Source organism: Petromyzon marinus, unplaced genomic scaffold, assembly GCF_048934315.1.
Source record: "Petromyzon marinus isolate PM22_M1 ecotype Great Lakes invasive population unplaced genomic scaffold, UKy_Petmar_22M1.pri1.0 PM_G_Scaffold_95, whole genome shotgun sequence".
NCBI classification, from domain to species: Eukaryota; Metazoa; Chordata; class Hyperoartia; order Petromyzontiformes; family Petromyzontidae; genus Petromyzon; species Petromyzon marinus.
This window is the reverse complement of record NW_027423052.1, coordinates 479,419-551,507: the sequence shown is the minus strand read 5'-3', so window position 1 is coordinate 551,507 and position 72,089 is coordinate 479,419. Positions and strand designations below refer to the sequence as shown.

The window sequence follows — 72,089 nt, the reverse complement described above, 5'->3', positions numbered from 1 at the left end:
ACACACATACACAGACACACACAGACACACACATACATACACACAGACACACACACACCGAACGTGAACGCCACCGGTGACGTTCGCCTCAGTCGATGGCCCCCAAGCCGCTGCTGGAAAATCGTCGTTTCGATTTGCGATTATCGATTTGAAATCGATTACTTAACCACGTGATTTGGTGGCGCTGCGTTTGGCAGTGGAGCAACGGGCACACAACACAATTAGCCAAACCCGAACTCAACGGCGTCAGTCGTCGTTAACTCCGGCTTTAAAAAGGGGGGGAATAATATTTAATAGTCGACGTTTCGGGTAACGGACCTTTATCGCACGGTGCACGACCGGCGAGAATCGATATCCGGTGAGCGTCTGTGGCATCGATTAAACGGGAATAGGCCGATTCTAAAGGAATCTACAACCTTCGATTCCTTTACTCTCGATTTAAAGAGTCGATTCTTGGCGCGCGAGCGTCACTATTCTACTCACGCAGCGCGGCTTGGTGGTGGAGGTTTTTATTTTTAAAAGTTTTAACTTTCACGTCTCGTTAAGTTGCTTTAGGAGTCTGTAGTTGTACGAAGTATACCGCAAGGCGTACAGGCCGCAACAATCGAGGCGACTCCTGCGCCTACAATCGCCGGCGGATCAAAGCATCGCGAAGGTTGATTTGGGCCTAACTCTATCATCATCTGTGCCAGACGTCACGATCATCATCATCATTACAGAGAGATTGTTCACGATCATCATTACAGAAAGAGATTGTTCACGATCATCATCATTACAGAGAGAGATTGTTCACGATCATCATCATTACAGAGAGAGATTGTTCACGATCATCATCATTACAGAGAGAGATTGTTCACGATCATCATCATTACAGAGAGAGATTGTTCACGATCATCATTACAGAGAGAGAGAGATTGTTCACGATCATCATCATTATGGAGAGAGAGATTGTTCACGATCAGCATTATTACAGAGAGAGATTGTTCACGATCATCATCATTACAGAGAGACATTGTTCACGATCATCATCATCATTACAGAGAGACATTGTTCACGATCATCATCATTACAGAGAGAGATTGTTGAGTGATTCACTTGGGGCCTTGACAATGTGTCTAGCTTAGTGGTCTAATCATCACACCGTGGTGTTGTTGTTGTTGAGTGATTCACTTGGGGCCTTGACAATGCGTCTAGCTTAGTGGTCTAATCACCACACCGTGTTGGTGTTGTTGTTGAGTGATTCACTTGGGGCCTTGACAATGTGTCTAGCTTAGTGGTCTAATCACCACACCTTGGTGTTGTTGTTGAGTGATTCACTTGGGGCCTTGACAATGTGTCTAGCTTAGTGGTCTAATCACCACACCTTGGTGTTGTTGTTGTTGAGTGATTCACTTGGGGCCTTGACAATGTGTCTAGCTTAGTGGTCTAATCACCACACCGTGTTGTTGTTGAGTGATTCACTTGGGGCCTTGACAATGTGTCTAGCTTAGTGTTCTAATCACCACACTGTGTTGTTGTTGTTGAGTGATTCACTTGGGGCCTTGACAATGTGTCTAGCTTAGTGGTCTAATCACCACACCTTGGTGTTGTTGTTGTTGAGTGATTCACTTGGGGCCTTGACAATGTGTCTAGCTTAGTGGTCTAATCACCACACCGTGGTGTTGTTGTTGTTGAGTGATTCACTTGGGGCCTTGACAATGCGTCTAGCTTAGTGGTCTAATCACCACACCGTGGTGTTGTTGTTGTTGAGTGATTCACTTGGGGCCTTGACAATGCGTCTAGCTTAATGGTCTAATCACCACACCTTGGTGTTGTTGTTGTTGAGTGATTCACTTGGGGCCTTGACAATGCGTCTAGCTTAGTGGTCTAATCACCACACCTTGGTGTTGTTGTTGAGTGATTCACTTGGGGCCTTGACAATGTGTCTAGCTTAGTGGTCTAATCACCACACCTTGGTGTTGTTGTTGTTGAGTGATTCACTTGGGGCCTTGACAATGTGTCTAGCTTAGTGGTCTAATCACCACACCTTGGTGTTGTTGTTGAGTGATTCACTTGGGGCCTTGACAATGTGTCTAGCTTAGTGGTCTAATCACCACACCTTGGTGTTGTTGTTGTTGAGTGATTCACTTGGGGCCTTGACAATGTGTCTAGCTTAGTGGTCTAATCACCACACAGTGTTGTTGTTGTTGAGTGATTCACTTGGGGCCTTGACAATGTGTCTAGCTTAGTGGTCTAATCACCACACAGTGTTGTTGTTGTTGTTGAGTGATTCACTTGGGGCCTTGACAATGCGTCTAGCTTAGTGGTCTAATCACCACACCGTGGTGTTGTTGTTGTTGGTGAGTAATTCACTTGGGGCCTTGACAATGTGTCTAGCTTAGTGGTCTAATCACCACACCGTGTTGTTGAGTGATTCACTTGGGGCCTTGACAATGTGTCTAGCTTAGTGGCCTAATCACCACACAGTGTTGTTGTTGTTGAGTGATTCACTTGGGGCCTTGACAATGTGTCTAGCTTAGTGGTCTAATCACCACACCTTGTTGTTGTTGAGTGATTCACTTGGGGCCTTGACAATGTGTCTAGCTTAGTGGTCTAATCACCACACCGTGGTGTTGTTGTTGAGTGATTCACTTGGGGCCTTGACAATGTGTCTAGCTTAGTGGTCTAATCACCACACAGTGTTGTTGTTGTTGTTGAGTGATCCACTTGGGGCCTTGACAATGTGTCTAGCTTAGTGGTCTAATCACCACACCGTGGTGTTGTTGTTGTTGAGTGATTCACTTGGGGCCTTGACAATGTGACTAGCTTAGTGGTCTAATCACCACACCGTGTAGTTGTTGTTGAGTGATTCACTTGGGGCCTTGACAATGTGTCTAGCTTAGTGGTCTAATCACCACACCATGTTGTTGTTGAGTGATTCACTTGGGGCCTTGACAATGTGTCTAGCTTAGTGGTCTAATCACCACACCGTGTTGTTGAGTGATTCACTTGGGGCCTTGACAATGTGTCTAGCTTAGTGGTCTAATCACCACACAGTGTTGTTGTTGTTGAGTGATTCACTTGGGGCCTTGACAATGTGTCTAGCTTAGTGGTCTAATCACCACACCGTGTTGTTGTTGTTGAGTGATTCACTTGGGGCCTTGACAATGTGTCTAGCTTAGTGGTCTAATCACCACACTGTGTAGTTGTTGTTGAGTGATTCACTTGGGGCCTTGACAATGTGTCTAGCTTAGTGGTCTAATCACCACACCATGTTGTTGTTGAGTGATTCACTTGTGGCCTTGACAATGTGTCTAGCTTAGTGGTCTAATCACCACACTGTGTTGTTGTTGTTGAGTGATTCACTTGGGACCTTGACAATGTGTCTAGCTTAGTGGTCTAATCACCACACCATGGTGTTGTTGTTGTTGAGTGATTCACTTGGGGCCTTGACAATGTGTCTAGCTTAGTGGTCTAATCACCACACCTTGTTGTTTTGTTGTTGTTGAGTGATTCACTTGGGGCCTTGACAATGTGTCTAGCTTAGTGGTCTAATCACCACACCGTGGTGTTGTTGTTGTTGAGTGATTCACTTGGGGCCTTGACAATGTGTCTAGCTTAGTGGTCTAATCACCAGACCGTGTTGTTGTTGTTGATTGATTCACTTGGGGCCTTGACAATGCGTCTAGCTTAGTGGTCTAATCACCACACCGTGGTGTTCTTGTTGTTGTTGAGTGATTCACTTGGTGCCTTGACAATGTGTCTAGCTTAGTGGTCTAATCACCACACCGTGGTGTTGTTGTTGAGTGATTCACTTGGGGCCTTGACAATGTGTCTAGCTTAGTGGTCTAATCACCAATATTTAACAGGCGACGTTTCGGGTAACAGACCTTTATCGCACGGTGCACGACCGGCGAGAATCGATATCCGGTGAGCGTCTGTGGCATCGATTAAACGGGAATAGGCCGATTCTAAAGGAATCTACAACCTTCGATTCCTTTACTCTCGATTTAAAGAGTCGATTCTTGGCGCGCGAGCGTCACTATTCTACTCACGCAGCGCGGCTTGGTGGTGGAGGTTTTTATTTTTAAAAGTTTTAACTTTCACGTCTCGTTAAGTTGCTTTAGGAGTCTGTAGTTGTACGAAGTATACCGCAAGGCGTACAGGCCGCAACAATCGAGGCGACTCCTGCGCCTACAATCGCCGGCGGATCAAAGCATCGCGAAGGTTGATTTGGGCCTAACTCTATCATCATCTGTGCCAGACGTCACGATCATCATCATCATTACAGAGAGATTGTTCACGATCATCATTACAGAGAGAGATTGTTCACGATCATCATTACAGAGAGAGATTGTTCACGATCATCATCATTACAGAGAGAGATTGTTCACGATCATCATCATTACAGAGAGAGATTGTTCACGATCATCATCATCATTACAGAGAGAGATTGTTCACGATCATCATCATTACAGAGAGAGATTGTTCACGATCATCATTACAGAGAGAGAGATTGTTCACGATCATCATCATTATGGAGAGAGAGATTGTTCACGATCAGCATTATTACAGAGAGAGATTGTTCACGATCATCATCATTACAGAGAGACATTGTTCACGATCATCATCATCATTACAGAGAGAGATTGTTCACGATCATCATCATCATTACAGAGAGACATTGTTCACGATCATCATCATCATCATTACAGAGAGAGATTGTTGAGTTATTCACTTGGGGCCTTGACAATGCGTCTAGCTTAATGGTCTAATCACCACACCTTGGTGTTGTTGTTGAGTGATTCACTTGGGGCCTTGACAATGCGTCTAGCTTAGTGGTCTAATCACCACACCTTGGTGTTGTTGTTGAGTGATTCACTTGGGGCCTTGACAATGTGTCTAGCTTAGTGGTCTAATCACCACACCGTGGTGTTGTTGTTGTTGAGTGATTCACTTGGGGCCTTGACAATGCGTCTAGCTTAGTGGTCTAATCACCACACCGTGTTGGTGTTGTTGTTGAGTGATTCACTTGGGGCCTTGACAATGTGTCTAGCTTAGTGGTCTAATCACCACACCTTGGTGTTGTTGTTGAGTGATTCACTTGGGGCCTTGACAATGTGTCTAGCTTAGTGGTCTAATCACCACACCTTGGTGTTGTTGTTGTTGAGTGATTCACTTGGGGCCTTGACAATGTGTCTAGCTTAGTGGTCTAATCACCACACCGTGTTGTTGTTGAGTGATTCACTTGGGGCCTTGACAATGTGTCTAGCTTAGTGTTCTAATCACCACACTGTGTTGTTGTTGTTGTTGAGTGATTCACTTGGGGCCTTGACAATGTGTCTAGCTTAGTGGTCTAATCACCACACCTTGGTGTTGTTGTTGTTGAGTGATTCACTTGGGGCCTTGACAATGTGTCTAGCTTAGTGGTCTAATCACCACACCGTGGTGTTGTTGTTGTTGAGTGATTCACTTGGGGCCTTGACAATGCGTCTAGCTTAGTGGTCTAATCACCACACCGTGGTGTTGTTGTTGTTGAGTGATTCACTTGGGGCCTTGACAATGCGTCTAGCTTAATGGTCTAATCACCACACCTTGGTGTTGTTGTTGAGTGATTCACTTGGGGCCTTGACAATGCGTCTAGCTTAGTGGTCTAATCACCACACCTTGGTGTTGTTGTTGAGTGATTCACTTGGGGCCTTGACAATGTGTCTAGCTTAGTGGTCTAATCACCACACCTTGGTGTTGTTGTTGTTGTTGAGTGATTCACTTGGGGCCTTGACAATGTGTCTAGCTTAGTGGTCTAATCACCACACCTTGGTGTTGTTGTTGTTGAGTGATTCACTTGGGGCCTTGACAATGTGTCTAGCTTAGTGGTCTAATCACCACACAGTGTTGTTGTTGTTGTTGAGTGATTCACTTGGGGCCTTGACAATGTGTCTAGCTTAGTGGTCTAATCACCACACAGTGTTGTTGTTGTTGTTGAGTGATTCACTTGGGGCCTTGACAATGCGTCTAGCTTAGTGGTCTAATCACCACACCGTGGTGTTGTTGTTGTTGTTGGTGAGTAATTCACTTGGGGCCTTGACAATGTGTCTAGCTTAGTGGTCTAATCACCACACCGTGTTGTTGAGTGATTCACTTGGGGCCTTGACAATGTGTCTAGCTTAGTGGCCTAATCACCACACAGTGTTGTTGTTGTTGAGTGATTCACTTGGGGCCTTGACAATGTGTCTAGCTTAGTGGTCTAATCACCACACCTTGTTGTTGTTGAGTGATTCACTTGGGGCCTTGACAATGTGTCTAGCTTAGTGGTCTAATCACCACACCGTGGTGTTGTTGTTGAGTGATTCACTTGGGGCCTTGACAATGTGTCTAGCTTAGTGGTCTAATCACCACACAGTGTTGTTGTTGTTGAGTGATCCACTTGGGGCCTTGACAATGTGTCTAGCTTAGTGGTCTAATCACCACACCGTGGTGTTGTTGTTGTTGAGTGATTCACTTGGGGCCTTGACAATGTGACTAGCTTAGTGGTCTAATCACCACACCGTGTAGTTGTTGTTGAGTGATTCACTTGGGGCCTTGACAATGTGTCTAGCTTAGTGGTCTAATCACCACACCATGTTGTTGTTGAGTGATTCACTTGGGGCCTTGACAATGTGTCTAGCTTAGTGGTCTAATCACCACACCATGTTGTTGAGTGATTCACTTGGGGCCTTGACAATGTGTCTAGCTTAGTGGTCTAATCACCACACAGTGTTGTTGTTGTTGAGTGATTCACTTGGGGCCTTGACAATGTGTCTAGCTTAGTGGTCTAATCACCACACCGTGTTGTTGTTGTTGTTGAGTGATTCACTTGGGGCCTTGACAATGTGTCTAGCTTAGTGGTCTAATCACCACACTGTGTAGTTGTTGTTGAGTGATTCACTTGGGGCCTTGACAATGTGTCTAGCTTAGTGGTCTAATCACCACACCATGTTGTTGTTGAGTGATTCACTTGGGACCTTGACAATGTGTCTAGCTTAGTGGTCTAATCACCACACCGTGGTGTTGTTGTTGTTGAGTGATTCACTTGGGGCCTTGACAATGTGTCTAGCTTAGTGGTCTAATCACCAGACCGTGTTGTTGTTGTTGATTGATTCACTTGGGGCCTTGACAATGCGTCTAGCTTAGTGGTCTAATCACCACACCGTGGTGTTCTTGTTGTTGTTGAGTGATTCACTTGGGGCCTTGACAATGTGTCTAGCTTAGTGGTCTAATCACCACACCGTGGTGTTGTTGTTGAGTGATTCACTTGGGGCCTTGACAAGGTGTCTAGCTTAGTGGTCTAATCACCACACCGTGTTGTTTTGTTGTTGTTGAGTGATTCACTTGGGGCCTTGACAATGCGTCTAGCTTAGTGGTCTAATCACCACACCTTGGTGTTGTTGTTGTTGAGTGATTCACTAGGGGCCTTGACAATGCGTCTAGCTTAGTGGTCTAATCACCACACCTTGGTGTTGTTGTTGAGTGATTCACTTGGGGCCTTGACAATGTGTCTAGCTTAGTGGTTTAATCACCACACCTTGGTGTTGTTGTTGTTGAGTGATTCACTTGGGGCCTTGACAATGTGTCTAGCTTAGTGGTCTAATCACCACACCTTGGTGTTGTTGTTGTTGAGTGATTCACTTGGGGCCTTGACAATGCGTCTAGCTTAGTGGTCTAATCACCACACCGTGGTGTTGTTGTTGTTGGTGAGTAATTCACTTGGGGCCTTGACAATGTGTCTAGCTTAGTGGTCTAATCACCACACCGTGTTGTTGAGTGATTCACTTGGGGCCTTGACAATGTGTCTAGCTTAGTGGTCTAATCACCACACCTTGGTGTTGTTGTTGTTGAGTGATTCACTTGGGGCCTTGACAATGTGTCTAGCTTAGTGGTCTAATCACCACACCGTGTTGTTGTTGAGTGATTCACTTGGGGCCTTGACAATGTGTCTAGCTTAGTGTTCTAATCACCACACTGTGTTGTTGTTGTTGAGTGATTCACTTGGGGCCTTGACAATGTGTCTAGCTTAGTGGTCTAATCACCACACCTTGGTGTTGTTGTTGTTGAGTGATTCACTTGGGGCCTTGACAATGTGTCTAGCTTAGTGGTCTAATCACCACACCGTGGTGTTGTTGTTGTTGAGTGATTCACTTGGGGCCTTGACAATGCGTCTAGCTTAGTGGTCTAATCACCACACCGTGGTGTTGTTGTTGTTGAGTGATTCACTTGGGGCCTTGACAATGCGTCTAGCTTAATGGTCTAATCACCACACCTTGGTGTTGTTGTTGTTGAGTGATTCACTTGGGGCCTTGACAATGCGTCTAGCTTAGTGGTCTAATCACCACACCTTGGTGTTGTTGTTGAGTGATTCACTTGGGGCCTTGACAATGTGTCTAGCTTAGTGGTCTAATCACCACACCTTGGTGTTGTTGTTGTTGAGTGATTCACTTGGGGCCTTGACAATGTGTCTAGCTTAGTGGTCTAATCACCACACCTTGGTGTTGTTGTTGAGTGATTCACTTGGGGCCTTGACAATGTGTCTAGCTTAGTGGTCTAATCACCACACCTTGGTGTTGTTGTTGTTGAGTGATTCACTTGGGGCCTTGACAATGTGTCTAGCTTAGTGGTCTAATCACCACACAGTGTTGTTGTTGTTGAGTGATTCACTTGGGGCCTTGACAATGTGTCTAGCTTAGTGGTCTAATCACCACACAGTGTTGTTGTTGTTGAGTGATTCACTTGGGGCCTTGACAATGCGTCTAGCTTAGTGGTCTAATCACCACACCGTGGTGTTGTTGTTGTTGGTGAGTAATTCACTTGGGGCCTTGACAATGTGTCTGTGTCTAGCTTAGTGGTCTAATCACCACACCTTGGTGTTGTTGTTGTTGAGTGATTCACTAGGGGCCTTGACAATGCGTCTAGCTTAATGGTCTAATCACCACACCTTGGTGTTGTTGTTGTTGAGTGATTCACTTGGGGCCTTGACAATGCGTCTAGCTTAGTGGTCTAATCACCACACCGTGGTGTTGTTGTTGTTGAGTGATTCACTTGGGGCCTTGACAATGCGTCTAGCTTAATGGTCTAATCACCACACCTTGGTGTTGTTGTTGTTGAGTGATTCACTTGGGGCCTTGACAATGCGTCTAGCTTAGTGGTCTAATCACCACACCTTGGTGTTGTTGTTGAGTGATTCACTTGGGGCCTTGACAATGTGTCTAGCTTAGTGGTCTAATCACCACACCTTGGTGTTGTTGTTGTTGAGTGATTCACTTGGGGCCTTGACAATGTGTCTAGCTTAGTGGTCTAATCACCACACCTTGGTGTTGTTGTTGAGTGATTCACTTGGGGCCTTGACAATGTGTCTAGCTTAGTGGTCTAATCACCACACCTTGGTGTTGTTGTTGTTGAGTGATTCACTTGGGGCCTTGACAATGTGTCTAGCTTAGTGGTCTAATCACCACACAGTGTTGTTGTTGTTGAGTGATTCACTTGGGGCCTTGACAATGTGTCTAGCTTAGTGGTCTAATCACCACACAGTGTTGTTGTTGTTGTTGAGTGATTCACTTGGGGCCTTGACAATGCGTCTAGCTTAGTGGTCTAATCACCACACCGTGGTGTTGTTGTTGTTGGTGAGTAATTCACTTGGGGCCTTGACAATGTGTCTGTGTCTAGCTTAGTGGTCTAATCACCACACCTTGGTGTTGTTGTTGTTGAGTGATTCACTAGGGGCCTTGACAATGCGTCTAGCTTAATGGTCTAATCACCACACCTTGGTGTTGTTGTTGTTGAGTGATTCACTTGGGGCCTTGACAATGCGTCTAGCTTAGTGGTCTAATCACCACACCGTGGTGTTGTTGTTGTTGAGTGATTCACTTGGGGCCTTGACAATGCGTCTAGCTTAATGGTCTAATCACCACACCTTGGTGTTGTTGTTGTTGAGTGATTCACTTGGGGCCTTGACAATGCGTCTAGCTTAGTGGTCTAATCACCACACCTTGGTGTTGTTGTTGAGTGATTCACTTGGGGCCTTGACAATGTGTCTAGCTTAGTGGTCTAATCACCACACCTTGGTGTTGTTGTTGTTGAGTGATTCACTTGGGGCCTTGACAATGTGTCTAGCTTAGTGGTCTAATCACCACACCTTGGTGTTGTTGTTGAGTGATTCACTTGGGGCCTTGACAATGTGTCTAGCTTAGTGGTCTAATCACCACACCTTGGTGTTGTTGTTGTTGAGTGATTCACTTGGGGCCTTGACAATGTGTCTAGCTTAGTGGTCTAATCACCACACAGTGTTGTTGTTGTTGAGTGATTCACTTGGGGCCTTGACAATGTGTCTAGCTTAGTGGTCTAATCACCACACAGTGTTGTTGTTGTTGTTGAGTGATTCACTTGGGGCCTTGACAATGCGTCTAGCTTAGTGGTCTAATCACCACACCGTGGTGTTGTTGTTGTTGGTGAGTAATTCACTTGGGGCCTTGACAATGTGTCTAGCTTAGTGGTCTAATCACCACACCGTGTTGTTGAGTGATTCACTTGGGGCCTTGACAATGTGTCTAGCTTAGTGGCCTAATCACCACACAGTGTTGTTGTTGTTGAGTGATTCACTTGGGGCCTTGACAATGTGTCTAGCTTAGTGGTCTAATCACCACACCTTGTTGTTGTTGAGTGATTCACTTGGGGCCTTGACAATGTGTCTAGCTTAGTGGTCTAATCACCACACCGTGGTGTTGTTGTTGAGTGATTCACTTGGGGCCTTGACAATGTGTCTAGCTTAGTGGTCTAATCACCACACAGTGTTGTTGTTGTTGAGTGATCCACTTGGGGCCTTGACAATGTGTCTAGCTTAGTGGTCTAATCACCACACCGTGGTGTTGTTGTTGTTGAGTGATTCACTTGGGGCCTTGACAATGTGACTAGCTTAGTGGTCTAATCACCACACCGTGTAGTTGTTGTTGAGTGATTCACTTGGGGCCTTGACAATGTGTCTAGCTTAGTGGTCTAATCACCACACCATGTTGTTGTTGAGTGATTCACTTGGGGCCTTGACAATGTGTCTAGCTTAGTGGTCTAATCACCACACCGTGTTGTTGAGTGATTCACTTGGGGCCTTGACAATGTGTCTAGCTTAGTGGTCTAATCACCACACAGTGTTGTTGTTGTTGAGTGATTCACTTGGGGCCTTGACAATGTGTCTAGCTTAGTGGTCTAATCACCACACCGTGTTGTTGTTGTTGAGTGATTCACTTGGGGCCTTGACAATGTGTCTAGCTTAGTGGTCTAATCACCACACTGTGTAGTTGTTGTTGAGTGATTCACTTGGGGCCTTGACAATGTGTCTAGCTTAGTGGTCTAATCACCACACCATGTTGTTGTTGAGTGATTCACTTGTGGCCTTGACAATGTGTCTAGCTTAGTGGTCTAATCACCACACTGTGTTGTTGTTGTTGAGTGATTCACTTGGGACCTTGACAATGTGTCTAGCTTAGTGGTCTAATCACCACACCATGGTGTTGTTGTTGTTGAGTGATTCACTTGGGGCCTTGACAATGTGTCTAGCTTAGTGGTCTAATCACCACACCTTGTTGTTTTGTTGTTGTTGAGTGATTCACTTGGGGCCTTGACAATGTGTCTAGCTTAGTGGTCTAATCACCACACCGTGGTGTTGTTGTTGTTGAGTGATTCACTTGGGGCCTTGACAATGTGTCTAGCTTAGTGGTCTAATCACCAGACCGTGTTGTTGTTGTTGATTGATTCACTTGGGGCCTTGACAATGCGTCTAGCTTAGTGGTCTAATCACCACACCGTGGTGTTCTTGTTGTTGTTGAGTGATTCACTTGGTGCCTTGACAATGTGTCTAGCTTAGTGGTCTAATCACCACACCGTGGTGTTGTTGTTGAGTGATTCACTTGGGGCCTTGACAATGTGTCTAGCTTAGTGGTCTAATCACCAATATTTAACAGGCGACGTTTCGGGTAACGGACCTTTATCGCACGGTGCACGACCGGCGAGAATCGATATCCGGTGAGCGTCTGTGGCATCGATTAAACGGGAATAGGCCGATTCTAAAGGAATCTACAACCTTCGATTCCTTTACTCTCGATTTAAAGAGTCGATTCTTGGCGCGCGAGCGTCACTATTCTACTCACGCAGCGCGGCTTGGTGGTGGAGGTTTTTATTTTTAAAAGTTTTAACTTTCACGTCTCGTTAAGTTGCTTTAGGAGTCTGTAGTTGTACGAAGTATACCGCAAGGCGTACAGGCCGCAACAATCGAGGCGACTCCTGCGCCTACAATCGCCGGCGGATCAAAGCATCGCGAAGGTTGATTTGGGCCTAACTCTATCATCATCTGTGCCAGACGTCACGATCATCATCATCATTACAGAGAGATTGTTCACGATCATCATTACAGAGAGAGATTGTTCACGATCATCATCATTACAGAGAGAGATTGTTCACGATCATCATCATTACAGAGAGAGATTGTTCACGATCATCATCATCATTACAGAGAGAGATTGTTCACGATCATCATCATTACAGAGAGAGATTGTTCACGATCATCATTACAGAGAGAGAGATTGTTCACGATCATCATCATTATGGAGAGAGAGATTGTTCACGATCAGCATTATTACAGAGAGAGATTGTTCACGATCATCATCATTACAGAGAGACATTGTTCACGATCATCATCATCATTACAGAGAGAGATTGTTCACGATCATCATCATCATTACAGAGAGACATTGTTCACGATCATCATCATCATCATTACAGAGAGAGATTGTTGAGTGATTCACTTGGGGCCTTGACAATGCGTCTAGCTTAATGGTCTAATCACCACACCTTGGTGTTGTTGTTGAGTGATTCACTTGGGGCCTTGACAATGCGTCTAGCTTAGTGGTCTAATCACCACACCTTGGTGTTGTTGTTGAGTGATTCACTTGGGGCCTTGACAATGTGTCTAGCTTAGTGGTCTAATCACCACACCGTGGTGTTGTTGTTGTTGAGTGATTCACTTGGGGCCTTGACAATGCGTCTAGCTTAGTGGTCTAATCACCACACCGTGTTGGTGTTGTTGTTGAGTGATTCACTTGGGGCCTTGACAATGTGTCTAGCTTAGTGGTCTAATCACCACACCTTGGTGTTGTTGTTGAGTGATTCACTTGGGGCCTTGACAATGTGTCTAGCTTAGTGGTCTAATCACCACACCTTGGTGTTGTTGTTGTTGAGTGATTCACTTGGGGCCTTGACAATGTGTCTAGCTTAGTGGTCTAATCACCACACCGTGTTGTTGTTGAGTGATTCACTTGGGGCCTTGACAATGTGTCTAGCTTAGTGTTCTAATCACCACACTGTGTTGTTGTTGTTGTTGAGTGATTCACTTGGGGCCTTGACAATGTGTCTAGCTTAGTGGTCTAATCACCACACCTTGGTGTTGTTGTTGTTGAGTGATTCACTTGGGGCCTTGACAATGTGTCTAGCTTAGTGGTCTAATCACCACACCGTGGTGTTGTTGTTGTTGAGTGATTCACTTGGGGCCTTGACAATGCGTCTAGCTTAGTGGTCTAATCACCACACCGTGGTGTTGTTGTTGTTGAGTGATTCACTTGGGGCCTTGACAATGCGTCTAGCTTAATGGTCTAATCACCACACCTTGGTGTTGTTGTTGAGTGATTCACTTGGGGCCTTGACAATGCGTCTAGCTTAGTGGTCTAATCACCACACCTTGGTGTTGTTGTTGAGTGATTCACTTGGGGCCTTGACAATGTGTCTAGCTTAGTGGTCTAATCACCACACCTTGGTGTTGTTGTTGTTGTTGAGTGATTCACTTGGGGCCTTGACAATGTGTCTAGCTTAGTGGTCTAATCACCACACCTTGGTGTTGTTGTTGTTGAGTGATTCACTTGGGGCCTTGACAATGTGTCTAGCTTAGTGGTCTAATCACCACACAGTGTTGTTGTTGTTGTTGAGTGATTCACTTGGGGCCTTGACAATGTGTCTAGCTTAGTGGTCTAATCACCACACAGTGTTGTTGTTGTTGTTGAGTGATTCACTTGGGGCCTTGACAATGCGTCTAGCTTAGTGGTCTAATCACCACACCGTGGTGTTGTTGTTGTTGTTGGTGAGTAATTCACTTGGGGCCTTGACAATGTGTCTAGCTTAGTGGTCTAATCACCACACCGTGTTGTTGAGTGATTCACTTGGGGCCTTGACAATGTGTCTAGCTTAGTGGCCTAATCACCACACAGTGTTGTTGTTGTTGAGTGATTCACTTGGGGCCTTGACAATGTGTCTAGCTTAGTGGTCTAATCACCACACCTTGTTGTTGTTGAGTGATTCACTTGGGGCCTTGACAATGTGTCTAGCTTAGTGGTCTAATCACCACACCGTGGTGTTGTTGTTGAGTGATTCACTTGGGGCCTTGACAATGTGTCTAGCTTAGTGGTCTAATCACCACACAGTGTTGTTGTTGTTGAGTGATCCACTTGGGGCCTTGACAATGTGTCTAGCTTAGTGGTCTAATCACCACACCGTGGTGTTGTTGTTGTTGAGTGATTCACTTGGGGCCTTGACAATGTGACTAGCTTAGTGGTCTAATCACCACACCGTGTAGTTGTTGTTGAGTGATTCACTTGGGGCCTTGACAATGTGTCTAGCTTAGTGGTCTAATCACCACACCATGTTGTTGTTGAGTGATTCACTTGGGGCCTTGACAATGTGTCTAGCTTAGTGGTCTAATCACCACACCATGTTGTTGAGTGATTCACTTGGGGCCTTGACAATGTGTCTAGCTTAGTGGTCTAATCACCACACAGTGTTGTTGTTGTTGAGTGATTCACTTGGGGCCTTGACAATGTGTCTAGCTTAGTGGTCTAATCACCACACCGTGTTGTTGTTGTTGTTGAGTGATTCACTTGGGGCCTTGACAATGTGTCTAGCTTAGTGGTCTAATCACCACACTGTGTAGTTGTTGTTGAGTGATTCACTTGGGGCCTTGACAATGTGTCTAGCTTAGTGGTCTAATCACCACACCATGTTGTTGTTGAGTGATTCACTTGGGACCTTGACAATGTGTCTAGCTTAGTGGTCTAATCACCACACCGTGGTGTTGTTGTTGTTGAGTGATTCACTTGGGGCCTTGACAATGTGTCTAGCTTAGTGGTCTAATCACCAGACCGTGTTGTTGTTGTTGATTGATTCACTTGGGGCCTTGACAATGCGTCTAGCTTAGTGGTCTAATCACCACACCGTGGTGTTCTTGTTGTTGTTGAGTGATTCACTTGGGGCCTTGACAATGTGTCTAGCTTAGTGGTCTAATCACCACACCGTGGTGTTGTTGTTGAGTGATTCACTTGGGGCCTTGACAAGGTGTCTAGCTTAGTGGTCTAATCACCACACCGTGTTGTTTTGTTGTTGTTGAGTGATTCACTTGGGGCCTTGACAATGCGTCTAGCTTAGTGGTCTAATCACCACACCTTGGTGTTGTTGTTGTTGAGTGATTCACTAGGGGCCTTGACAATGCGTCTAGCTTAGTGGTCTAATCACCACACCTTGGTGTTGTTGTTGAGTGATTCACTTGGGGCCTTGACAATGTGTCTAGCTTAGTGGTTTAATCACCACACCTTGGTGTTGTTGTTGTTGAGTGATTCACTTGGGGCCTTGACAATGTGTCTAGCTTAGTGGTCTAATCACCACACCTTGGTGTTGTTGTTGTTGAGTGATTCACTTGGGGCCTTGACAATGCGTCTAGCTTAGTGGTCTAATCACCACACCGTGGTGTTGTTGTTGTTGGTGAGTAATTCACTTGGGGCCTTGACAATGTGTCTAGCTTAGTGGTCTAATCACCACACCGTGTTGTTGAGTGATTCACTTGGGGCCTTGACAATGTGTCTAGCTTAGTGGCCTAATCACCACACAGTGTTGTTGTTGTTGTTGAGTGATTCACTTGGGGCCTTGACAATGTGTCTAGCTTAGTGGTCTAATCACCACACCTTGTTGTTGTTGAGTGATTCACTTGGGGCCTTGACAATGTGTCTAGCTTAGTGGTCTAATCACCACACCGTGGTGTTGTTGTTGAGTGATTCACTTGGGGCCTTGACAATGTGTCTAGCTTAGTGGTCTAATCACCACACAGTGTTGTTGTTGTTGAGTGATCCACTTGGGGCCTTGACAATGTGTCTAGCTTAGTGGTCTAATCACCACACCGTGGTGTTGTTGTTGTTGAGTGATTCACTTGGGGCCTTGACAATGTGTCTAGCTTAGTGGTCTAATCACCACACCGTGTAGTTGTTGTTGAGTGATTCACTTGGGGCCTTGACAATGTGTCTAGCTTAGTGGTCTAATCACCACACCATGTTGTTGTTGAGTGATTCACTTGGGGCCTTGACAATGTGTCTAGCTTAGTGGTCTAATCACCACACCGTGTTGTTGAGTGATTCACTTGGGGCCTTGACAATGTGTCTAGCTTAGTGGTCTAATCACCACACAGTGTTGTTGTTGTTGAGTGATTCACTTGGGGCCTTGACAATGTGTCTAGCTTAGTGGTCTAATCACCACACTGTGTTGTTGTTGTTGAGTGATTCACTTGGGGCCTTGACAATGTGTCTAGCTTAGTGGTCTAATCACCACACCATGTTGTTGTTGAGTGATTCACTTGGGACCTTGACAATGTGTCTAGCTTAGTGGTCTAATCACCACACCGTGGTGTTGTTGTTGTTGAGTGATTCACTTGGGGCCTTGACAATGTGTCTAGCTTAGTGGTCGAATCACCAGACCGTGTTGTTGTTGTTGATTGATTCACTTGGGGCCTTGACAATGCGTCTAGCTTAGTGGTCTAATCACCACACCGTGGTGTTCTTGTTGTTGTTGAGTGATTCACTTGGGGCCTTGACAATGTGTCTAGCTTAGTGGTCTAATCACCACACCGTGGTGTTGTTGTTGAGTGATTCACTTGGGGCCTTGACAATGTGTCTAGCTTAGTGGTCTAATCACCACACCGTGTTGTTTTGTTGTTGTTGAGTGATTCACTTGGGGCCTTGACAATGCGTCTAGCTTAGTGGTCTAATCACCACACCTTGGTGTTGTTGTTGTTGAGTGATTCACTAGGGGCCTTGACAATGCGTCTAGCTTAGTGGTCTAATCACCACACCTTGGTGTTGTTGTTGAGTGATTCACTTGGGGCCTTGACAATGTGTCTAGCTTAGTGGTTTAATCACCACACCTTGGTGTTGTTGTTGTTGAGTGATTCACTTGGGGCCTTGACAATGTGTCTAGCTTAGTGGTCTAATCACCACACCTTGGTGTTGTTGTTGTTGAGTGATTCACTTGGGGCCTTGACAATGCGTCTAGCTTAGTGGTCTAATCACCACACCGTGGTGTTGTTGTTGTTGGTGAGTAATTCACTTGGGGCCTTGACAATGTGTCTAGCTTAGTGGTCTAATCACCACACCGTGTTGTTGAGTGATTCACTTGGGGCCTTGACAATGTGTCTAGCTTAGTGGCCTAATCACCACACAGTGTTGTTGTTGTTGTTGAGTGATTCACTTGGGGCCTTGACAATGTGTCTAGCTTAGTGGTCTAATCACCACACCTTGTTGTTGTTGAGTGATTCACTTGGAGCCTTGACAATGTGTCTAGCTTAGTGGTCTAATCACCACACCGTGGTGTTGTTGTTGAGTGATTCACTTGGGGCCTTGACAATGTGTCTAGCTTAGTGGTCTAATCACCACACCTTGGTGTTGTTGTTGAGTGATTCACTTGGGGCCTTGACAATGTGTCTAGCTTAGTGGTTTAATCACCACACCTTGGTGTTGTTGTTGTTGAGTGATTCACTTGGGGCCTTGACAATGTGTCTAGCTTAGTGGTCTAATCACCACACCTTGGTGTTGTTGTTGTTGAGTGATTCACTTGGGGCCTTGACAATGCGTCTAGCTTAGTGGTCTAATCACCACACCGTGGTGTTGTTGTTGTTGGTGAGTAATTCACTTGGGGCCTTGACAATGTGTCTAGCTTAGTGGTCTAATCACCACACCGTGTTGTTGAGTGATTCACTTGGGGCCTTGACAATGTGTCTAGCTTAGTGGCCTAATCACCACACAGTGTTGTTGTTGTTGTTGAGTGATTCACTTGGGGCCTTGACAATGTGTCTAGCTTAGTGGTCTAATCACCACACCTTGTTGTTGTTGAGTGATTCACTTGGGGCCTTGACAATGTGTCTAGCTTAGTGGTCTAATCACCACACCGTGGTGTTGTTGTTGAGTGATTCACTTGGGGCCTTGACAATGTGTCTAGCTTAGTGGTCTAATCACCACACAGTGTTGTTGTTGTTGAGTGATCCACTTGGGGCCTTGACAATGTGTCTAGCTTAGTGGTCTAATCACCACACCGTGGTGTTGTTGTTGTTGAGTGATTCACTTGGGGCCTTGACAATGTGTCTAGCTTAGTGGTCTAATCACCACACCGTGTAGTTGTTGTTGAGTGATTCACTTGGGGCCTTGACAATGTGTCTAACTTAGTGGTCTAATCACCACACCATGTTGTTGTTGAGTGATTCACTTGGGGCCTTGACAATGTGTCTAGCTTAGTGGTCTAATCACCACACCGTGTTGTTGAGTGATTCACTTGGGGCCTTGACAATGTGTCTAGCTTAGTGGTCTAATCACCACACAGTGTTGTTGTTGTTGAGTGATTCACTTGGGGCCTTGACAATGTGTCTAGCTTAGTGGTCTAATCACCACACTGTGTTGTTGTTGTTGAGTGATTCACTTGGGGCCTTGACAATGTGTCTAGCTTAGTGGTCTAATCACCACACCATGTTGTTGTTGAGTGATTCACTTGGGACCTTGACAATGTGTCTAGCTTAGTGGTCTAATCACCACACCGTGGTGTTGTTGTTGTTGAGTGATTCACTTGGGGCCTTGACAATGTGTCTAGCTTAGTGGTCTAATCACCAGACCGTGTTGTTGTTGTTGATTGATTCACTTGGGGCCTTGACAATGCGTCTAGCTTAGTGGTCTAATCACCACACCGTGGTGTTCTTGTTGTTGTTGAGTGATTCACTTGGGGCCTTGACAATGTGTCTAGCTTAGTGGTCTAATCACCACACTGTGGTGTTGTTGTTGAGTGATTCACTTGGGGCCTTGACAATGTGTCTAGCTTAGTGGTCTAATCACCACACCGTGTTGTTTTGTTGTTGTTGAGTGATTCACTTGGGGCCTTGACAATGCGTCTAGCTTAGTGGTCTAATCACCACACCTTGGTGTTGTTGTTGTTGAGTGATTCACTAGGGGCCTTGACAATGCGTCTAGCTTAGTGGTCTAATCACCACACCTTGGTGTTGTTGTTGAGTGATTCACTTGGGGCCTTGACAATGTGTCTAGCTTAGTGGTTTAATCACCACACCTTGGTGTTGTTGTTGTTGAGTGATTCACTTGGGGCCTTGACAATGTGTCTAGCTTAGTGGTCTAATCACCACACCTTGGTGTTGTTGTTGTTGAGTGATTCACTTGGGGCCTTGACAATGCGTCTAGCTTAGTGGTCTAATCACCACACCGTGGTGTTGTTGTTGTTGGTGAGTAATTCACTTGGGGCCTTGACAATGTGTCTAGCTTAGTGGTCTAATCACCACACCGTGTTGTTGAGTGATTCACTTGGGGCCTTGACAATGTGTCTAGCTTAGTGGCCTAATCACCACACAGTGTTGTTGTTGTTGTTGAGTGATTCACTTGGGGCCTTGACAATGTGTCTAGCTTAGTGGTCTAATCACCACACCTTGTTGTTGTTGAGTGATTCACTTGGGGCCTTGACAATGTGTCTAGCTTAGTGGTCTAATCACCACACCGTGGTGTTGTTGTTGAGTGATTCACTTGGGGCCTTGACAATGTGTCTAGCTTAGTGGTCTAATCACCACACAGTGTTGTTGTTGTTGAGTGATCCACTTGGGGCCTTGACAATGTGTCTAGCTTAGTGGTCTAATCACCACACCGTGGTGTTGTTGTTGTTGAGTGATTCACTTGGGGCCTTGACAATGTGTCTAGCTTAGTGGTCTAATCACCACACCGTGTAGTTGTTGTTGAGTGATTCACTTGGGGCCTTGACAATGTGTCTAGCTTAGTGGTCTAATCACCACACCATGTTGTTGTTGAGTGATTCACTTGGGGCCTTGACAATGTGTCTAGCTTAGTGGTCTAATCACCACACCGTGTTGTTGAGTGATTCACTTGGGGCCTTGACAATGTGTCTAGCTTAGTGGTCTAATCACCACACAGTGTTGTTGTTGTTGAGTGATTCACTTGGGGCCTTGACAATGTGTCTAGCTTAGTGGTCTAATCACCACACCGTGTTGTTGTTGTTGTTGAGTGATTCACTTGGGGCCTTGACAATGTGTCTAGCTTAGTGGTCTAATCACCACACCGTGTAGTTGTTGTTGAGTGATTCACTTGGGGCCTTGACAATGTGTCTAGCTTAGTGGTCTAATCACCACACCATGTTGTTGTTGAGTGATTCACTTGTGGCCTTGACAATGTGTCTAGCTTAGTGGTCTAATCACCACACTGTGTTGTTGTTGTTGAGTGATTCACTTGGGACCTTGACAATGTGTCTAGCTTAGTGGTCTAATCACCACACCATGGTGTTGTTGTTGTTGAGTGATTCACTTGGGGCCTTGACAATGTGTCTAGCTTAGTGGTCTAATCACCACACCGTGTTGTTTTGTTGTTGTTGAGTGATTCACTTGGGGCCTTGACAATGTGTCTAGCTTAGTGGTCTAATCACCACACCGTGGTGTTGTTGTTGTTGTTGAGTGATTCACTTGGGGCCTTGACAATGTGTCTAGCTTAGTGGTCTAATCACCAGACCGTGTTGTTGTTGTTGATTGATTCACTTGGGGCCTTGACAATGCGTCTAGCTTAGTGGTCTAATCACCACACCGTGGTGTTCTTGTTGTTGTTGAGTGATTCACTTGGGGCCTTGACAATGTGTCTAGCTTAGTGGTCTAATCACCACACCGTGGTGTTGTTGTTGAGTGATTCACTTGGGGCCTTGACAATGTGTCTAGCTTAGTGGTCTAATCACCACACCGTGTTGTTGTTGTTGAGTGATTCACTTCGGGCCTTCCAACACCGCCGGCGATGATTATCTCAACCGGTTCTGGGACTCCCCTAGGTCGACTCAGCCTCAAATGAGTAGCTGGTGTAGCGGTGTGTAGTAGTAAAACATCGCTAGCACTGGGGAGACAAAGGCGGCCGGGCGTGGTGCTGGCCACCCACCCCCCTCGTGTGCCACAGTGCCGGTAGCCTTCATAGCTGCTGCTCGCTAACAGCACTTGCCCCTACAGCCTGTTACAGGCTACACGGTGTGGGATCTTTGTGTTATTGTTTGGTGTAAACATGTCAACATGTTGTGAAATTCTATTCCCGTGGGCGTCGAGGGGATGGCCATACCCTGGGCACGCCAGGTAAAGGCAGTGGCAGCAAGTATTCAAATCGCCATCACTTTCCATCTCTTTGGGGGGGGTTTGAGTGTTTCCCCCTCGCACGCCACGTGGAGTTTTCTCCCGGTGCTGCGATTTCCTCCCACACGTGTATAATAACAATAATAAGCACAACTGTTATTACATCTTAAAATAAAATAAAAACTAAATGCAGGACACTTAAGAAAAAAAAATTCACTCGATGTGGCTCTTGGATCAATAGGCACGTGTCAGCTAATTATAGCATTGTGTGGTCACAATGATCAGGAGCACGGGGTAGGCCTTACGTTGAGGGAACTCCATTTGAAGAACTTTGATGTTAAGCTAGATTCATCTTCTTTGGTTCTTTCGGTAAAGTCACCACCACGTAGAATGAGAATAAAATAATAAATTAATAAAATAAAATAACACGATAAAATTCTCACGACGTTTCGGCCACAACACAAGTGGCCTTCATCAGGTGAAGGGACAGCGCTCGCTCCAGCGCTGTCCTCTAGACAGTCTCGTCCCTTCATCTGATGAAGGCCACTTGTGTTGTGGCCGAAACGTCGTGAGAATTTTATTGTGTTATTTTATTTTATCAATTTATTATTTTATTCTCTTTCTATGTGATGGTGACTTTACCGAAAGAACCAAAGAAGATGAATCCTTGCAGTCACGAAAGCTTTAAATCGACAAATGAATCTAGATTCTCATTGTCAGTGCAGCAAAGCACAAAATCAATACAGTAACACCATGAAAATACAATTACCGATTGACGTATTGGGAAACTTGTTGCATTCGTATTTTTGAAAAATGTAAAAATTGCAGCAACAACGCTGTTTGCCCCCACCTCCATTAACGCTACAGCGTAAACAGACGGGCGGTGGCAATTAAAAAAAAAATGATTCCCATTTAAACTTGTAAGTTGCTTTGCCGAGAGATCTCGCTGGTGCCATCTGGATTGCTCTGCAGCAGTGGCGCTGTCTTAATAAATTCCACATTTGTTTTTTTTTCTTGCGTGCACGTACACGGTGTCTGTGCGTCATGCAGGAAGACGGCTATCGGAGGAGTGTGCAAAGAATACAACATGGAGGGGAACGACAATGAAACCTTCAGCCGAAATTTGGGCAGCAGTTTTTCCACGCTCCCCGACTTCAAAATACGGTGCATCTTGGGCAGTGTTTCAGAGAATGAACGAGGTCACCGTCAATCTAGGCAGGTCCGGGAGCCATCGAGCCGTGGCCAGAGTCAGCTAGGGCAAGGTCGCGGTCAAACGGGGCCATTCCAGGTGATGTTGGGTCACGGGTGGTGTCAGATGGGACAAGGTGAAGGTCAATCTGGTGGGCAAATCCAGGGGCCATCGGTTCAAGGTTGGGGTAATAAAGGGCAGGGTCAGCCGGGGGAAGGCGACGGAGTGGCAATTCAAGGCCACAATCAGCCAGGGCAGGGGCCTTCGATTCAAGGTTGGGGTAATAAAGGGCAGGGTCAGCCGGGGGAATGCGACGGAGTGGCAATTCAAGGCCACAATCAGCCAGGGCAGGGGCCATCGACTCAAGGTTGGGGTAATAAAGGGCAGGGTCAGCCGGGGGAAGGCGACGGAGTGGCAATTCAAGGCCACAATCAGCCAGGGCAGAGCCAATATCACGACGGGAAAAAAAAACCCCAATTGGGCCGAGGTCAGACTCAGCCAAAACAGGGTCAGCGTCAACCCGAGCAGGGCCAGGGACTGTCAGGGCACGCCCATGGTCTGCTGGGGCAAGGCCGAGGTCAACCTAATCAGGGCCTGAGTCAGCCAAGGCAATCTCATTGTCCACTGGGCCAAGTCCAGGAGCCATTGGGTCACGCTTGGGGTCAACTTGGACAAGGTCAAGTGGGTCGTGGTGAAACTGGACAGGTTCAACAAGGTCAAGCACAGAGGATGCTATTGCAAGGTCAGTCAACTTGGTCATGGTCAAGTGACACCGCCAAGGTCAAGGTATTCCTTTCAGCTGTAGATCATGGCCCCGTGTATCGCCTGGCTCCAATCTGTAAACCAATCGCGCCGCTTATTTTACTTAAAACGATCTCAATCCTCCGATGTCCACATTGATCGCCGAGCACGAATTCCGCTTGCGCTTTTCAACCGGCGTTTGACGTCAGAAGTACGGTGCGGTGCTCTGCTTAGTCATTGACGATAACGATGGTTAGGCAGCGCTTGCCCCAGGAACGCAAGAGGCGGTACGTCCGTCACGCCGCGATGAAAAGCGGCTCGGCCTAGGTGTGCGTGCCTAGGGCAGGTGGACCGCGTTGGCTAGGAGACGTTAACTACCTCGCCTGGTACGCAGGAGGGTCGTGGGTTCGATCCCGACCCCTGACGCCTGTTGCTGTGTATTTGGAGTTTGCGTGTCTCTCATCATCATCATCACGGTGGCTAGGAGACGTTAACTACCTCGCCCGGTACGCAGGAGGTCGTGGGTTCGATCCCGACCCCTGACGCCTGTTGCTGTGTATTTGGAGTTTGCGTGTCTCTCTCTCATCATCATCATCACGGTGGCTAGGAGATGTTAACTACCTCGCCCGGTACGCAGGAGGGTCGTGGGTTCGATCCCAACCCTGACGCCTGTTGCTGTGTATTTGGAGTTTGCGTGTCTCTCTCTCATCATCATCATCATCACGGTGGCTAGGAGATGTTAACTACCTCGCCCGGTACGCAGGAGGGGCATGGGTTCGATCCCGACCCCTGACGCCCGTGCGTTTGAAAGTTTGCGCGTTCTCCCCACGGCGGTGTTGATGTTGCTCCATGCCCTGCGTTGTTTCCCCGCGCATTTAGAAAAACGTGACGTTTAAGAGTAATGCGGCTGATATACATTGACACGTGGTGATGAACCACTTTGTTGAGCTTATCAACTGTGGCCAGGTCGCTTCTGAACAAGAGCTACGTATCCGAGCGGGCTCTTACGTGGTAAAATAACAAGTTTAGTTTCGTTTAGTTGATGGGTTCCTTTAATGCTGGCTTTTGTCTCCAAAGTTTTTTTGGGAAAAAACTTTTGGTCAGTTCGCCGATTTTTCTACAGGGCAAGCACTTTATATCAGAACGCAATTTTACTGAAGATTTATTCATATTTATGATGCTCATCATAACCTCTCATTGCCGACAGACACCCCGACTGAGCTGAGCACTAAACCTCAGTTGGAAAGTTCTAAAAAGCGATACGTGTGTCAACGTGTACCAATGTACATCTCGTGCGGTGCTATTATGAACGATGTACTTTAATACTCTTTGGTTCTATTGGGTAAAGTCACGTAGGTGAAAATAAACCCAATAGAACCAATAGAACCAAAGAGTATGGATCCTAGCAGTCACGAAAGCTTTAAATCTAGGATGTACTTTAACTTAATTGTGCGCAATTTTTGTTCGCAGCTCAAGCAAACATCACTGAGCAGCATCAACCTCGGCAGAGCACGCCACCGCCGCCGCCGCTGCCGCTTGATGGGCAAGAGGCAAGATGACTCGCTGATCACATTGAAACGTGTCCACAGATGTGCATCGTTATTTCACATTAATAATACGGTCATTCTAAGAAAATACCGATTCATCTAGTTTCATATTCTCAGTTCTTTCGGTAAAGTCACCACGTAGAAGGGAAACGATACAATAATAAAAATATAAAACAATAAAATTCTCGCGACGTTTCAAACATCTGAACAAGCTGCCAAATCGCTCTCCGTGGTACTGACGTTTAAAAAAAACTTTTTTCAAATTTTCTTGCTGTGGTTTTCACACCTGACGATGATCGCTGCTTGTGTTGCAGTCGAAACGTCGTGATAATTTTATTGTTTCCCTTTCTACGTGGCGGTGACTTTACCGAAAGAACCGAGAATGTGAATCACTGCAGTCGTGAAAGCTTCAAGTGAAAATTTATTTAGTTTCACGAAGCTTGGGGCTGCTGCCACGGTGCGCAATGGTTCAGCACGCTGCACTTGCGGTCCACAAGGTCGTGATGTCCAGGCGTGCCAGGTTTAATAGGCACGTGTCTACAATGTCCCACCTCTGTCCACTCTGCAGTATATATTGGTACACCGCAGTTGAATGGCAGGCCGCATGTGGTGGGGTAAAGTGTGGGTACTACCATCACTTCCAAGACGTCTCCCCAGCGTGGAGGAGTTCAGCCCCTAGTGAGGGTTTCTCTACCAAGACGTCTTGAACAGCGTGGAAGAGTTCAGCCCCTAGTGAGGGTGTCTTTACCAAGACGTCTTGAACAGCGTGGAAGAGTTCAGCCCCTAGTGAGGGCTTCTCTACCAAGACATCTTGAACAGCGTGGAAGAGTTCAGTCTCTAGTGAGGGTTTCTCTTCCAAGACATCTTGAACAGCGTGGAAGAGTTCAGCCCCTAGTGAGGGTTTCTCTTCCAAGACGTCTTGAACAGCGTGGAAGAGTTCAGCCCCTAGTGAGGGTTTCTCTTCCAAGACGTCTTGAACAGCGTGGAAGAGTTCAGCCCCTAGTGAGGGTTTCTCTTCCAAGATGTCTTGAACAGCGTGGAAGAGTTCATCCCCTAGTGAGGGTTTCTCTACCAAGACGTCTTGAACAGCGTGGAAGAGTTCAGCCCCTAGTGAGGGTTCCTCTACCAAGACGTCTTGAACGGCGTGGAAGAGTTCAGCCCCTAGTGAGGGTTTCACTTCCAAGACGTCTTGAACAGCGTGGAAGAGTTCAGCCCCTAGTGAGGGTTTCTCTACCAAGACGTCTTGAACGGCGTGGAAGAGTTCAGCCCCTAGTGAGGGTTCCTCTACCAAGACGTCTTGAACAGCGTGGAAGAGTTCAGCCCCTAGTGAGGGTTTCTCTTCCTTTAAGACGTCTTGAACAGCGTGGAAGAGTTCAGCCCCTAGTGAGGGTTTCTCTTCCAAGACGTCTTGAACAGCGTGGAAGAGTTCAGCCCCTAGTGAGGGTTTCTCTACCAAGACATCTTGAACAGCGTGGAAGAGTTCAGCCCCTAGTGAGGGTTCCTCTACCAAGACGTCTTGAACAGCGTGGAAGAGTTCAGCCCCTAGTGAGGGTTTCTCTACCAAGACGTCTTGAACAGCGTGGAAGAGTTCAGCCCCTAGTGAGGGTTTCTCTTCCAAGACGTCTTGAACAGCGTGGAAGAGTTCAGCCCCTAGTGAGGGTTTCTCTTCCAAGATGTCTTGAACAGCGTGGAAGAGTTCAGCCCCTAGTGAAGGTTTCTCTACCAAGACGTCTTGAACAGCGTGGAAGAGTTCAGCCCCTAGTGAGGGTTCCTCTACCAAGACGTCTTGAACGGCGTGGAAGAGTTCAGCCCCTAGTGAGGGTTTCACTTCCAAGGCGTCTTGAACAGCGTGGAAGAGTTCAGCCCCTAGTGAGGGTTTCTCTACCAAGACGTCTTGAACGGCGTGGAAGAGTTCAGCTCCTAGTGAGGGTTCCTCTACCAAGACGTCTTGAACAGCGTGGAAGAGTTCAGCCCCTAGTGAGGGTTTCTCTTCCTTTAAGACGTCTTGAACAGCGTGGAAGAGTTCAGCCCCTAGTGAGGGTTTCTCTTCCAAGACGTCTTGAACAGCGTGGAAGAGTTCAGCCCCTAGTGAGGGTTTCTCTACGAAGACGTCTTGAACAGCGTGGAAGAGTTCAGCCCCTAGTGAAGGTTTCTCTTCCAAGACGTCTTGAACAGCGTGGAAGAGTTCAGCCCCTAGTGAGGGCTTCTCTACCAAGACATCTTGAACAGCGTGGAAGAGTTCAGTCTCTAGTGAGGGTTTCTCTACCAAGACATCTTGAACAGCGTGGAAGAGTTCAGCCCCTAGTGAGGGTTTCTCTTCCAAGACGTCTTGAACAGCGTGGAAGAGTTCAGCCCCTAGTGAGGGTTCCTCTACCAAGACGTCTTGAACAGCGTGGAAGAGTTCAGCCACTAGTGAGGGTTCCTCTACCAAGACGTCTTGAACAGCGTGGAAGAGTTCAGCCCCTAGTGAGGGTTTCTCTACCAAGAGGTCTTGAACAGCGTGGAAGAGTTCAGCCCCTAGTGAGGGTTTCTCTTCCAAGACGTCTTGAACAGCGTGGAAGAGTTCAGCCCCTAGTGAGGGTTTCTCTTCCAAGATGTCTTGAACAGCGTGGAAGAGTTCAGCCCCTAGTGAGGGTTTCTCTACCAAGACGTCTTGAACAGCGTGGAAGAGTTCAGCCCCTAGTGAGGGTTCCTCTACCAAGACGTCTTGAACGGCGTGGAAGAGTTCAGCCCCTAGTGAGGGTTTCACTTCCAAGACGTCTTGAACAGCGTGGAAGAGTTCAGCCCCTAGTGAGGGTTTCTCTACCAAGACGTCTTGAACGGCGTGGAAGAGTTCAGCCCCTAGTGAGGGTTCCTCTACCAAGACGTCTTGAACAGCGTGGAAGAGTTCAGCCCCTAGTGAGGGTTTCTCTTCCAAGACGTCTTGAACAGCGTGGAAGAGTTCAGCCCCTAGTGAGGGTTTCTCTTCCAAGACGTCTTGAACAGCGTGGAAGAGTTTAGCCCTTAGTGAGGGTTTCTCTTCCACGACGTCTTGAACAGCGTGGAAGAGTTTAGCCCCTAGTGAGGGTTTCTCTTCCAAGATGTCTTGAACAGCGTGGAAGAGTTCATCCCCTAGTGAGGGTTTCTCTACCAAGACGTCTTGAACAGCGTGGAAGAGTTCAGCCCCTAGTGAGGGTTCCTCTACCAAGACGTCTTGAACGGCGTGGAAGAGTTCAGCCCCTAGTGAGGGTTTCTCTACCAAGACGTCTTGAACGGCGTGGGAGAGTTCAGCCCCTAGTGAGGGTTCCTCTACCAAGACGTCTTGAACAGCGTGGAAGAGTTCAGCCCCTAGTGAGGGTTTCTCTTCCAAGACGTCTTGAACAGCGTGGAAGAGTTCAGCCCCTAGTGAGGGTTTCTCTTCCAAGACGTCTTGAACAGCGTGGAAGAGTTCAGCCCCTAGTGAGGGTTTCTCTACCAAGACATCTTGAACAGCGTGGAAGAGTTCAGCCCCTAGTGAGGGTTTCTCTTCCAAGACGTCTTGAACAGCGTGGAAGAGTTCAGCCCCTAGTGAGGGTTCCTCTACCAAGACGTCTTGAACAGCGTGGAAGAGTTCAGCCCCTAGTGAGGGTTTCTCTACCAAGACGTCTTGAACAGCGTGGAAGAGTTCAGCCCCTAGTGAGGGTTTCTCTTCCAAGACGTCTCCCCAGCGTGGAAGAGTTCAGCCCCTAGTGAGGGTTTCTCTACCAAGACGTCTTGAACAGCGTGGAAGAGTTCAGCCCCTAGTGAGGGTTTCTCTTCCAAGACGTCTTGAACAGCGTGGAAGAGTTCAGCCCCTAGTGAGGGTTTCTCTACCAAGACGTCTTGAACAGCATGGAAGAGTTCAGCCCCTAGTGAGGGTTTCTCTAACCAAGACGTCTTGAACAGCGTGGAAGAGTTCAGCCCCTAGTGAGGGTTTCTCTTCCTTTAAGACGTCTTGAACAGCGTGGAAGAGTTCAGCCCCTAGTGAGGGTTTCTCTACGAAGACGTCTTGAACTGCGTGGAAGAGTTCAGCCCTTAGTGAGGGTTTCTCTTCCAATACGTCTTGAACAGCGTGGAAGAGTTCAGCCCCTAGTGAGGGTTTCTCTACCAAGACGTCTTGAACAGCGTGGAAGAGTTCAGCCCCTAGTGAGGGTTTCACTTCCAAGACGTCTTGAACAGCGTGGAAGAGTTCAGCTCCTAGTGAGGGTTTCTCTACCAAGACGTCTCCCCAGCGTGGAAGAGTTCAGCCCCTAGGGAGGGTTTCTCTTCCAAGACGTCTTGAACAGCGTGGAAGAGTTCAGCCCCTAGTGAGGGTTTCTCTACCAAGACGTCTCCCCAGCGTGGAAGAGTTCAGCCCCTAGTGAGGGTTTCTCTACCAAGACGTCTCCCCAGCGTGGAAGAGTTCAGCCCCTAGTGAGGGTTTCTCTTCCTTTAAGACGTCTTGAACAGCGTGGAAGAGTTCAGCCCCTAGTGAGGGTTTCTCTACGAAGACGTCTTGAACTGCGTGGAAGAGTTCAGCCCTTAGTGAGGGTTTCTCTTCCAATACGTCTTGAACAGCGTGGAAGAGTTCAGCCCCTAGTGAGGGTTTCTCTACCAAGACGTCTTGAACAGCGTGGAAGAGTTCAGCCCCTAGTGAGGGTTTCACTTTCAAGACGTCTTGAACAGCGTGGAAGAGTTCAGCCCCTAGTGAGGGTTTCTCTACCAAGACGTCTCCCCAGCGTGGAAGAGTTCAGCCCCTAGGGAGGGTTTCTCTTCCAAGACGTCTTGAACAGCGTGGAAGAGTTCAGCCCCTAGTGAGGGTTTCTCTACCAAGACGTCTCCCCAGCGTGGAAGAGTTCAGCCCCTAGGGAGGGTTTCTCTTCCAAGACGTCTTGAACAGCGTGGAAGAGTTCAGCCCCTAGTGAGGGTTTCTCTACCAAGACGTCTCCCCAGCGTGGAAGAGTTCAGCCCCTAGTGAGGGTTTCTCTTCCAAGACGTCTTGAACAGCGTGGAAGAGTTCAGCCTCTACTGAGCGCCCTCTAGTGGAGGCCCTTTTGCCAGCAGTGATTACGATCAAACAATTTCAGATCTGCGCCTTAAACATTTTTACGTTCATAGCACTTGGCAAAGACGTTTTAAGGGAAAGTTAATTTAAAAAATAAAAAAACCGTGTATTTGTGCTTGTACATGACTTGATCGAGTTTTCGGTTGAAATGGAGTAATAATAATTAGTTCAACACGTAGGCTTTCACGACCAATTATATTCGTATAATAAATGTTTTTTGGGTTATATCGCGTAAAGTATGAATGTGTAAATGTTGTGGATTTACTCTCCGACACACCGGTGGGCCGAAGTAGTAATTCACTGGCGCGTTTTGTTTACGTGACAAACCTCACTGGCTGGGTCGGGTGGTGGAGGGTAACGACACACACTTACGCGAGCCAACCCAAGAACGTTTATCGCGAATGATCGGTCATCGGGCAGCGGAAAATCTTGATGTGTTCACGACACTACGGCTTGGGAAGCTGCTGACACACGCTCCTCATGCCGTGTGTTGTGTTTGGTTGTTTTTTTTTCTTCGCAGAATAAAGATCACGTGTCAAGGACGTACAATTCTTTGCGCTGTGAAATGAACAAGTTGAACATGTGGAAGGTCAGAGTTCACTCTGAGCTCAGCAAAAAGGAGGAAGCTGTCAGAATGGCCCAGGAGACGGCCGACGCTCTGCAGAAATCAACTCGACAAACACAGGTGGGTAGCAGCAGCAGTAAGTGGTCTCATTTCTCTAAAGCAGTGCTTCTCAGTGTGGTCACTCACCCCCGGTATCACCGGTGGTCCACCACGCTCCTCCGGGTGGTCCTCAGGGCTGTGAGTAACACAGGTGGGCAACAGCAGCAGCAGTAAGTGGTCTTATTTCTCTAAAGCAGTGCTTCTCACAGTGTGGTCACCCTCCCTCCCTCCCCCGTACCACCGGTGGTCCTCCATGCTCCTCCGGGTGGTCGCGGGGTTGTGATGCAGGCTGATCCGGAGAGTAATTACAATGTACGTCATTATTATTATTAAATTAAACTCGTGATATTTAAAAATTAGGTGAGGAAAAACGACCTTAACCCTCGGGTCTAAATGCGCCCCCCCTAAAAAAAAACCTCGTAGCTGCGTTTAAAAAAATAAAGCGTTTGTATTCCCGTAATATGAGTGATTTAGTGTTACTGCTATTTAGAGAAACAAGCGAATGGCTGAGTTGGTTTGCGGGCCGACGACTTGTCGAGTTTCCGCGGAGTATTTGTGCATTGCGCGCGGTCATTCTCTTGGCCTTTAATCTTTGGTTACTTCGGTAAAGTCACGTGGTAGGTATAAAGATGATAAAATGTCCACGACGTTTCGATCGCAACACCTCAAGCGCTTTGTCCTAGGGCGGTAAAAAAAGTAATCCCTGCAGTGGAACTGCTGAACCAGCGAGAGAGTCCTGTCACAACAACAACAACAACAGCAGCAGCAGCAAGAGGTTTAATTTTTATTTTCGCCTGAGGACGACCGCCGCCTGTGGTGTCGCGATGGAAACGTCGTGATTTGATTTATTATTTTGTGTTGTATTTTTATACGCGGTACGCGACTTTACTTGAATGAAAGCAAAGACTGTGGATTCCTGCGGTGACGAAAAACTTCAAATCTCTTAGTCTTATTAAATTTTTATTTAAATATTTCGTGACTGCAGGGATTCATATTCTTGGTTCTTTCGGTAAAGTCACCGCCACGTAGAAGGGAATCAATAAAATAATAAAAATTTAAAACGATCAAATTATCATGACGTTTCGACTGCAACGCAAGCGATCATCGTCAGGTGTGAAAACCACAGCAAGAAAACAATTTTCACCGCCGCTCTTTAAAAAAAAATTCTTGCTGTGGTTTTCACACCTGATGATGATTGCTTGTGTTGCAGTCGAAACGTCGTGAGACTTTTATTGTTTGATATTTTTTATTATTTTATTGTTTCCCTTCTACGTGGTGGTGACTTTACCGAATGAACCAAAGATTATGGATTCCTGCAGTGACGTAAACTTCAAATCTCTTCTTCGTCTTCTTCTTGATTCTTTCGGTAAAGTCGCCACGTAGAAGGGAAAAAATAAAATAATAAAAATTTAAAACAATAAAATTCTCACGACGTTTTGACTGCAACGCAAGCGATCATCATCAGGTGTGAAAACCACCGCAAGAAAAAAATGTCACCGCCACTTTTTTAAAATTTTCTTGCTGTGGTTTTCACACCTGACGATGATTGCTTGTGTTGCCGTCGAAACGTCGTGAGAATTATATTGTTTTATATTTTTATTACTTTATTGTTTCCCTTCTACGTGGTGACTTTACCGAAAGAACCAAAAATAAATCTCTTAGTCTTGTCGACTAAAGCAGTGAAACGCTTTCATTCAATGTTGGTGTGAGTGGCTCCTCATTTCTCCAAACCCAAACATTTATTGTCAGCTAATCGGTAAACTTCATCAATCTTTTGACGTAGACACGTAGCCAATGATCAGGTTTGGTTTTCCTCAGTGCACTGTGTGTATGTTGAACTTCTTTCACACCGTACGTAGCCAACCGTGCTGTGTGTGTATATTGAACATCTTTCACACCGTACGTAGCCAACCGTGCTACGTGTGTGTATGTTGAACATCTTTCACACCGTGCGTAGCCAACCATGCTACGTGTGTGTATGTTGAACTTCTTTCACACCGTACGTAGCCAACCGTGCTACGTGTGTGTATGTTGAACATCTTTCACACCGTACGTAGCCAACCGTGCTATGTGTGTGTATGTTGAACTTCTTTCACACCGTACGTAGTCAACCGTGCTATGTGTGTGTGTGTATGTTGAACTTCTTTCACACCGTACGTAGCCAACCGTGCTATGTGTGTGTATGTTGAACATCTTTCACACCGTACGTAGCCAACCGTGCTACGTGTGTGTATGTTGAACTTCTTTCACACCGTACGTAGCCAACCGTGCTACGTGTGTGTGTATGTTGAACTTCTTTCACACCGTACGTAGCCAACCGTGCTATGTGTGTGTTTGTTGAACTTCTTTCACACCGTACGTAGCCACCTGTGCTATGTGTGTGTATGTTGAACTTCTTTCACACCGTACGTAGCCAACCGTGCTACGTGTGTGTATGTTGAACTTCTTTCACACCGTACGTAGCCAACCGTGCTATGTGTGTGTGTATGTTGAACATCTTTCACACCGTACGTAGCCAACCGTGCTACGTGTGTGTATGTGGAACATCTTTCACACCGTACGTAGCCAACCGTGCTGTGTGTGTGTTTGTTGAACTTCTTTCACACCGTACGTAGCCAACCGTGCTATGTGTGTGTATGTTGAACATCTTTCACACAGTACGTAGCCAACCGTGCTACGTGTGTGTATGTTGAACTTCTTTCACACCGTACGTAGCCAACCGTGCTCAATGGGAGATGCAGTGGCATCTCAAATAACGTTGCTACATTTGCATATTGTTTCAGACTCATTAATTTCGTCTGGTTATAATCACGATTAGGTTGTTTTTGTGGATTCCCCATAGTCATCATTATGATTGGTAATTGTGTCCACTCATCATTCGTCATTGTTAACTAAAATAGAGAAACACTTGGTTTGCCAAGACAATAATTTAAAGGTACTTCTAATCTGTTTGTAGCTTCAACTGGACAGCAATAAGATTCGTGTCTGTGGTTCCTCAGCGATCGCTTTGTCTGCATGATTGACGATGCTTTATGAAACCCGAACGTTATTATCAGTGCTGTGTGTCAGATAACAATTATCAGACAACTGTGTTGAAGCGGTATGCGTCACCTCAGCGAAGTGTGTGTGTCGTGTTTCCTTTCAGCTTGAAAATGTACACCTCAGCGCGCAACTTCAAGACGTGATTGACATCAAAGGAGATTTAATGGAGAAGTAAGAAGTTATTCATTTCCCTCGAATTTCATCTTTGTCCTCTGTTTAGGTTCCTAAGCTTACTGGAGAAACCCGAAGAGCAATGAAGCTCTTTTTTTTGTAACAAATGTCCGGTAGATTTCAGAGATGTCCAGTGGACTCAGGGGCGAGGAGCCAGGATTTTGACTTTGGGGGGGTTGCTGACTTCAACATTCTGAGATATCTCAGTGTGTTTGTGTTTTCCAATGGGCACCACAAATGTATAAAACTAATTATTGGATTTGAGCTGCGGAGTTTATTAATAGGTCGGAGCCGCCGACGTGGCCAGTAAGTTCGATAAGTTCGCAAGGCTGCCGCTCAAGCAGCCTGCAGGGCAGCACGCAAGGTGGCAGCCTGCAGGGCAGCACACAAGGTGGCAGCCTGCAGGGCAGCATGAGGTGACATCACAAGGTGACATCACAAGGTGGCAGCACAAGGTGGTAGCCTGCAGGGCAGCACAAGGTGACAGCCTGCAGGGCAGCACACAAGGTGGCAGCCTGCAGGGCAGCACAAGGTGGCAGCCTACAGGGCAGCACGAGGTGGCAGCACACAAGGTGACATCACAAGGTGGCAGCTGGCAGGGCAGCAGCACAAGGTGGCAGTCTGCAGGGCAGCACAAGGTGACATCACAAGGTGGTAGCCTGCAGGGCAGCACACGGGGTGGTAGCCTGCAGGGCAGCACACAAGGTGGTAGCCTGCAGGGCAGCACACGAGGTGGCAGCCTGCAGGGCAGCACAAGGTGACAGCCTGCAGGGCAGCACACAAGGTGGCATCACAAGGTGGCAGCCTGCGGCATTTTGCAGCAGCCGGATATCCGGTTATCCCGATTGCCGACTTCCCCAAATTTTCAGGGGGGGGGGCTGACCCCCCCCATCCCCCCCTGTTGCTCCGCCCCTGAGTGGACTACTGGGTGGAGGTCAGAGGTCACGCCGGCAGAACAAACGAGCGACTTGTTGATGACACCAACATCCTCTCTGCATTTTCATTTTAAAAACTTTCGCGACTGCAGGAATTCACGTTCTTTGGTTCTTTCTGTAAAGTCACAGAAAACAACAAAATCACGGTGAGTTTTTATTTTGTTGTTTCCCTTCTACGTGACTTCACCGAAAGAACCAAGAATATCTTCATCTGCAATGCGCTTTGCCTTAAAATGGCGGATACGTTCCTACGAAGGTTTTCTGACCCGCCGTCCTTGCAATGTGCCCGTGTCCGTAAGGATCCGTGCCACCAGGCAGATGTGTGACGATCTGAAGGGCCAGTCCTCTTCAGTGCAACAAACATTAACCAGAGGTACATTCTCAACATTCGCCGACCATTGGACGTTGCCGGTGTTACACGTTTAGTGATTAAACTTGCTTGTCGTTGACTCACGTGGGTCACGTGCGTACGGTGATAATGGACGTTGACGGTGTAACACGTTTAGTGATTAAACTTGATTGTCGTTGACTCACGTGGGTCACATGCGTACGGTGATAATGACATTGACGGTGTAACACGTTTAGTGATTAAACTTGATTGTCGTTGACTCACGTGGGTCACGTGCGTACGGTGATAATGGACGTTGACGGTGTAACACGTTTAGTGATTAAACTTGCTTGTCGTTGACTCACGTGGGTCACGTCCGCACGGTGATAATGGCAGCTGAAACAGAACAAGAAGAAGTGGAAGCTGTTCATTCGTCGCTGAAAGCAGAACTGAAGGTAAAATGTGTGATGCTTTTTAAATTTTGTTTTCATTTAATTGTATTTCTTGAGAAACGTGTAACGGTATAAACGTACGCACGTGCACATTTAACATTAATGCTGGATCCCCGCTGTCATCCTCTCTTAAAGACGTTTGCGGTGACTTTCAGCGAATTGAATTTAAAGTCTCAAAATGACAAGAATATTGCGTTGTGCAAAGGTGAGTCTCGTGCCGGGTGACGCAATGCACGGCTGCTCAGTGATACGCAGAGCACTGTCGATGATGATCAATGACCGTTGTGGTTTTTACTGGATGAATATTGACGCGCTCAGCCACTTTGTCGAACGTGCGACGCGCGTGTGTCGTACGCAGTGGAAGCAGCCGTGGAAGCGACGGGGAGAGCGCGGTGGGACTTTGTAAACAAGTTGACGATTAAAGAAAGCCAGGTTCGCGCGAATTCATGAGCTCATCGCTTTTGCTCACATTTTAAATGCATGACGCGTGTGTCGTACGCAGTGGAAGCAGCTGTGGAAGAAATGGAAAGAGCGCGGTGGGACTTTGTAAACAAGTTGACGATTAAAGAAAGCCAGGTTCGGGCGAATCCACGAGCTGATCGCTTTTGCTCACATTTTAAATGCATGTTGGGATAAAAAAAAAATTGGATTAAATGACCATGCATTACCTTTTACAAACCAGTGTGTATATATATAGCTCAAACCCCAAGGGTCTGTTATAATTCAGGCTCATTAATTTTTGTTGATTTCAAATGTAAGAAATGCAGCTCCTAAAGGCATGCCTGTCTCAATCATAAAATATCCTTTGAAGATCAAGATCACCTTCAAATAAAAACTGATATATTAATGTTCCTATCCCAAACTATTGCCTTTAACGCCTACTATTGCCATTGTGTACAGTGTTCATACATTGCTTTTACAATTTACAAACGTCTGTATAACAATATAATGCTTAAAATGTGAATTATTTCCACTTTAGAACGTATTCAGTGCCCTAAACGCATTTGTTCAACGAAATATATGGGATCTGCACATTTCGACCTCTTTGTCTTGATTTCTCAAGTTCATTTCAGTCTGGTAAACACAACTTATCTGACTTCAATGATGACTTTCAAACCAGAAAACTCGCCTTGCCCAGCAGTAGGTCATTTCATAGATCCGTGCGTAAAGTCGTATTATTATCTTTGTCGTTCAGTAGTTAGCAAACAGAGAGTTCCGTCTTTTCGCTCTTAGGCCAAAGAAATGTCCGAGCTGTTGGAGTTAAAAAATGAAGAGCTCAAAATGGCCTCGCAAAAGCTGCAAGATTCCATTGAAAGCTGCGCTCGACTCGAAGAAACAGAGCGTGAGAGCACACTTCAAGTTGCCCGCTTTTTATTGCCAACGAGCCCGGATGTGTTTGTGCGTGTGCGCGGTGGGCAAATGTCTGCACGTCCCGACCGTGAAAGTCGATCCCGATTTCATTTGTTTTGCGTGAATTAACAGGCAACTTTCAAGCACGGCTTGAGCAAATGCAGAAAGAAAGTGGTACCCTGAAACTCGAAGTAAATCGCCGTCGGGAAATTGAAAGCACGCTGCAGGTGACCTATCCGTTCATTTTTTTTATTTAAAGCTTTCGTGACTGCAGCGATTCATATTCTTAGCTCTTTCGGTAAAGTCACCACGTTGAAGGGAAACAAAATAATAAAATATATTTAAAACAATAAAAATTCTCACGACGTTTCGACCATAACACAAACGGTCGTCATCAGGTGTGTCGGTTTGCATTAATTAATTTATTTTTAAACGGTGTTTAAATGGTGTTTTAAAAATAAATACATTAATGCAAACCGACACACCTGATGATGACCGTTTGTGTTATGGTCGAAACGTCGTGAGAATTTTTATTGTTATATATATATTTTATTATTTTTATTGTTTCCCTTCAACGTGACTTTACTGAAAGAGCTAAGAATATGTATCCGTTCATATTTATTACATCGCTAATATTGTCTGCATTCCTTAACTGGATATTTTTAACGGAATGGTTTTCTTTTTGATTTAAAGCTTTTGTCACTGCAGGGATTCATATTCTTGGTTCTTTCGGGTAAAGTCGCCACGTAGAAAGGAAACAATAAAATAATAAAAATATACAACAATAAAATTCTCACGACGTTTCGACGGCAACTCAAGCAATCATCATCAGGTGTGAACACCACAGCAAGAAACATTTTTCACCGCCACTTATTCCAAATGTTCTTGCTGTGGTTTTCACACCTGATGATGATTGCTTGTGTTGCCGTCGAAACGTCGTGAGAATTTAATTGTTTGATATTTTAATCATTTTATAGTTTCCCTTCTACGTGGCGACTTTACCGAAAGAATCAAGAATAAGGAATGGTTTTCTCTTAGCCTTTTTGGAAAAGTCTCAAGCTTTTTTAACTGTATCTGAACAAATGCAGCGGGTCACCCGCCTCATCGATTTCATCATCGTACGGTCTGAATGCAGGCTGGGATGCAAAACGCGGAGAGAAGTTTTGCGGAGAAGGAGCGAGAGTTCACCGCAAGCACCGCGGGGCAGCGGCTGTCGTGCGACAAGCTGCAGCACGAACGTCGGGACCTGAACGTGATTGTGCAAAACCTGGAGAAGGCAAACGAAGAGTTGACAGCAGCAGCCAGCCAGAGGCAAGTGGTGAACTTTTACAACACGGAACGTGGCGCGTGCCGAGACATTAATCATCGATTTAAAGCGTTCGTGACTGCAAGGATTAATTGTATTAAATAATAAATTAATAAAATTTAATAACACGATAAAATTCTCACGACGTTTCGGCCACAACACAAGCGGCCTTCATCAGGTGAAGGGACGAGACTGCCTCAGCGCTCCAGCGCTGTCCTCCAGACATTCTCGTCCCTTCACCTGATGAAGGCCGCTTGTGTCGTGGCCCGAAATGTGAGAATTTTATCGTGTCATTTTATCAATTTATTATTTTATTCTCAATCTACGTGATGGTGACTTTACCGAAAGAACCAAAGAAGATGTTAATTATCGTTGCGTCGCTATTGTCACGTACTACGCTGGTTGACGCAGGAAAGCACCACGGTGGTGTTCTTCACTCATTTTCAGAGGTGGCGGAGGGCGAGGGCGGGTCGGGGGGGGTGGGGCACGTCCGCCGATAAGACACGGTACAGCGTGAGGGCCGCCACACGTTTTAACACTGCTGGGTTTGACAGCAGCACACGAGGACGACGACGACGACGACGATGGGGAGGTGATTTCAGATCTGGGTATTGTCAGGGGCCGCACAAGAGGCCACCAGGGGCCGCTCGTGGCCCGCCGGCCTTGCAGTGAAGGACACTGCCCCGCAGTGTTCACGTTTAGAAGGGGGTCTGCAATTGTTTTGCAGTAGGGGGCGACAATTGCTTCGTGTTTCCCCCAATTAAGTTATTAGCGAGTTTTCAAGTTTGTGAATTTCAGACGTTGGGAGCTACTAAGGAGAAGGCGCTGCATTGCGTAGAACATCTCTGACTGTTGTGGTATCTGTAAAGCAAAACAAATACAGTACAGTTTAAATTTCCATTTAAAGCTTTCGTGACTGCAGGGATTCATATTCTTGGTTCTTTCGGTAAAGTCACCACCACGTAGAATGGAAATAAAATAATAAAAATAAAACAAAATAAAATTCTCACGACGTTTCGGCCACAACACAAGTAGCCTTCCTCAGGTGAAGAAACAGAACTGTCGGGAAGACGGCGCTCGAGTGAACACTGCTAAGCTTGGCAGCGTCTTTTAAGCTGGGTGGGAGGAGCAGAGCCCCTTGACTTAGGAGTTTACATATCAACAGAAGGATTTAGCATTGAAGTAGCTAAGTTAATGTGTTGGATTAGCATGATGTTAATGTGAGGAATTAGCATGTAACTGGGAGATTAGCATGATGTTGATGTGAGGAATTAGCATGTAACTGGGAGATTAGCAGGATGTTAATGTGAGGAATTAGCATGTAACTGGGAGATTAGCATGATGTTGATGTGAGGAATTAGCATGTAACTGGGAGATTAGCAGAATGTTAACGTGAGGGATCAGCATGTGACTGGTCACGGAAGTAGCTATGTTAAAGTCCGAGTTTACATATCAACATAAGGATTTAGCATTGATGTAGCTGTGTTAATGTGTTGGATTAGCAGGATGTTAAAGTCAGAAATTAGCATGTAACTGGGAGATTAGCATGATGTTAGTGTGAGGGATCAGCATGTGACTGGTCACGGAAGTAGCTATGTTAAAGTCAGAGTTTACATATCAACAGAAGGATTTAGCATTGAAGTAGCTAAGTTAATGTGTTGGATTAGCATGATGTTGATGTGAGGAATTAGCATGTAACTGGGAGATTAGCAGGATGTTAATGTGAGGAATTAGCATGTAACTGGGAGATTAGCATGATGTTGATGTGAGGAATTAGCATGTAACTGGGAGATTAGCAGAATGTTAACGTGAGGGATCAGCATGTGACTGGTCACGGAAGTAGCTATGTTAAAGTCCGAGTTTACATATCAACATAAGGATTTAGCATTGATGTAGCTGTGTTAATGTGTTGGATTAGCAGGATGTTAAAGTCAACAAATTAGAATGTAACTGGGAGATTAGCATGATGTTAGTGTGAGGGATCAGCATGTGACTGGTCACGGAAGTAGCTATGTTAAAGTCAGAGTTTACATATCAACAGAAGGATTTAGCATTGAAGTAGCTGTGTTAATGTGTTGGATTAGCAGGGTGTTAAAGTCCGAGTTTACATATCAACAGAATAATTTAGCATTGAAATAGCTGTGTTAATGTGTTGGATTAGCAGGATGTTAAAGGCAGAATGTTAGTGTGAGGGATTAGCATGCCGGTTTATTTTTTCCTTGTTTCAACGTTAGCACCACGGAAAGCGACGAGCTTTGTTCAGACGGACGAGTCCATCATTGTTCGGAACGGAGGAGGGGGGAGAGGGAGAAGCAGCCACGATGCGCTGGGTCTGCAATTATTTTGCAGTAGGGGGCGACAGTTGCTTCGTGTTTCCCCCAATTAAGTTATTAGCGAGTTTTCAAGTTTGTGAATTTCAGACGTTGGGAGCTACTAAGGAGAAGGCGCTGCATTGCGTAGAACATCTCTGACTGTTGTTGTATCTGTAAAGCAAAACAAATACAGTACAGTTTAAATTTTTATTTAAAGCTTTCGTGACTGCAGCGATTTATATTCTTGGTTCTTTCGGTAAAGTCACCACGTAGAAGGGAAACACTAAAATAATAAAAATATAAAACAATTAAATTCTCACGACGTTTCGACTGCAACGCAAGCAATCATCGTCAGGTGTGAAAACCACTGCAAGAAAATTTTCTTGATATGTGGTTTTCACACGTGAGAATTTTATCGTTTTATATTTTTATTATTTTATTGTTTCCCTTCTACGTGGTGACTTTACCGAAAGAACCAATAATAGAGTACAGTTTGTTTACCGATGCAGTTTTCTGCATCGTTTAATCTGGCTTCTGCCGCACATCACGAACACAACGTCCGCGTGACGATTATCCGAACCGGTCCCGGGCCTCCACTCAACTCGGCCTCAAATGAGTACCCTGGTGCGGTGTGTGAACATTGCCACTGGGGAGACAAAGGCGGCCGGGCGTGGTGCTGGCCACCCACCCCCTCGTGTACCGTGCCGGCCTTAACAATGATGCTCGCGAGCAGCACTTGACCCAACAGTCTGTTAAGGCTACACGGGGACGATTTTCGTCTTGCATTGATTGTGTACTGCGTTGCGTATGACATTTTTTTTAACAATTAAATGAGGCAGATGTCTTGTTATGTTTTTTTTTTATCAGGCGCAGCGAAGAAGCTGAGATTCGTAGCAGGCTTGAAAGAAATATTCGTGAAAAAAATACAGAAATAGGTAGGCAACGTTTTGAGAGTGTCAGTGACCATTGCGAGTGTTAATTATTTATCGCACGTGTGACATTTGACCTCTATCAGGAGTGTACATTGTTAACGTCTGTTTAATATATTTTCATCGTTGTCCAACGTTTATTGGTAATCCTTAATTAATATTATCACTCGATTAATATTTTTAGGTAATTTGAAGATTGCAAGCGACAATAACGACATGAAACATCGCGAAACGCTGGTGAGCACATTTCAATGTCGTCTATCGCAATATCAGCCAGAAGAGCGGACGACGTTCAACGTCGCGATTGTAGTTCACAAGTTCATTAGCCAAGTAAAGCCCAATGAGCCAAAAAAGCTCTTTGTCAATGGTGGCTCAGCAAATCATTCTATTTGAACAATTACACAGGTTCACATTTTTAAAATAAATCAATTAGATTGTACTATTTACATTCACATTTGAAACTTTTGTGATCTTAACAGTCGGTTTAGGTGAGGACAGAGATGACAGAGTGAAGGTGCTAAGAGACGATGCTAGATGGTTCCAAAGCTTTGTAGCAGCTACATTAAATGATTTCGATTTATCTTCCCACCCGCCCCACTTCTCTGAAATGGTTCAATTGCGTTGGGATTGTTTTCCGCCAGCGAAGTCACCTGCTTGAGCAAGCTATGCAGCGTTGCCGTATTGGGGCTCGCACTTTGTTCCCCAAAAGAAAACACAATCGCTTTTCGATTTATAATAATAGGGTTTTTCCCCTTTTTTCTGGCAATAAAACTGAAACCTTTTTACGAGGATTCACGTCACTGCAATAACCACAATACCTGCAGTCAAAATGCAAACAAAAAACCTACTATGATAATATATATGTGGCATTGTCCTTGAAACTGATTGGTCCACACCAAGGGACGGCTTTCTTTTGAGCCTCGACCCAATTGGTGCTCGACAAGATGACGCCAAAAGGCGTACATTGTCTTTGAGCTGTGTGACGCCTTTTGGCGTGGACCAATCAGTTTCAAGGACAATGCCACATATATTATCATAGTAGGTTTTTTGTTTGAATTTTGACTGCAGGTATATTGTGGTCAATGCAGCGACGTGACTCCTCGTAAAAAAAGGTTTCAGTTTTGTTGCCAAAAAAAGGGGGAAAACCCCTCTATTATTATATTTTGGCACTGGCAAAGGAGGTCCAATGATGTAGATGCTCACCCCGAGCCCTCATTACCTGGATAGTGCATTGTCTTTGAGCTGTGTGACGCCTTTTGGCGTCATGTGGTCTAGCACCAATTGGGTCGAGGCTCAAAAGAAAGCCGTCCCTAGGTGTGGACCAATCAGTTTCAAGGACAATGCCACATATATATTATCATAGTAGGTTTTTTTGTTTGCGTTTTGACTGCAGGTATTGTGGTCGATGCAGCGACATGAATCCTTGTATAAAAAGGTTTCAGTTTTGTTGCCAGAAAAAAGGGGGAAAACCCCTATTATATTATTATATTTTGGCACTGGCAAAGGAGGTCTAACGGTGCTTTTCGATTTTATCAAACACGGAACGCCGGCCACTGCGTCGGTCTCCGTCGCTGTGCTCGCAACGGCGTTTGGGTCGCGTCCCAATATTTTTTGTTTTGCTTGGCAAGGCGTTTCACGTTGAGCTCCTGAGAGGCTCGGGGAGCACGTGGGGGGGGGGGGAGGGGGGAGAGAAAGGGAACGTTCAGACGGCATCCGAGAGCATTTACATTATGAGACCTCCTTTGCCAGTAACAAGATATAGTAATAGGTTCTACCCTTTTAAACTGGCACGAAAAACTGACACCTTTATTCAAGGCATCATGTCTGCAATAACCACAACACAAGCAGTCAAAATGCAAACAAAAGAGACAACTCTGATAATAATATTGGCACTGTCCTTGAATTTGAGTTTTTTGTGCCAGTTAAAAGGGTAAAAACCTATTCCTATATCTTGTTACTGGCAAAGGAGGTCTCATAATGTAAATGCTCACCCCGAGCCCTCAATACTCTGATAGTGCGCTGTTTTTGAGTTGTACGCCTTTTGGCGTCTTCTGGTCCAACACCAGTGGAGACTAGGCTCTAAGAAAAGCCGTCTCGGGTGTGGACCAATCAAATTCAAGGACAGTGCCAATATCGTTATCAGAGTTGTCTTTTTGCTTGCATTTTGACTGCTTGTGTTGCGGTTATTGCAGACATGATGCCTTGAATAAAGGTGTCAGTTTTTGGTGCCAGTTAAAAGGGTAAAAACCTATTCCTATATCTTGTTACTGGCAAAGGAGGTCTCATAATGTAAATGCTCACCCCGAGCCCTCAATACTCTGATAGTGCGCTGTTTTTGAGTTGTACGCCTTTTGGCGTCTTCTGGTCCAACACCAGTGGAGACTAGGCTCTAAGAAAAGCCGTCTCGGGTGTGGACCAATCAAATTCAAGGACAGTGCCAATATCATTATCAGAGTTGTCTCTTTTTTGCTTGCATTTTGACTGCTTGTGTTGCGGTTATTGCAGACATGATGCCTTGAATAAAGGTGTCAGTTTTTGGTGCCAGTTAAAAGGGTAAAACCTATCGCTACGGCATCCGAGAGCTTACGCCCACCGTGGTGCAATAAACACATCTTGGGGTATCGTAGGAAGTGTTGGTCTCGTGTCGTGTCTTGCGTGAAGGAATCCTTAGACGCGTTCAAACGAGAGAGAGCTTCACTCCAAGAAGCCGTCTGTCAAATGGAACAGCGGATAGCCGCCATGGAAACGCTGAAAAACGAAAGCAAGGTATTTCGAACGTTTCTTAAATCTACGGGTAAAATAATAACCCGCGCAACACTTCCCTGTGAGCGTTATCGTTTGCAAACGCGTGTTAGAATTGCGTCAATTGTCGTCGCTGCGGATGCTCTTTTTTGCGCGCACAAATGTGGCAATTCGCGTCGCCCGGCGCCGCATCTTGGGGCGTCGTTTACCTTCCAGAGCGAACTCAACGGAGCGAAAGCAAAAGAGCGCGTCTTGGAGAATGACCTCAGAGACGCCTTGAACGCGGTGAACGTCCTGGAATCAGAGCTGTCTCAGGAGAGGTAAATGTTGGAGCGTTATTTTTCAGCTCGCTCATTCGGGCGCATTTAGGCGTTCCCCTCCTCCTCCCCCTTCGCCCTCTCTCCCTTTTATCGTTTCAACCCCCGGCCGTCCTTCCCCCGAGAGCGGTGTCTCTTCACCTTGACCGCAGCCTGCCACCCCTTGTGGCTCTCAGCCGTTAACAACGTCGTACAACGTCGATACGGTAGAAACCGTGGGATCGCGAGCTCGATTCGTTCCGGAAACGTGTTTTGTAATCCAAAGCACTCGCGTATAATCAGAGCACTCGGTACATCAGTTGTGATCACGTGACGCCCGGCAGTACAAAGCGTGTCTACACGTGCGCTGCGCGTATTGCGAGAACCTCGCTCGTTTATCAAGTTAATATTTATTTACAAATGTAGCCCGTCTCGCCAAACACTCGCAGGCCAAGTTACTCGCAATCCAAGGTTTTACTGTACACAGCAACTCCTCTGCACCCCCTGTGGGACGTAAGGCCACAATAAATACACAGGGGTTGATGAAACAAAGTAGTTGTACTAACGTATCCACGCTAAATTTGCGTTTTGTTTTTTCACCTTCTAAAGAAAACAAATCTGGCCGTGTCTCGTACCCCCCCAGAAAGGGAATCTCGCACCCTCAGGTTGTGAAGAGCCACTGCCCTACAGGGTTATCCGAGTTAAGGAAGTAGACACCAGGGAAGTAGAGTTTATTTAAACACATGGCATCGACGGGTTAAAGATATAAAACGCCGGTGAATAATCGGCGTGCTTGACAGGTGTCAAGTCCCAGGCAATGTCGTCTGTCTGTGTGTGTGTGTGTGTACCTTAAGCGTACACACACACACACAGACAGACGACATTACATACAGACACTTACATACAGACTCTTACATAAAGACACTTACATACGGACAATTACATACAGACACTAAGACACTTACATACAGACACTTACATACAGACACTTACATACAGACACTGAGACACTTACATAGACACTTACATACAGACACTTACATACAGACACTTACATACTGACACAAACAGACACTGAGACACTTACATACAGACACTTACATAAAGACATTTACATACAGATACTGAGACACTTACATACAAACACTTACATACAGACACTTACATACAGACACTTATATACAGACACTTACATACAGACAGTTACATACAGACACTTACATACAGACACTTACATACAGACACTGAAACACTTAAATAGACACTTACATACAGAAACTTACATACACTTACATACAGACACTGAGACACTTACATACAGACACTTACATACAGACACTTACATACACTTACATACAGACACTGAGACACTTACATACAGACACTTACATACAGACACTTAAATACAGACACTGAGACACTTACATAGACACATACAGACGCTTACATACAGACACTGTGACACTGACATACAGACACTTACATACAGACACTTACATACAGACACTGTGACACTGACATACAGACACTTACATACAGACACTTACATTGAGACACTTACATACAGAAACTTACATAGAGACACTACTTACAGACACTTACATACAGAAGCTTACATACAGACACTTACATACAGACACTGAGACACTTACATACAGACACTTACATACAGACACTGAGACACTTACATACAGACACTTACATACAGGCACTTATATACAGACACTTACATACAGACACTTACAAACGGGCACTTACATACAGACACTTACATACAGACACTTACAAACATACACTTACATACAGAAACTTACATACAGACACTTACATACAGATACTTACATACAGACACTTACAGACACTTACATACAGCCACTTACATAAAGACACTTACATACAGACACTTACATACAGACACTTACATACACTTACATACAGACACTTACATACAGATACTGAGACACTTACATACAGACACTTACATACAGACACTTACATACAGACACTTACATACAGACACTTACATACAGATACTTACATACAGACACTTACATACAGACACTTACATACAGACACTTACATATAGACACTTACATACAGACCCTTACATACAGACACTTAGACACTTACATACTGACACTTACATACAGACTCTTACATAGAGATACTTACATACAGACACTTAGACACGTACATACAGACACTTGCATACAGACTCTTACATAAAGACACTTACATACAGACAATTACATACAGACACTTACCTTGAGACACGTACATACAGACACTTACATACAGACACTTACATTGAGACACTTACATACAGACACTTACATACAGACACTGAGACACTTACATAGAGACACTACTTACAGACACGTACATACAGAAGCTTACATACAGACACTTACATACAGACACTTATATACAGACACTTACATACAGACACTTACATACAGACACTTACATACAGACACTTACATACAGACACTGAAACACTTACATAGACACATACAGAAAGTTACATACACTTACATACAGACACTTACATACAGACACTTACATACACTTACATACAGACACTGAGACACTTACATACAGACACTTACATACAGACACTTAAATACAGACACTGAGACACTTACATAGACACATACAGACGCTTACATACAGACACTTACATACAGACACTGAGACACTTACATACAGACACTTACATACAGACACTGTGACACTGACATACAGACACTTACATACAGACACTTACATTGAGACACTTACATACAGAAACTTACATACAGACACTGAGACACTTACATAGAGACACTACTTACAGACACTTACATACAGAAGCTTACATACAGACACTTACATACAGACACTGAGACACTTACATACAGACACTTACATACAGACACTGAGACACTTACATACAGACACTTACATACAGGCACTTATATACAGACACTTACATACAGACACTTACAAACAGGCACTTACATACAGACACTTACATACAGACACTTACAACCATACACTTACATACAGAAACTTACATACAGACACTTACATACAGATACTTACATACAGACACTTACAGACACTTACATACAGCCACTTACATACAGACACTTACATACAGACACTTACATACAGACACAAACAGACACTTACATACAGACACTTACATACAGACACTAAGACACTTACATACAGACACTTACACACAGACATTTACATACAGATACTTACATACAGACACTTACATACAGACACTTATATACAGACACTTACATACAGACACTTACAGACACTTACATACAGCCACTTACATACAGACGCTTACATACAGACACTTACATACAGACACTTACATACAGACACAAACAGACACTTAGAATCAGAATCAGAAAGGGTTTTATTCGCCATGTAAGTTCACACCGACACGGAATTTACTTTGGCAGGATGGTGCATACATTCAACATATAGGAATCTAAAATCTTAAATAAGTTTTAAACAAGTCTTACTATAATAAGGGTTAAAAGTCTAACACTAAGGGGCTGAAGTATATAAAATTAAATAAATATCGAATATAAAATAGCTTTAAGATATAATTTAAAAATACAAATAGGGAAACATAGTTAATATCAGCAACGTGTCGTTATGTAGATCAAATGTTAAAAACAGTGTTAGCCCTTGGCCTTGTTTAACAGGCCAGCAGCAGATGGGAAGAAACTGTTTTTATGGCGTGAGGTTTTGGTCCTGATGGACCGAAGCCTTCTGCCGGAGGGGAGTAGCTGAAACAGAGAGTGTCCAGGGTGGGAGAAATCGGCCATAATCTTCCTCGCTCGCCTCATAGACCTTGTCGTGTGCAGGTCCTCGAGGGTCGGTAGATTGCAGGCAATTACCTTCTCAGCAGTGTGGATGATACGCTGCAGTCTGCTCTTGTCCTTGGCAGTGGCAGCAGCGTACCAGACGGTTATGGAGGAGGTGAGGATGGATTCAATGATCGCTGTATAGAATTGCACCATCATTGTCTTTGGCAGGTTGAATTTCTTCAGCTGCCGTAGAAAGTACATCCTCTGTTGAGCTTTCTTGGTGAGGGAGCTGATGTTCAATTCCCACTTGAGGTCCCGGGAGAGAATAGTGCCCAGGAAGCGGAAGGACTCTACAATTTTTACTGGGGAGTCTAACAGGGTGATGGGGGTGAGTGGTGCTGTATTCTTCCTGAAGTCCACAACCATCTCAACTGTCTTTAGAGCATTTAGCTCTAAGTTGTTCTGGCTACACCAGGTCACCAGATTGTCAGCTTCCCACCTATAGTCAGACTCATCCCCACCAGAGATCAGCCCAATGAGGGTGGTGTCATCCGCAAACTTCAATAGTTTGACGGACAGATGATTGGAGGTGCAGCTGTTGGTATACAGGGAGAAGAGCAGAGGGGAAAGGACGCAGCCCTGAGGAGTTCCGGTGCTGATGGACCTGGAGCCAGAGACTTGTGTTCCCAGCTTAACGCACTGCTTCCTGTCAGACAGGAAGTCTGTGATCCATTTACAGGTGGTGTATGGCACATTCAGCTGGAAGAGCTTGTCCTGAAGCAGGGCAGGGATGATGGTGTTGAAGGCAAAGCTGAAGTCCACAAACAGGATCCTGGCGTAGGATGCTGGGGCGTCCAGATGCTGTAGGGTGAAGTGGAGGGCCATGTTAACTGCATCGTCCACAGACCTGTTGGCTCTGTAGGCAAACTGAAGGGGGTCCAGGAGAGGGTCTGTGATGGCTTTGAGGTGTGCCAGGACCAGGCGCTCAAAAGACTTCATTACCACAGATGTAAGGGCGACCGGTCTGTAATCATTTAGTCCTGTTGGCCTTAGCTTTTTGGGCACAGGGATGATGGTGGAGGACTTGAGACAGGCTGGTACATGGCATGTCTCCAGGGAGGTGTTAAAGATGTTGGTGAACACCGGAGACAGCTGGTCAGCGCAGTGCCTGAGGGTGGCTGGAGAGACAGAGTCCGGCCCGGCTGCTTTGCGTGGATTCTGCCTCTTGAAAAGTCTATTAACTTCTCCCTCCTGAAAGGAGATAGTCGTCTCTGTAGTATTGGTGGGGGATGGGGCCTCTTGGGTTGGAAGGGGTGGTTCAGGACAGTCCAATTGTCTTTCAAATCTACAGTAGAACTCGTTCAGGTCGTTGGCTAGGCGGGAGTCGTTAGTGGTGTGGGGGGCTCTGGGTTTGTAGTTGGTGATCTGCCTGAGCCCTCTCCAGACAGAAGCAGCGTCGTTTGTAGAGAACTGGTGTTTTAGTCTCTCTGAGTACAGTCGTTTAGCCTCTCTCACCGCTTTGCTAAACCTGTTCTTCGACTCCTTGAATCTGTCTCTATCTCCACTCCTAAACGCTTCCTCCTTCTCCAACCTCAACCTTCTGAGCTTTGCTGAGAACCAGGGCTTATTGTTGTTAAAGTTCACCCTGGTACGTGTTGGGATACAGCAGTCCTCACAGAAGCTGATGTAGGACGTCACAGCCTCTGTGAGTTCATCCAGACTATTGGTAGCAGTCGTGAACATATCCCAGTCAGTACAGTCTAAGCACGCCCGCAAATCTTCCACAGCCTCACTGGTCCACTGTTTAGATGTCCTCACAGCAGGTTTACAGAGTTTTAGTTTCTGCCTGTATGCAGGAATCAGGTGGACCATGGCATGGTCAGAGTGTCCTAGTGCTGCTCGGGGGACGGCGTGGTAGGCTCTACTGACTGTAGTGTAACAGTGATCCAGAGTGTTCCCTTCTCTGGTTGGGCATTTAATGAATTGTATGTATTTGGGGAGTTCGTGGCTGAGATTACCTTTGTTAAAGTCGCCAAGTACGATAACCAACGAATCTGGATTTGCTCGCTCCACACTCAGAATCTGATCGGCGAGCATGCGTTGGGCCTCTTTAACCTGAGGACAAGGCGGCAAATAAACTCCGACCAAAATGAGCGACGCGAACTCGCGAGGCGAGTAAAACGGTTTACAGGTTATAAAAATTGATTCAAGGAGTGGAGAACAATGTTGCAGAATCACTGTGACATCTACACACCAGCCACTGTTAATGTAAAAACAAATACCACCGCCTTTCGTCTTGCCGGAGAGTGCTATGTCACGATCCGATCTTACAAGATGGAATCCTGCTAGTTGTAGCGAAGTGTCCGGAATCAAATCACACAGCCATGTTTCCGTGAAGCACAATGCAGAAGCTGAAAGAAAGTCTTTGTTTTTTACCATCAGTAGCTGAAGTTCATCCATTTTGTTGTACATTGAACGTACGTTGGAGAGGAAAAAGCTCGGAAGCACTGTTCGGATCCCGCGTCTGCGTAGCCGTACTAGAGCCCCCGACCGTTTACCCCTTGGGCGGCGTTTCGTTGCTTGAGCAAAGCCTAGCGCGGCATTGACTAGAATGCCTACTAATTCTGCCGCTGGAAGCAGAAAAGTAGGAATTAAATCCACAGGAGTTGTTTCCCTGATATTTAAAAGTTCGTCTCTTGTTAGAGAACTCCGAAAATCTTGGCAAAACACTGAATTGACAGACAAAACAAGACAAAACAGGGCGCACCGACCGGCTGAGGCTACCATCATCAGCGCCATCTTCGCACCAGCACGGGTGTGCTGAACAGCAGGACTCTCTCACCAGCACTGGTGTGTTGAACAGTAGGCCCCTCTCACCAGCATGGGAGTGGTGAACAGCAGGCCCCTCTCACCAACACGGGTGTGATGAACAGTAGGCCTCTCTCACCAGCATGGAAGTGAACAGCAGGCCCCTCTCACCAACACGGGGGTGATGAACAGCACGCCCCTCACACCAGCACGGGTGTGATGAATAGTAGGCCTCTCTCACCAGCACGGGTGTGATGAACAGCAGGCCCCTCTCACCAGCACGGGTGTGTTGAACAGCAGGCCCCTCTCACCAGCACGGGTGTGTTGAACAGCAGGCCCCTCTCACCAGCACGGGTGTGTTGAACAGCAGGCCCCTCTCACCAGCACGGGTGTGCTGAACAGTAGGCCCCTCTCACCAGCACGGGTCTGTTGAACAGCAGGCCCCTCTCACCAGCACGGGTGTGCTGAACAGTAGGCCCCTCAACACGGGTGTGCTGAACAGCAGGCCTCTCTCACCAACACGGGTGTGCTGAACAGTAGGCCCCTCAACAGCAGGCCCCTCTCACCAGCACGGGTGTGCTGAACAGCAGGCCCCTCAACACGGGTGTGCTGAACAGCAGGCCTCTCTCACCAGCACCGGTGTGCTGAACAGCAGGCCCCTCTCACCAACACGGATGTGATGAACAGCAGGCCCCTCTCACCAGCACGGGTGTGCTGAACAGCAGGCCCCTCAACACGTGTGAGCTGAACAGCAGGCCTCTCTCACCAGCACGGGTGTGCTGAACAGCAGGCCCCTCTCACCAGCACGGGTGTGCTGAAAAGCAGGCCCCTCTCACCAGCACGGGTGTGTTGAACAGCAGGCCTCTCTCACCAGCACGGGTGTGCTGAAAAGCAGGCCCCTCTCACCAGCACAGGTGTGTTGAACAGCAGGCCTCTCTCACCAGCAAGGGTGTGCTGAAAAGCAGGCCCCTCTCACCAGCACGGGTGTGTTGAACAGCAGGCCTCTCTCACCAGCAAGGGTGTGCTGAACAGCAGGCCCCTCAACACGGGTGTACTGAACAGCAGGCCTCTCTCACCAGCACGGGTGTGATGAACAGCAGGCCCCAAAACAGCAGGCCTCTCTCACCAGCACGGGTGTGATGAACAGCAGGCCTCTCTCACCAGCACGAGTGTGTTGAACAGCAAGCCCCTCTCAAGACAAAACAAGACAAAACTGGACAAAACAGGGCGCACCAACCGGCCGAGGCTGCCATCATCGGCGCCATCTTGCACATACATACAGACACTTACATACAGACACTAAGACACTTACATACAGACACTTACACACAGACATTTACATACAGATACTTACATACAGACACTTACATACAGACACTTACATACAGACACTTACATATAGACACTTACATACAGACCCTTACATACAGACACTTGGACACTTACATACTGACACTTACATACAGACTCTTACATAGAGACACTTACATACAGACACTTAGACACGTACATACAGACACTTGCATACAGACTCTTACATACAGACAATTACATACAGACACTTACCTTGAGACACGTACATACAGACACTTACATACAGACACTTACATTGAGACACTTACATACAGACACATACAGACACTGAGACACTTACATAGAGACACTACTTACAGACACTTACATACAGAAGCTTACATACAGACACTTACATACAGACACTTTTAACAGACACTTACATACAGACACTTACATACAGACACTTACATACAGACACTTACATACAGACACTGAAACACTTACATAGACACATACAGAAACTTACATACACTTACATACAGACACTTAAATACAGACACTGAGACACTTACATAGACACATACAGACGCTTACATACAGACACTTACATACAGACACTGAGACACTTACATAGACACTTACATACAGAAACTTACATACACTTACATACAGACACTTACATACAGACACTTATATACAGACACTTACATACAGACACTTACATACAGACACTTACATACAGACACTTACATACAGAAACTTACATACACTTACATACAGACACTGAGACACTTACATACAGACACTTACATACAGACACTTACATACACTTACATACAGACACTTACATACAGACACTTATATACAGACACTTACATTCAGACAGTTACATACAGACACTTACATACAGACACTGAGACACTTACATAGACACTTACATACAGAAACTTACATACACTTACATACAGACACTTACATACAGACACTTATATACAGACACTTACATTGAGACACTTACATACAGAAACTTACATACAGACACTGAGACACTTACATAGAGAAACTACTTACAGACACTTACATACAGAAGCTTACATACAGACACTTACATACAGACACTGAGACACTTACATACAGACACTTACATACAGACACTGAGACACTTACATACAGACACTTACATACAGGCACTTATATACAGACACTTACATACAGACACTTACAAACAGGCACTTACATACAGACACTTACATACAGACACTTACATACAGACACTTACATACAGACACTTACATACAGACACTTACATACAGACACAAACAGACACTTACATACAGACACTTACATACAGACACTGAGACACTTACATACAGACACTTACATACAGACACTGAGACACTTACATACAGACACTTACATACAGGCACTTATATACAGACACTTACATACAGACACTTACAAACAGGCACTTACATACAGACACTTACATACAGACACTTACATACAGACACTTACATACAGACACTTACATACAGACACTTACATACAGACACAAACAGACACTTACATACAGACACTTACATACAGACACTGAGACACTTACATACAGACACTTACATACAGACACTGAGACACTTACATACAGACACTTACATACAGGCACTTATATACAGACACTTACATACAGACACTTACAAACAGGCACTTACATACAGACACTTACATACAGACACTTACATACAGACACTTACATACAGACACTTACATACAGACACTTACATACAGACACAAACAGACACTTACATACAGACACTTACATACAGACACTAAGACACTTACATACAGACACTTACACACAGACATTTACATACAGATACTTACATACAGAAACTTACATACAGACACTGAGACACTTACATAGAGACACTACTTACAGACACTTACATACAGAAGCTTACATACAGACACTTACATACAGACACTGAGACACTTACATACAGACACTTACATACAGACACTGAGACACTTACATACAGACACTTACATACAGGCACTTATATACAGACACTTACATACAGACACTTACAAACAGGCACTTACATACAGACACTTACATACAGACACTTACATACAGACACTTACATACAGACACTTACATACAGACACAAACAGACACTTACATACAGACACTTACATACAGACACTAAGACACTTACATACAGACACTTACACACAGACATTTACATACAGATACTTACATACAGAAACTTACATACAGACACTGAGACACTTACATAGAGACACTACTTACAGACACTTACATACAGAAGCTTACATACAGACACTTACATACAGACACTGAGACACTTACATACAGACACTTACATACAGACACTGAGACACTTACATACAGACACTTACATACAGGCACTTATATACAGACACTTACATACAGACACTTACAAACAGGCACTTACATACAGACACTTACATACAGACACTTACATACAGACACTTACATACCGAAACTTACATACAGACACTTACATACAGATACTTACATACAGACACTTACAGACACTTACATACAGCCACTTACATACAGACACTTACATACAGACACTTACATACAGACACAAACAGACACTTACATACAGAAACTTACATACAGACACTAAGACACTTACATACAACAACAACAACCGCCATTCGCCACTAAGTGGCGGTGACGTCACCACGACGCTTGTGCCAGGCTATGTGCACCCTGAGGCCACGTGAAGTGTCGAACGCCCGCTGGCAGGAGGTCACGGGGCAGACCCAGGTGCCACGGGTCGACTGACTGAGATGACTGGCTGATGCACCACCTGTGCCCCCTACTGTGCCAACCTGCTGTGCTTTAGCCACCCGGCGCTCCGCTCGCTGTTGTGAGCGTCGCTCCTCCGCCCTCCGTTGTTGTTGGAGGGCGACTGCCTCCAACTGCCCAGTAGCATCCTTCACGAGCCTCCTCCACAGAGGCCGATCTTGACACCGCTGGTACCAGTCATCGGCAAGTCCACTCAGCTCCACGTCCTCCTGTACCACATCACTCCATCTCTTCTCTAGCCCGTGCCGCGCCCGCTTAGCCCCCTCAATCCGGCCAAACAAAAGCTGTTTCGGCATGCGGTGGCTGGGCATGCGGGCTACATGACCCAGCCATCGCAGCCTTGCCTGCCGGAGGAGCTCACCGATGGGACCCTGCCCAGATCTTTCAAGGATTTGTGAGCTCCTCACACAATCCAGTCTGGTTAAACCCAGGATGGATCGTAGGCAGGTCAGCCTAAATGTTTCTAACCGGCGAAGATGTTCCATTAGGGGGGTCCACGTTTCGCAAGCGTAGAGAAGGGAGGGAATGACCGTGGCCGAGAAGACCTGAAGCTTAGTGCGGAGCGACAGACCAGGTAGCTTCCACACAGCGTTACGCAACCGATGAAAAGATATTGCCGCTCGACTGATTCGGAGTGAGACCTCTGCTGTTAAACTGGAGCCAGTCATAAGCACACTGCCCAGGTATGGGAAACTCTCCACTCTCTCCACAACTGCCCCATCACCGATTGGGAGTTGTGGGGGTGGAGTGTCCGATGGTACAAAATACCCAGGCAGGTGCTTAGTTTTGGTGGGGCTGATGGTAAGGCCCCACCTCTTAGTGGCACGCTCCAGTCTCAGCAGCAGCGTCTGCAACTCCTCCTCTGACTGAGCAGCTATTACCAAGTCATCAGCATACATAACGTGGTTGAGCAATAGGGAGCCATCCCTTGACCGCACCCGGGCATCGATTAGCCTCCCATTATATCTGTACCATATGGAGATTCCCCCGGTACAGCTATTGAAGGCTTCACGAACTACGTGGTCAAAATAGATGTTAAATAATGTGGGAGCCAGAGGACATCCCTGTCGCACCCCAAGGTGTACAGGGAATGGCTCTGACTCCCGGCCACGTAGTTTTACCCGGGCCCGCTCACCATCATGAAGGTCCTTAATGATCGTGAGCAGAGGGTCAGGTACTCCAAAAGCACGAAGAACGACCCAGAGCCCAGGCCTACTGATGGTATCATAGGCCTTGACCAGGTCAATAAAGCAGAGATGTAGGTCTTGTTGGAATTCCCTACACCTCTGCTGTAGCAGACGGACAGAAAATATGGCATCTGTGCAGGACCGCCCTTTCCTGAAACCGCATTGGGGCTCCGCAAGCCTCTCCTCAGCGTGCCTGGCAAGGCGATGCTGAATAATCCTTGCCAGGACCTTTCCCGGCACACTGAGGAGTGAGATGCCCCTGTAGTTGTTACAGTCTGTGCGGTCCCCCTTCTTAAAAAGGGGGACCACCAGGGCATCCTTCCAATCCTGCGGAACCCGTCCAGTGGTCCAGACTGTTGTTATGATGTCATATAGGGCAGTCTGTGCACAAACGCCACCCTCCCTCAGCATTTCGCTTGGGAGATCATCTCTGCCCGCTGCCTTTCCTGGTCTCAGACTCCGGATCGCCTTCAATACTTCCTCAGCAGATGGCACCTCAGCCAGCCACTCACAGGGGGTGACTTCATCCAATATTTGAGGCACCGCAGCCTCAGCAGGGTCATCCTCACTTTGTGCCACGATGTTTTCCTGGCTGTGGGATTTTCCCTCCCCCAGGACCTCACAGAAATGCTCAGCAAATCTGCGAACCTGTTCCTGGGGGTCGGAAATTGGATCACCGTTTTTTCCCCTAATGATGGTAATAGGTGTGGCGCTGCAGGTTACTTTTTTGATGGAGTTAAATAGCGATTTGTGATCACGGGCCACTGAGGCAGACTCCATCTCCTCAGCAACCCGCGACCACCACCCATCCTTGCAGCGCCTCACGGCTCTCCGAACCTCCGAGCGAAGGCTGCGGTAAGCCTCCTCATTCTCTGACGTGGGATTCTGTAGCCGATGACAGTGGGCCTGTCGCTTTTTCTCAACCATCCTGAACAACTCCTCTGTCATCCAGGGTGTCTGGGGAGGTCTGGACCACGTACCCAAAGCAGCCATTGCAGCTGCATGAGTCACAGTCCTAAACCTCGCCCATTTACCCTCGACATCAGGAGGAGTCGGGGACGATGCCAATCCCAGCCGCAAGCGATGATGAAATTCTCGCTTGCAACTTTCATCAGATAACTGAGACCAGGCCACTTTAGGTTGGAATGGGGTCCTGGGTGTACACCCACCACCGGAGTGGAAGAATGGCAGGCGCATCTTACAGATGACTAGTCGATGGTCAGAGGGCAGATCAGCTCCACGGTAGGTCCTGGTGTCAAGGACATGGGCTCGCATTCGCTGGTCCGTCACTATGTAGTCCAGCAGATGTTCTTGCTTGGACCCGGCATGCATCCATGATGTTGTGTGGATGCGCCGATGCCGGAACAGCGTGTTGGTAATTACAAGCCCATGGGCTGCACAAAAATCTAGCAGCCTCCTACCATTGTTATTGAGCTGATCTGGCCCATGCCCTCCAATCACTCCAGACCAGGTGCCAGTATCATGACCAACTCGGGCATTGAAGTCACCCAACATGATGACTCTATCCCGAGGGGCCACTTTAGCCAGCACCTGTGACAGGAGGTCATAGAAGGCATCTGACTCATCGGCTTTGCCTGCATCCCTCCACGGATGTTCATCTTCGGTGGGGGCATAAGTAACCACGACCACCATTCCTCGCCTCCGGTTGATGGGAAGGCGAGCCCAAAGTAGCCTGGGGCTTACAGCTTCCCACACCTCACCGCCACGCTCCCACGCCCCCTTCATTCTTTTGTTCAAAAGAAGACCCACACCCTGTTGTTTGGCAGTCTGCTGCCCCGAGTAGAGGACTGTCCACCCCTCATGGTGGCAGGAGCCAGAGCCGGTCCACCGGACCTCCTGAATGCCGCATAGATCCAGGCGGTACCGGTCCAGCTCCCGACAGAGGAGTGGCAGCCTCTCCTCTGCAGTGAGCGTTCGAACAAGCTTAGTTGTTACAATACATACAGACACTTACACACAGACATTTACATACAGATACTTACATACAGACACTTACAGACACTTACATACAGCCACTTACATACAGACACTTACATACAGACACTTACATACAGACACAAACAGACACTTACATACAGACACTGAGACACTTACATAGACACTTACATACAGAAACTTACATACACTTACATACAGACACTTACATACAGACACTTATATACAGACACTTACATACAGACACTTACATACAGACACTTACATACAGACACTTACATACAGAAACTTACATACACTTACATACAGACACTGAGACACTTACATACAGACACTTACATACAGACACTTACATACACTTACATACAGACACTTACATACAGACACTTATATACAGACACTTACATTCAGACAGTTACATACAGACACTTACATACAGACACTGAGACACTTACATAGAGAAACTACTTACAGACACTTACATACAGAAGCTTACATACAGACACTTACATACAGACACTGAGACACTTACATACAGACACTTACATACAGACACTGAGACACTTACATACAGACACTTACATACAGGCACTTATATACAGACACTTACATACAGACACTTACAAACAGGCACTTACATACAGACACTTACATACAGACACTTACATACAGACACTTACATACAGACACTTACATACAGACACTTACATACAGACACTGAGACACTTACATACAGACACTTACATACAGACACTGAGACACTTACATACAGACACTTACATACAGGCACTTATATACAGACACTTACATACAGACACTTACATACAGACACTGAGACACTTACATACAGACACTTACATACAGACACTGAGACACTTACATACAGACACTTACATACAGGCACTTATATACAGACACTTACATACAGACACTTACAAACAGGCACTTACATACAGACACTTACATACAGACACTTACATACAGACACTTACATACAGACACTTACATACAGACACTTACATACAGACACAAACAGACACTTACATACAGACACTTACATACAGACACTAAGACACTTACATACAGACACTTACACACAGACATTTACATACAGATACTTACATACAGAAACTTACATACAGACACTGAGACACTTACATAGAGACACTACTTACAGACACTTACATACAGAAGCTTACATACAGACACTTACATACAGACACTGAGACACTTACATACAGACACTTACATACAGACACTGAGACACTTACATACAGACACTTACATACAGGCACTTATATACAGACACTTACATACAGACACTTACAAACAGGCACTTACATACAGACACTTACATACAGACACTTACATACAGACACTTACATACCGAAACTTACATACAGACACTTACATACAGATACTTACATACAGACACTTACAAACAGGCACTTACATACAGCCACTTACATACAGACACTTACATACAGACACTTACATACAGACACAAACAGACACTTACATACAGAAACTTACATACAGACACTAAGACACTTACATACAGACACTTACACACAGACATTTACATACAGATACTTACATACAGACACTTACAGACACTTACATACAGCCACTTACATACAGACACTTACATACAGACACTTACATACAGACACAAACAGACACTTACATACAGAAACTTACATACAGACACTAAGACACTTACATACAGACACTTACACACAGACATTTACATACAGATACTTACATACAGACACTTACATACAGACACTTATATACAGACACTTACATACAGACACTTACAAACATACACTTACATACAGAAACTTACATACAGACACTTAGATACAGATACTTACATACAGACACTTACAGACACTTACATACAGCCACTTACATACAGACGCTTACATACAGACACTTACATACAGACACTTACATACAGACACAAACAGACACTTACATACAGACACTTACATACAGACACTAAGACACTTACATACAGACACTTACACACAGACATTTACATACAGATACTTACATACAGACACTTACATACAGACACTTACATACAGACACTTACATACAGACACTTACATATAGACACTTACATACAGACCCTTACATACAGACACTTAGACACTTACATACTGACACTTACATACAGACTCTTACATAGAGACACTTACATACAGACACTTAGACACGTACATACAGACACTTGCATACAGACTCTTACATAAAGACACTTACATACAGACAATTACATACAGACACTTACCTTGAGACACGTACATACAGACACTTACATACAGACACTTACATTGAGACACTTACATACAGACACATACAGACACTGAGACACTTACATAGAGACACTACTTACAGACACTTACATACAGAAGCTTACATACAGACACTTACATACAGACACTTATATACAGACACTTACATACAGACACTTACATACAGACACTTACATACAGACACTTACATACAGACACTGAAACACTTACATAGACACATACAGAAACTTACATACACTTACATACAGACACTTACATACAGACACTTACATACACTTACATACAGACACTGAGACACTTACATACAGACACTTACATACAGACACTTAAATACAGACACTGAGACACGTACATAGACACATACAGACGCTTACATACAGACACTTACATACAGACACTGAGACACATAGACACTTACATACAGACACTTATATACAGACACTTACATACAGACAGTTACATACAGACACTTACATACAGACACTTACATACAGACACTGAAACACTTACATAGACACTTACATACAGAAACTTACATACACTTACATACAGACACTGAGACACATACAGACACTTACATACAGACACTTACATACACTTACATACAGACACTTACATACAGACACTTATATACAGACACTTACATTCAGACAGTTACATACAGACACTTACATACAGACACTGAGACACTTACATAGACACTTACATACAGAAACTTACATGCACTTACATACAGACACTTACATACAGACACTTATATACAGACACTTACATACAGACAGTTACATACAGACACTTACATACAGACACTTACATACAGACACTGAAACACTTACATAGACACTTACATACAGAAACTTACATACACTTACATACAGACACTGAGACACTTACATACAGATACTTACATACAGACACTTAAATACACACTGAGACACTTACATAGACACATACAGACGCTTACATACAGACACTTACATACAGACACTGAGACACTTACATACAGACACTTACATACAGACACTGTGACACTGACATACAGACACTTACATACAGACACTTACATTGAGACACTTACATACAGAAACTTACATAGAGACACTACTTACAGACACTTACATACAGAAGCTTACATACAGACACTTACATACAGACACTGAGACACTTACATACAGACACTTACATACAGACACTGAGACACTTACATACAGACACTTACATACAGGCACTTATATACAGACACTTACATACAGACACTTACAAACATACACTTACATACAGAAACTTACATACAGACACTTAGATACAGATACTTACATACAGACACTTACATACAGCCACTTACATACAGACGCTTACATACAGACACTTACATACAGATACTTACATACAGACACTTACAGACACTTACATACAGACACTTACATACAGACACAAACAGACACTTACATACAGAAACTTACATACAGACACTAAGACACTTACATACAGACACTTACACACAGACATTTACATACAGATACTTACATACAGACACTTACAGACACTTACATACAGCCACTTACATACAGACACTTACATACAGACACTTACATACAGACACAAACAGACACTTACATACAGACACTGAGACACTTACATAGACACTTACATACAGAAACTTACATACACTTACATACAGACACTTACATACAGACACTTATATACAGACACTTACATACAGACACTTACATACAGACACTTACATACAGACACTTACATACAGAAACTTACATACACTTACATACAGACACTGAGACACTTACATACAGACACTTACATACAGACACTTACATACACTTACATACAGACACTTACATACAGACACTTATATACAGACACTTACATTCAGACAGTTACATACAGACACTTACATACAGACACTGAGACACTTACATAGAGAAACTACTTACAGACACTTACATACAGAAGCTTACATACAGACACTTACATACAGACACTGAGACACTTACATACAGACACTTACATACAGACACTGAGACACTTACATACAGACACTTACATACAGGCACTTATATACAGACACTTACATACAGACACTTACAAACAGGCACTTACATACAGACACTTACATACAGACACTTACATACAGACACTTACATACAGACACTTACATACAGACACTTACATACAGACACTTACATACAGACACTGAGACACTTACATACAGACACTTACATACAGACACTGAGACACTTACATACAGACACTTACATACAGGCACTTATATACAGACACTTACATACAGACACTTACATACAGACACTGAGACACTTACATACAGACACTTACATACAGACACTGAGACACTTACATACAGACACTTACATACAGGCACTTATATACAGACACTTACATACAGACACTTACAAACAGGCACTTACATACAGACACTTACATACAGACACTTACATACAGACACTTACATACAGACACTTACATACAGACACTTACATACAGACACAAACAGACACTTACATACAGACACTTACATACAGACACTAAGACACTTACATACAGACACTTACACACAGACATTTACATACAGATACTTACATACAGAAACTTACATACAGACACTGAGACACTTACATAGAGACACTACTTACAGACACTTACATACAGAAGCTTACATACAGACACTTACATACAGACACTGAGACACTTACATACAGACACTTACATACAGACACTGAGACACTTACATACAGACACTTACATACAGGCACTTATATACAGACACTTACATACAGACACTTACAAACAGGCACTTACATACAGACACTTACATACAGACACTTACATACAGACACTTACATACCGAAACTTACATACAGACACTTACATACAGATACTTACATACAGACACTTACAGACACTTACATACAGCCACTTACATACAGACACTTACATACAGACACTTACATACAGACACAAACAGACACTTACATACAGAAACTTACATACAGACACTAAGACACTTACATACAGACACTTACACACAGACATTTACATACAGATACTTACATACAGACACTTACAGACACTTACATACAGCCACTTACATACAGACACTTACATACAGACACTTACATACAGACACAAACAGACACTTACATACAGAAACTTACATACAGACACTAAGACACTTACATACAGACACTTACACACAGACATTTACATACAGATACTTACATACAGACACTTACATACAGACACTTATATACAGACACTTATATACAGGCACTTATATACAGACACTTACATACAGACACTTACAAACAGGCACTTACATACAGACACTTACATACAGACACTTACAAACATACACTTACATACAGAAACTTACATACAGACACTTAGATACAGATACTTACATACAGACACTTACAGACACTTACATACAGCCACTTACATACAGACGCTTACATACAGACACTTACATACAGACACTTACATACAGACACAAACAGACACTTACATACAGACACTTACATACAGACACTAAGACACTTACATACAGACACTTACACACAGACATTTACATACAGATACTTACATACAGACACTTACATACAGACACTTACATACAGACACTTACATACAGACACTTACATATAGACACTTACATACAGACCCTTACATACAGACACTTAGACACTTACATACTGACACTTACATACAGACTCTTACATAGAGACACTTACATACAGACACTTAGACACGTACATACAGACACTTGCATACAGACTCTTACATAAAGACACTTACATACAGACAATTACATACAGACACTTACCTTGAGACACGTACATACAGACACTTACATACAGACACTTACATTGAGACACTTACATACAGACACATACAGACACTGAGACACTTACATAGAGACACTACTTACAGACACTTACATACAGAAGCTTACATACAGACACTTACATACAGACACTTATATACAGACACTTACATACAGACACTTACATACAGACACTTACATACAGACACTTACATACAGACACTGAAACACTTACATAGACACATACAGAAACTTACATACACTTACATACAGACACTTACATACAGACACTTACATACACTTACATACAGACACTGAGACACTTACATACAGACACTTACATACAGACACTTAAATACAGACACTGAGACACTTACATAGACACATACAGACGCTTACATACAGACACTTACATACAGACACTGAGACACATAGACACTTACATACAGACACTTATATACAGACACTTACATACAGACAGTTACATACAGACACTTACATACAGACACTTACATACAGACACTGAAACACTTACATAGACACTTACATACAGAAACTTACATACACTTACATACAGACACTGAGACACATACAGACACTTACATACAGACACTTACATACACTTACATACAGACACTTACATACAGACACTTATATACAGACACTTACATTCAGACAGTTACATACAGACACTTACATACAGACACTGAGACACTTACATAGACACTTACATACAGAAACTTACATGCACTTACATACAGACACTTACATACAGACACTTATATACAGACACTTACATACAGACAGTTACATACAGACACTTACATACAGACACTTACATACAGACACTGAAACACTTACATAGACACTTACATACAGAAACTTACATACAGACACTGAGACACTTACATACAGACACTTACATACAGACACTGTGACACTGACATACAGACACTTACATACAGACACTTACATTGAGACACTTACATACAGAAACTTACATAGAGACACTACTTACAGACACTTACATACAGAAGCTTACATACAGACACTTACATACAGACACTGAGACACTTACATACAGACACTTACATACAGACACTGAGACACTTACATACAGACACTTACATACAGGCACTTATATACAGACACTTACATACAGACACTTACAAACATACACTTACATACAGAAACTTACATACAGACACTTAGATACAGATACTTACATACAGACACTTACATACAGCCACTTACATACAGACGCTTACATACAGACACTTACATACAGACACTTACATACAGACACAAACAGACACTTACATACAGACACTAAGACACTTACATACAGACACTTACACACAGACATTTACATACAGATACTTACATACAGACACTTACATACAGACACTTACATACAGACACTTACATACAGACACTTACATATAGACACTTACATACAGACCCTTACATACAGACATTTAGACACTTACATACTGACACTTACATACAGACTCTTACATAGAGACACTTACATACAGACACTTAGACACGTACATACAGACACTTGCATACAGACTCTTACATAAAGACACTTACATACAGACAATTACATACAGACACTTACCTTGAGACACGTACATACAGACACTTACATACAGACACTTACATTGAGACACTTACATACAGACACATACAGACACTGAGACACTTACATAGAGACACTACTTACAGACACTTACATACAGAAGCTTACATACAGACACTTACATACAGACACTTATATACAGACACTTACATACAGACACTTACATACAGACACTTACATACAGACACTGAAACACTTACATAGACACATACAGAAACTTACATACACTTACATACAGACAGTTACATACAGACACTTACATACAGACACTTACATACAGACACTGAAACACTTACATAGACACTTACATACAGAAACTTACATACACTTACATACAGACACTGAGACACTTACATACAGACACTTACATACAGACAGTTACATACAGACACTTACATACAGACACTTACATACAGACACTGAAACACTTACATAGACACTTACATACAGAAACTTACATACACTTACATACAGACACTGAGACACTTACATACAGACACTTACATACAGACACTTACATACACTTACATACAGACACTTACATACAGACACTTATATACAGACACTTACATACAGACACTTACATACAGACACTGAGACACTTACATAGACACTTACATACAGAAACTTACATACAGAAACTTACATACACTTACATACAGACACTTACATACAGACACTTACATACAGACACTTACATACAGACACTGAAACACTTACATAGACACTTACATACAGAAACTTACATACACTTACATACAGACACTGAGACACTTACATACAGACACTTACATACAGACACTTACATACACTTACATACAGACACTTACATACAGACACTTATATACAGACACTTACATACAGACACTTACATACAGACACTGAGACACTTACATAGACACTTACATACAGAAACTTACATACAGAAACTTACATACACTTACATACAGACACTTACATACAGACACTTACATACAGACACTTACATACAGACACTGAAACACTTACATAGACACTTACATACAGAAACTTACATACACTTACATACAGACACTGAGACACTTACAAACAGGCACTTACATACAGACACTTACATACAGACACTTACATACAGACACTTACATACAGAAACTTACATACAGACACTTACATACAGATACTTACATACAGACACTTACAGACACTTACATACAGCCACTTACATACAGACACTTACATACAGACACTTACATACAGACACTTACATACAGACACTTACATACAGACACTTACATACAGACACTTACACACAGACATTTACATACAGATACTTACATACAGAAACTTACATACAGACACTGAGACACTTACATAGAGACACTACTTACATACACTTACATACAGACACTGAGACACTTACATACAGACACTTATATACAGACACTTACATACAGACAGTTACATACAGACACTTACATACAGACACTTACATACAGACACTGAAACACTTACATAGACACTTACATACAAAAACTTACATACACTTACATACAGACACTGAGACACTTACATACAGACACTTATATACAGACACTTACATACAGACACTTACATACAGACACTGAGACACTTACATAGACACTTACATACAGAAACTTACATACAGAAACTTACATACACTTACATACAGACACTTACATACAGACACTTATATACAGACACTTACATACAGACAGTTACATACAGACACTTACATACAGACACTTACATACAGACACTGAAACACTTACATAGACACTTACATACAGAAACTTACATACACTTACATACAGACACTGAGACACTTACAAACATGCACTTACATACAGACACTTACATACAGACACTTACATACAGAAACTTACATACAGACACTTACATACAGATACTTACATACAGACACTTACAGACACTTACATACAGCCACTTACATACAGACACTTACATACAGACACTTACATACAGACACTTACATACAGACACTTACATACAGACATTTACATACAGATACTTACATACAGAAACTTACATACAGACACTGAGACACTTACATAGAGACACTACTTACAGACACTTACATACAGAAGCTTACATACAGACACTTACATACAGACACTGAGACACTTACATACAGACACTTACATACAGACACTGAGACACTTACATACAGACACTTACATACAGGCACTTATATACAGACACTTACATACAGACACTTACAAACAGGCACTTACATACAGACACTTACATACAGACACTTACATACAGACACTTACATACCGAAACTTACATACAGACACTTACATACAGATACTTACATACAGACACTTACAGACACTTACATACAGCCACTTACATACAGACACTTACATACAGACACTTACATACAGACACAAACAGACACTTACATACAGACACTAAGACACTTACATACAGACACTTACACACAGACATTTACATACAGATACTTACATACAGACATTTACATACAGATACTTACATACAGACACTTACATACAGACACTTACATATAGACACTTACATATAGACACTTACATACTGACACTTACATACAGACTCTTACATAGAGACACTTACATACAGACACTTAGACACGTACATACAGACACTTGCATACAGACTCTTACATAAAGACACTTACATACAGACAATTACATACAGACACTTACCTTGAGACACGTACATACAGACACTTACATACAGACACTTACATTGAGACACTTACATACAGACACATACAGACACTGAGACACTTACATAGAGACACTACTTACAGACACTTACATACAGAAGCTTACATACAGACACTTACATACAGACACTTATATACAGACACTTACATACAGACACTTACATACAGACACTTACATACAGACACTTACATACAGACACTGAAACACTTACATAGACACATACAGAAACTTACATACACTTACATACAGACACTTACATACAGACACTTACATACACTTACATACAGACACTGAGACACTTACATACAGACACTTACATACAGACACTTAAATACAGACACTGAGACACTTACATAGACACATACAGACGCTTACATACAGACACTTACATACAGACACTGAGACACATAGACACTTACATACAGACAGTTATATACAGACACTTACATACAGACAGTTACATACAGACACTTACATACAGACACTTACATACAGACACTGAAACACTTACATAGACACTTACATACAGAAACTTACATACACTTACATACAGACACTGAGACACATACAGACACTTACATACACTTACATACAGACACTTACATACAGACACTTATATACAGACACTTACATTCAGACAGTTACATACAGACACTTACATACAGACACTGAGACACTTACATAGACACTTACATACAGAAACTTACATGCACTTACATACAGACACTTACATACAGACACTTATATACAGACACTTACATACAGACAGTTACATACAGACACTTACATACAGACACTTACATACAGACACTGAAACACTTACATAGACACTTACATACAGAAACTTACATACACTTACATACAGACACTGAGACACTTACATACAGACACTTACATACAGACACTTAAATACAGACACTGAGACACTTACATAGACACATACAGACGCTTACATACAGACACTTACATACAGACACTGAGACACTTACATACAGACACTTACATACAGACACTGTGACACTGACATACAGACACTTACATACAGACACTTACATTGAGACACTTACATACAGAAACTTACATAGAGACACTACTTACAGACACTTACATACAGAAGCTTACATACAGACACTTACATACAGACACTGAGACACTTACATACAGACACTTACATACAGACACTGAGACACTTACATACAGACACTTACATACAGGCACTTATATACAGACACTTACATACAGCCACTTACATACAGATGCTTACATACAGACACTTACATACAGACACTTACATACAGACACTTACATACAGACACAAACAGACACTTACATACAGACACTTACATACAGACACTAAGACACTTACATACAGACACTTACACACAGACATTTACATACAGACACTTACATACAGACACTTACATACAGACACTTACATACAGACACTTACATACAGACACTTACATATAGACACTTACATACAGACCCTTACATACAGACACTTAGACACTTACATACTGACACTTACATACAGACACTTACATTGAGACACTTACATACAGAAACTTACATAGAGACACTACTTACAGACACTTACATACAGAAGCTTACATACAGACACTTACATACAGACACTGAGACACTTACATACAGACACTTACATACAGACACTGAGACACTTACATACAGACACTTACATACAGACACTGTGACACTGACATACAGACACTTACATACAGACACTTACATTGAGACACTTACATACAGAAACTTACATAGAGACACTACTTACAGACACTTACATACAGAAGCTTACATACAGACACTTACATACAGACACTGAGACACTTACATACAGACACTTACATACAGACACTGAGACACTTACATACAGACACTTACATACAGGCACTTATATACAGACACTTACATACAGCCACTTACATACAGACGCTTACATACAGACACTTACGTACAGACACTTACATACAGACACTTACATACAGACACAAACAGACACTTACATACAGACACTTACATACAGACACTAAGACACTTACATACAGACACTTACACACAGACATTTACATACAGATACTTACATACAGACACTTACATACAGACACTTACATACAGACACTTACATACAGACACTTACATATAGACACTTACATACAGACCCTTACATACAGACACTGTGACACTGACATACAGACACTTACATACAGACACTTACATTGAGACACTTACATACAGAAACTTACATAGAGACACTACTTACAGACACTTACATACAGAAGCTTACATACAGACACTTACATACAGACACTGAGACACTTACATACAGACACTTACATACAGACACTGAGACACTTACATACAGACACTTACATACAGGCACTTATATACAGACACTTACATACAGACACTTACAAACATACACTTACATACAGAAACTTACATACAGACACTTAGATACAGATACTTACATACAGACACTTACATACAGCCACTTACATACAGACGCTTACATACAGACACTTACATACAGACACTTACATACAGACACAAACAGACACTTACATACAGACACTAAGACACTTACATACAGACACTTACACACAGACATTTACATACAGATACTTACATACAGACACTTACATACAGACACTTACATACAGACTCTTACATAGAGACACTTACATACAGACACTTAGACACGTACATACAGACACTTGCATACAGACTCTTACATAAAGACACTTACATACAGACAATTACATACAGACACTTACCTTGAGACACGTACATACAGACACTTACATACAGACACTTACATTGAGACACTTACATACAGACACATACAGACACTGAGACACTTACATAGAGACACTACTTACAGACACTTACATACAGAAGCTTACATACAGACACTTACATACAGACACTTATATACAGACACTTACATACAGACACTTACATACAGACACTTACATACAGACACTGAAACACTTACATAGACACATACAGAAACTTACATACACTTACATACAGACAGTTACATACAGACACTTACATACAGACACTTACATACAG

The 72,089-nt window shown here is 44.3% G+C and overlaps 1 protein-coding gene across 6 annotated transcripts; it reads left to right on the top strand.

Moving 5' to 3' along the window:
• Positions 1 to 12,092: 12,092 nt before the first annotated feature.
• On the top strand, positions 12,093 to 45,134 carry LOC142922434 (uncharacterized). 6 transcript variants are annotated; one of them, XM_076063236.1, is made up of 16 exons: positions 12,093 to 12,324; positions 22,511 to 22,624; positions 24,861 to 24,940; positions 30,499 to 30,663; positions 33,788 to 33,855; positions 35,090 to 35,163; positions 35,515 to 35,573; positions 35,706 to 35,775; positions 36,073 to 36,146; positions 36,804 to 36,912; positions 37,053 to 37,147; positions 38,056 to 38,231; positions 41,406 to 41,473; positions 41,652 to 41,704; positions 44,129 to 44,233; positions 44,426 to 45,109. In XM_076063236.1, exons 2-16 carry the CDS (start codon positions 22,564 to 22,566, stop codon positions 44,531 to 44,533), a joined length of 1,365 nt encoding a protein of 454 aa, XP_075919351.1. In that variant the 5' UTR covers positions 12,093 to 12,324; positions 22,511 to 22,563; the 3' UTR covers positions 44,534 to 45,109. The 6 variants fall into 6 exon arrangements, with proteins under 6 accessions (XP_075919351.1, XP_075919352.1, XP_075919348.1 ...); XM_076063237.1 differs by lacking the exon at positions 22,511 to 22,624 and having other exon boundaries at positions 44,426 to 45,127; XM_076063233.1 differs by lacking the exons at positions 12,093 to 12,324; positions 36,073 to 36,146 and adding an exon at positions 35,929 to 36,002 and having other exon boundaries at positions 22,516 to 23,391; positions 44,426 to 45,134.
• Positions 45,135 to 72,089: the final 26,955 nt, after the last annotated feature.

Bases quoted from the DNA above. Each gene is read 5' to 3' on its own strand.
- LOC142922434 (XM_076063233.1), top strand. From the start codon at position 22,548: ATGGAGGGGAACGACAATGAAACCTTCAGCCGAAATTTGGGCAGCAGT. The intron at 30,664-33,787 runs GTGGGTAGCAGC...GTTTCCTTTCAG, and splicing joins AATCAACTCGACAAACACAG to CTTGAAAATGTACACCTCAG. The intron at 33,856-35,089 runs GTAAGAAGTTAT...CGTGTCCGTAAG, and splicing joins AAAGGAGATTTAATGGAGAA to GATCCGTGCCACCAGGCAGA.